This window comes from Callithrix jacchus, chromosome 20 (assembly GCF_049354715.1).
Source record: "Callithrix jacchus isolate 240 chromosome 20, calJac240_pri, whole genome shotgun sequence".
NCBI classification, from domain to species: Eukaryota; Metazoa; Chordata; class Mammalia; order Primates; family Cebidae; genus Callithrix; species Callithrix jacchus.
Genome location: NC_133521.1, coordinates 34,606,884 through 34,678,972, shown reverse-complemented (window position 1 = coordinate 34,678,972; position 72,089 = coordinate 34,606,884). Strand labels below are relative to the sequence as shown.

At 41.4% G+C, this 72,089-nt stretch overlaps 1 protein-coding gene and 1 long non-coding RNA gene across 18 annotated transcripts in view; one reads left to right on the top strand and one right to left on the bottom strand.

Annotated features, from left to right (window-relative positions):
* MON1B (MON1 vesicular trafficking associated B) overlaps window positions 1-6,965 on the bottom strand; it is a 13,342-nt gene extending 6,377 nt beyond the window's left edge. Inside the window, exons 1-5 of one of the 17 annotated variants that reach the window (XM_078358389.1) lie at window positions 6,918-6,965; window positions 4,865-5,022; window positions 2,734-3,072; window positions 1,374-2,193; window positions 910-1,057 (exon numbers count right to left, since the gene is read on the bottom strand). In XM_078358389.1, coding sequence (XP_078214515.1) covers window positions 910-1,057; window positions 1,374-2,193; window positions 2,734-3,072; window positions 4,865-5,012 — 1,455 coding nt within the window. In that variant the 5' untranslated portion in view covers window positions 5,013-5,022; window positions 6,918-6,965. Of the gene's footprint in view, window positions 1-909; window positions 1,058-1,373; window positions 2,194-2,733; window positions 3,073-4,864 lie in introns of all 17 variants that reach the window. The other 16 variants (XM_078358390.1, XM_078358387.1, XM_008986258.5 and 13 more) reach the window with 16 other exon arrangements.
* Window positions 6,966-25,361: 18,396 nt separating this feature from the next.
* LOC118149736 (uncharacterized) lies at window positions 25,362-32,959 on the top strand. The gene is made up of 3 exons (XR_004737400.3): window positions 25,362-25,577; window positions 30,339-30,482; window positions 30,966-32,959. It is a non-coding gene; the product is annotated as an uncharacterized LOC118149736 (long non-coding RNA).
* Window positions 32,960-72,089: the final 39,130 nt, after the last annotated feature.

Here is a 72,089-nt window from a genome sequence, read left to right as displayed (position 1 = left end):
TACACAAGACTCGGAGACCCAATAAATAAATCCAACGGGATCCTGGACTGGATTCTGGACCAGTCAAAGGACATGAGTGGGACAACTGGTGACATCTGAATGAACTCCGTGGATTAGATATTACCGCACCAATGTTAATTTCCTAAATTCGATAAGCTACTGTGGTTATACGAGATGTTGACCTTTGGAGGAACTAGGTCACGGGTCTCTTTCTAGTAACTATAATGTTTTTGTAACTTCTAAGTCTAAAATTATTTGAAAATGAAAGCTAAAACATTTTAAAAATAAAATCCTTAGCCTATGACAATGCCTAATACACAAGAGTCAAGCAGTAAGTTAACAAATATGCACTACATGGGAGGGCCTAGGGGAAGGTGCCATTTCTGATGAGGTTCCCTTCACTGGCCTCCTGCAGTAGCTGACCTTTAACAAACCCATAGGAAGTGAGGGCTGAAGCCCAGAGGAGACCCAAGGGAAGGATCTTCCAGGTAGAGGGCACAGCATGGGACCAAGCCTGTAGTGTTTGAGGAATGCTGGAGACCCACTGAGTCATAATGAGCTGGTGACGAATAGGGTATCTCCAGACACATGGGTTGGGCTACTGGGGAATTGGCAGGAACAGCAATGGATGTTAAAGGGACCTCTGGAAAGTCAAAGACACTCTCCTGGTTGCTAATGGCAGAAAAGCACATAGGAGAGTGAGGCTAACATGAGGTTAGAGACACGGTGATTAGCTGTCAGGGGCCTCCTAGATGCATGTGTAAAGGCAGGGACAGTGTTGCAGGCAAGACACAGCCCAGGCAGAGGCCTGGTGTGTTTGCTGGATGTGCTATGGCTGGAAGGGATACAGTATAGGGAAGGGAGGCCTGAAGTGGGGAATCAATTCACTCAGAGTCCTGCCCAACTCACCCAAGCCAGCAGCGTCTCCTTCTCAGCCACATGGTAAATGAGGCGCAGGGGTCGGGAGGTGCTGTGAAGGCGAGCATGCAAGCGGTGATACAGGTCTGACAGCCGCTGCCGCTCCTCCTCTCTGCTGTAGGGGGCCTCTAGCTCGGGGCTGCCATGTTGGAGAGAGGGGGAGGGCAAGGTTACTCCAGCGCATTCTTGACTGGCCCATGTCCTTCCTCAATCTAAAGATTTCAATCAAGTTAGGGAGCTGAGCCTCTCCCATGAGAACTGAGGATTCTCAGGGGTTACAGGCTGAGCTTCCTTCATCAAACTGGGGGGATTCCCTGACTACTAGGGCCCTGCCCTCCACCAGAATAGGGGGATTCCTTTAGGTCTGTGGTTGAGGCTCCATCATCCCTGAGACACTGAACTTCCTGGTTAGACAGGCCTTCCCACCAGCCAATTGCCTTAGGGTCAGGGCTTACCTGGTAAACTGGGGCAGTTGACGGTGGTGGTCAGGGATGTCCAGCGGCTTATACAGGAAGTGACGGAGGCCCGGCGCGCCCACAGCCTGCACGCTGTAGGCAGGAGCACTGGCTGATGAGGTGTTAGAGAAGCTGGCAGCCTCCCCAAGGGCACGCATGGCACCAAGGGCATGCATCCCGTCTTCGACCAGGCGCCGGCAGGCGGCCATGGCATGGAAGGCTTCGCGCTGGGTGCCAAGCAGCAGCAGGCAGACAGGCATAGCATCCAGACGGGCCACGTAGGCGTAGAAAAAACCATCAGGGTTGAAGCGGGGCAGGCACACTGGTGCCCAAGCCTCACCTGCCGCAAAGGCTGGTGCACCCACCCAGTCGAGCAGCAGCTGCAGGTCCGCTGGGTCCAGCCGGCACTCAGCCAGCACATTCCGCTCCTGGGCTGCTGTTATCAGTCGGCCGCCTACTGCCAGCACTGACAGCGCCAAGCCAGGTGCTGTGCAACGTCGGAGGAGCGCACCCAGTGCGTCCCGCAGTGGGCGGGCAAGGGGCACGCAGCGCACAGCGCCCAGGAGCAGGGCTCCTGGGTCCTGCTCCACACTATCCAGAAGTCGGTCCAGTGTGCGCTCTGAGCCAGCCAGCAGGCGGCGGAGGTCATAGTTCTGCTTGTGTGCGAAGATGCGGGCAACACTTGCACGTGTCAGTGTGCTCACGATCTGTGCGTGCACAGCTAGCAGCTCTCCCCGCAGTTGGGCGGCTGACTGAGGAGTCCGTGACATGGCCACGAGCAACAGTGGGCCCTGCTGTAGGAACACCAGCTTGTGGTCCTCTGGGGAAGGAAGGGGTGAGAAGGGGGGTAGAGCTGGATCAGGAATGACCAGAGGGAGACAGTGGGGCTCTTCTGCCCTCTCCTACCGTACATACAGTGGGCCTAAGTCCACACGATCACTCTGTGGGCACCTGGACTGGGGTAAAGACAAGCTGGAGGAATCTGGACATTTGCAGAGACGTAATGGGACGGACAAAGGAACAGGTAGGTTAGATACACAGCACAGAACAGGGGAAGGCGGGCAGAGATAGTGCAAGGCTACCACAGAGCCAGAAAGATACCTCAGCCACACAGCCCCCACAGTCATACTCTCAGGCAATACAGAATATCCAGCTAGTCACTTAGATCCCAGCAAGTCAATCATTCAGAAACCAGCAGGCCAGACAGATAAAACCCCACCTCCCATGACTGACAGACAGAGCCCTGGCTGACCATCCACACACATGGACCCAACCCTGGCTGGTTGGATAGTGCCTCAGGCAGACAGACCTACCCATGCCAGCCATATTCCTAGTCACTGTCCCCCATTCTGCCTCCCACCTGTTTGCTCACCAGCGTAGATGGCACGAATGGCATCTCCTGCACTCTGCACGAAGGACACGAGGGCAGTCATCACACCCATAGTAGCCGACAGTGCCTCCACACTACCGTACCGAGAGTAGATGGGCTTGCCAGCCTCACTCAGCACAAACACATGCTTCCGCTGGCTGCGCCAGTCCTCATCACTGGGGTCCCCACCATGGCCTCCAGAGCCATTCTCAGGGCTACGTGTGGGACTGTTCTCAGGGGCTACAGGACTCCAGAGCTGAGAGGTGCTTGATGGGGCCTCTGACTGGGGTGGTGGTGATGGGCTGGGTGGCTGGTCCTTGTCCTTGGATCCTGAAAGGTAGCCCGTGGTGGGTCATCTGCATGTGAACCCGTAACTAATTCCACATCCCCAAGGACCCACCAAATATCTACTAGTCCCTACATGACCCCTGCATGCTGACACAGACCTTCAAGTGTCTCCTCTGCCCCTCGATCAGTGCCAGCCCTAGGACCCTGAAATGATCTCCACTAACACTTAGGTTCTATGATCTCCCTAAAACACTAATAAACCAATACATTTTCATTGTTAATACATTTTCATTGTTATTCCACTGGACCTGCTATGTCCCTAGAGACCAATTACTTCTCTTTCGATAACTGTCATTCTCAAGTCTTCAAGGCACCCCATTGACTCTGGATGACCATTATTCATCTTCAGTGATTCCCCCATTAAGTCCTCTGACCCCTATTTATTCTCCTGATAATCTGCTCACCCAATGGCCACCATTAACATCTATTAATATCTTAAGTGTCTGAATGCCCCTACCCCTCAACTACCTTATCAGTGATGCCTACTGATACCTGATGACCCCTACTGTCTCTCCTGGTCATCCATTTATATTCTTGTTAATGTCCACTACTTCTCCCAATGTCTATCGTTAATATGCATGAACACCCAGATCTTTAGGACTCCCCCACCCCACTACTCAATCCCCCTGTGGTTCACAAACACCCCAAAGACCCCACATTAAAAATCATTAACACCTGGATTTTCAATGACCCTCCATGACTGCCCTGATCCACAATTTCTTCTACTGCATGTCCACCACCCTCTACCCCCAACTATGACCATCATTAACACCCAGGACTTCAGTGACCTTCACTCACTCCCCCGACCACCTTCAATTTCATTAATATCCACCCTGCTCCCTACAATAACCATCCTAATATCCACTAACACACAAGACTTTAATGACTTTCACTGCCCCTCCCCATGACCATCATTAACATTCACTAAAATCCACAACTTCAATGGCCTGGCCTGACATGTCCATTCATTCCCATTGATATCCATTCATCCCCCAATGACAGCCATTATTATCCATTTGCAACTAATTTTCCCATAAAGTCCCAATAATTGCATACTCTCTCATTGACATTCGCTGACACTCCCATGTCCCCAAATATCACTTAATAACCGCTCTTGCCTGCTAATAATTCCCAAGTCCTCAACCTCCCCACCCACATTTATTCTCAGTGGGGTCGACTGATCCTTCCCAATGACTGCATTTACATCCACTAATTCCTGAGTGATCAATGGTACAGACTTCTCAGTGACTTCCATTAAATCCCAAATGAACACCTTTACATATCCACTAATATTTGGTTACTTAAAGACTTGCCCAACAGCCTACCACTGACTTCAAGGATGTAAATACTCTGAATGCCCATGGAACTCCACTGATTCCCCTTCGCACTTCAAGGACCTAATAAATAACACCCTACTCCTCAAAAACACCAACTTCTAACAGTCCTCCTTGGACTCTATTGACTTTCTTCAGCGTTTCTTTGACCTAAATACTCTAAATTCCCAGAGACTCTTTGGCCCCAACAGCCCCACTTTTGATTCCTCAGTAACCTAAACTCACACCAAATCCCCAGTAAACATCCGTTGACACCCAATGACTTCCTTAGTGATTTAAACTACACTGTATGTCCACAGTGACCTTCTCCTGACCCGGCTATGGTTTAAGCCACTTCTCTTGAGTTCCAAAAGACCACTGGTTACCTACTGACCCTCCCCCCGTCCAACAATGACAACCCCTAGGGATTCCTTTTAAGACCCCAGTAAGTAGAGTAATACCTGTTTCCTCCAGGCCCTCCTCTTTGAGATCCGGTGGGACAGGGTGAACTCCTTCACCTTCCCTAGTTTCCTCACTGGGGAACTGCGTGTCCTCCAAGTCCTCCGTGCCCCCGGGGGCCGGGGCAGCAGTGTCTCCTCCGGCCTCCATCTGCACATCCCTGAAGGGGAGGGGAATCGAGAGTAACGGGCAGTGAAAGAAACTTCTGAAAATCCTTTACAGAGTTAGGCCCCTTGGACACACTCCTACTGCTGGTTTCCCTACGGATTTTAATAGGATGAGACATTCAAAAACATGCCCAAATATTTGCCCCCTCCAACACTTCCCGAAAAGAGGAGACTCTACTGGGCCTCGGGAAGTAAAGATATACAAACACCTGCTCTAACCCCGAATCTCAACTGGCCGGATACCATTACTTCCCCGTAGTGGCTGTAGCATCACACTTCCGGGTGCGTCCAGGGAGGTGCCACACTTCCGGGTGCGACGCATCCCAGAAGACACTTCCGGTTGAGGAGCTTTATTGGCTCCCCGCGGCGTCCCTCTCCCGCCGCCTACGGGTGTCCCCTCACAGTTGAGATGGCGCGGGCCACTTCCGGATCTACGTCAGGTCTGCTCGGGAGCTTAATGAGACGTCTTTGCACTCCTTTCAAAGGATCAGACTACGGCTGCTAACCGAAGCTAGCAAGACCCACTTCGCTTACCAGTGGTGTTGGCGTGAGGGGGGCGCGACTCGCTCTAGCCAATCCCGTGGAAGAGAAGGCGAGACCGCCTTCTTTCTGGGCCAATTGAAAGAAGCTGCCCCATCTCCCGGCTGTCTCCTCCCACTTCTAAACCTCAACCAACACTGTGCATCGTATTGCGTTTGCACCCGCCCATCCCTTAATTGACGTCTCCCTCGACCCAATCCAAGGCGCGAGCATATTCCTAGTTTCACAAGAGGACGTCGCCAGCCCAAGTTCGGATGGATACCTGTGCAGAACTCACAGACGGGCTCTCGCAGAACTGAGGCAACTCCACCCTCTCTTATCCCTTAACCCGGCCAAGAAAGTCAAAGGAGGGGAGGGGCGCAAATGCTTGCCGGGCAGTCGCCACTTCCAGTCGGCAAGCTGCGCAAAGTCTGGTCAGCTATAAGATTCGGATGCTAAAGTAAGAGGCAGGTCTCGCAGGAGGAAGCATTTGTTGGCCTCCGTGCTCATCCAGAGGGCTCCGCGGCCTTTGGAAAAAGAAGCGCGAGCCACGGACAACCTCGTGGCGCCTGGTTAGGGGGTTGCGAAGGCAAAGCTCAGGCTGGAGGATTTGTCCAGACCCGCAAAAAGTCCTGCTGATATCACTTGCGTAGGCAGCGTCTGCGGACGGAACCGTGCAGAGGAAAGCCCAGGCCCACTGGAGGCGCCCGTGTGGCCGCGGCTGAGACACCGCTGAGTTCTGATTGGCGGAGGACAAGGCCGCGCCGATCCCTGCGCGCCGTCATTGGCTAGCGCGACGGCCCCTCGCAGCTGGCGCCCGCACCCTAGAAGGTCTACACTACCCTGGAAAGTAGAGCTTGGCGTCTGGGTCGGATATTCTTACTCGGGTGGCGCCAGCAGCCGCAACCTGCAAGCTGCGAGGGGTTTAGGAGGCCGCGGTCAGGAAAGCGGTCCTAGCTGACAATTTTAGCCTGAGGGCGAACGGGGGCATAGACGCGCCTGGTCTAGTCTGCCCGTCTCCTTTGCTCTGGGGGTCTCAGACTCTGCCTCTCCCAGCGACTTTCCGAGCCTGTCCCGGGGTGTCCGCCTGCGCCCCTGTCTTCTGTATTTGTGTCTATGAATGTGTAAGTGAACACCGTCACACATCCACCTGCTCTCTCCTTATCTCCCTACCTCCGCCTCTTTCTCTAGGTCTTGGTCACTCCGTCGTTCTTTAGCTTTCTCTCCGGCGTTTCACTGACTTCCCACCCTCTTCCCCGGCAAAACAACGACGGCCCTGGGGGCCCTCGAGGGCCTGTCGGATCCCGCAGCTCAGTCCCCTGCAGCCAGGAAAGAGCTCGGCCAGCCCAGGGTAGGGGCGGGCACTCACCTGGACTAGGACCCGCCCAACGCCCCCGGTCCACCGGGCGAACGAGTCGTCACTTCCTGTGATCTGATCTTTGGGAAAAGGCCTGGGGGCCCTCCCACGGGCGACTGTGGGAACCCAGGGTTCGAATTCCCTCCCCTACGCTGCTTCCTTATAAAAGCCCCCTGAGCGCCTTACCCCAAGTGCCCTGGGCCTCGGTTTTCCTACCAGTGAAACGATGGGAATCGCTTGACGTGAAGTGAGTGGAGGTGCTGGCACACTTGGAGTAATTACTAAGTGGAAGCCTTTGGAAGTAGTTAGGATAATTATTTTAATTACAATATAGTTAGGGTAATGAATTCTAAATACCAATGTAGTATATGCCTTATATACAATAGATAATAGATAAGTAATGAAAGAAATATTAAATTTATATAAGAAACAATAAATTTATGTGCATACAAAATGTATTTACCTAATATAGAAGTACATAACATATAATAAACATGTAAAAAAGCACAAAATAACTTGTCTCATTAGTCTTGCTCTGTCACCCAGACTAGAGTGCAGTGGCAAGATCTTGGCTCACTGGAGCCTCTGCCTCCTGGGTTCAAGCAATTCTCCTGCCTCAGCCTCCCGAGTGGCTGGGATTACAGGCACCCTTGTAATCCCATGGATATTTTTTGTATTTTTGGGACAGATGGGTTTCACCATGTTGGCCAGGCTGGTCTTGAACTCCTCACTTCAAGTGATCTACTGCTTTGGCCTCCCAGAGTGCTGGGATTACAGGCGTGAGCCACCGTGCCAGGCCTGATAAGCAAATTTATATAAATGTATAGAATCAACAGTATATGTAAAATCAAATAAATAATTGTGCAACAACATAGTACACAATATATGTAATGCCCTGTAAAATATACATAGTAAATTTATTTATAAATTATACACTTTAATAAATATATACACTTTAAGCATTTTATAATTCATGTAACCACAATGCACATGAGTATATAACATAATAAAATAGTATTTATACATAATTATTAGACGACAAACTTATGTTAGGTTGATAAGGGCTGTTTCCTCTGGAGCCAGGTAAAATATCTTCTCCCAAGCCCAGCAGTCACAGGGTGTGTGACCTCGGGCAGGTCACTTGCCCTCTCTGGGCCTGGCTTTCCTCACCTTTGCAGTAGGGCTGTTAACAGTGGTACCCATCTCCCTGGAATATTTTTAGGGGAAATAAATGATCCAATGTTGTGCCTAAAACAGCACCTGGCACCTTGTAAACACTTAGTAAAAATGTTAGGTCATTAAGTATTAGATATTATGACTTTTAAAGCTATGATAATTATGTTACATTATACACTATACCAATGTGAAATTAATATTTCACACACGATCTTATACCTTATAGTCCAAATATGTTATAAATTATTGTATATTATATATATTGTTATGTTGTCATATATAATGTACCCATTGAAATTATATTTCCAAAGCCTTGATTGAGTGCTGAGAATGTGTAAGGCCTAGTGCAGTGCCCAGTAAGCCAGATGGACCCTGAGGAAGTCAGACGGGCAACCTCTGGTACAGAGGGACAGGCCTCCACCCTGACATGAAATTCAGGGAGATAGTAAAACTACCCCCCAGCCAGCCAGCAAGCTCCCCCGCCCCCACCAGCCTCCCCAGGCAGTCCTTCTCAGATGAAGAGAGGTCTCAGTTTTAATGTCCAGAAAGTGAAGGCGCTGGGCGCCGTGGCTCATGCCTGTAATCTCAGCACTTTGGAAGGCCGAGGCAGGCAGATCACCTGAGCTAAGGTGTTCGAGACCAGCCTGGTCAATATGGTGAAACCCCGTCTCTACGTGGTGGCAAACACCTGTAGTCCCAGATCCTTAGAAGACTGAGGCAGGAGACTCGCTTGGCCTTGGTAGGCAGAGTTGCAGCAAGCCCTGATCACACCACTGCACTCCAGCCTGGGCAACAAAGCGAGACTTCATCTTAAAAGAAAGAAAATAACAAAAGTGAAAGAGATGATGATCCAGGTAACCAATATCAATTCAAATATCACGAATCATTGAGGAAACACGTTTCAGATGAGAGAGAATTTAAACCAGTGACCAAATGCTTTCTAGTCTCTGTGATTTGATGAGTATTTCTCTATGTTGTACGTTTAAAATTATGTTTGTAGAGTCCATTGCATTTTTCATATTTATTTATTACCTGTGTAAACCAAGAATATCAGAGACAGGTCTCAATCAATGTAGAAATTTATTTTGCAAAGCTTAAGGATGCGCACCTGGGAGGCAAGTCTATGCCTTTCTCCAAAGTTGATTTGGAGGGCTTCAGTATTTAAGGGAGAAAGGGTGTATATTGGGAAAAGAGGAAGAAATTTTAAAGAGGTGTGGGAGATACAGGCCAAATGGTTTGCCTTCTTTTGAGTCTTCAGTCAGCCTTTTGCCAAATACACAAACGACATGTGAGAGGGGGTGGATTAATTTGTTCTCACACTACTATGAAGAAATACCCGAGACTGGTGGTTTATAAAGAGGTTTAATTGGTTCACAGTTCTGCAGGCTGTACAGGAAGCATAGCAGCCTGTGCTTCTAGGGAGGCCTCAGAGAGCTTTTACTCATGGCCGAAGGCAAGGTGGGAAAAGATGTCTTTTATGGCAGGAACTTGGCGGGCGGGTGGGGGGGGGGTGCTACACACTTGATTTTATATTTTTTGGAGACAGAGTCTTGCTCTGTACCCCAGGCTGGAGGACAGTGATGTGATCTCAGCTCACTGCAAGCTCCGCTTCCTGATTCAACCGATTCTTCTTCCTCAGCCTCCCAGGTAGCTGGTACTACAGGTGCCCACCACCATGCCTGGCTAATTTTTGTATTTTTAGTAGCGATGGGGTTTTGCCATGTTGGCCAGGCTGGTTTCAAACTTCTGACCTCCAGTGATCCACCCACCTTGGCCTCACATAGTGCTGGGATTACATCTGTGAGCCACAACACCCAGCCCGGTGCTACACAATTTAGACAACCAGATCTCACAATAACTCACTTGCTCACTATCACCAAGAGGATGGTGCTAAATTATTTATGAAAATTCACCCCCATGATCCAATCACCTCCCACCAGGCCCTACCTTCAATATTGGGGATTACCATTTGATAAGAGATTTGGGTGGGGACACAGATATAGACCTTATCAGGGAGCAGAGGAATAGTCTCTATGCCTTCCTTTAGCTTTGCAAATCTGCATTTTTACCTCAGAGGAAGCAATCAGATATGCATTTGTTTCAGGTAAGCAGAGGGATGACTTAGAGATCTGTCCTTTGTCTTGCGCCTATGAACTATCCATTTACATTGTCAGGGTAAAATTCAACTGAACACTTTTAGGGTAAAGATCTTGGGGCCCGGCAAGGCATTCCTAGAGAGCACATTGTGAGGGAGGTACTTAGCTTTCTTACCTTTGTAGCTATCTCATTTAGGGATAAAATGGGAGGCAGGGTTGCCTGACGCAGTTCCCAGCTTGACTTTTCCCTTTGGCTAAGTAATTTTGGGGTACTGAGATTTATTTGCCTTTCACACCTGCCTTGTATTTCAACAAAACGGTATCGCTGTTAGGCTCCTTTTAAGAATTCTTGCTGATGTGCTTTGTGAACTTTAATGATTGTTTTCCAGGAAAAATGGCAGAACTAAGAACGATTGTCACAGTCTCTTATCTGGAACCGTTAGTGCCAGATGTGTTCTAAATTCACACTTTTTTCCTGATTTTAGAAATGAAATTAAGTGCATGTGCCATATATTATACAGACCTCAGCAAGGGTCTGGGAAACATCTGATAACTAAACTCAATGGTTCTGAGTGAAACTTTTTATTATTCCCACTAAGAGAAAACACTAAGCTCTCTTATGTCAGTTTAGTTCAGGTTTTACCTCCAAGTGAGTTTTTAAAAATTATTTTTTTTGGAGCTTTTCGGATTTCAAAACTGCAGATGTAAGATTATGAAGCTTTATTAGCATTTGATATTTGATAATTCACCACTCCAAACAATTTCTACAATCAGAGATGAGATATGGGAACAGGTGAATGAACATAGAACCATCTCTAGTGTGTCTGCCTTTTTTTTTTTTAATCATGAAACAAAAACCAAAAAAAACCTCAGCGAACCTCCCCAGCAGATTTTAAGTTACAGCTCATGGCTTGAAATGCAGAATGTTAACAAATTCTAGACAAACACACACACACACACACAAACTCACAGACACAGAGTTTTTTTTTTTGTTTTTCTTTTTTTGAACAAATCAAAGATGTCCTTGTGACATTATGTCCGTTTACACTTCCTGACTTTATGGACAGTGTGTAAATCCCAGGTGATCCCAAGCTGCAGGTGAGTCTCAGCAGGGGACAGAATTGCCTGATCATCTGGGACATATCATAGTTCATCACCTAGGGCTCTTGACTTGGCCAGTGTCTTTTCACCATACCAGTCTACAAGAATCACAAAAAGCATTTTTCTTTTATCTCGCAGGGCCAGGACTACACATTCACAGTATTTCCTGTGGCCTATATTAGTTTACCTGCAATCTGCCATAATTTAGTTCTCAAAGATATTGATCATTTTTTTGAGTTTTGAATATTCATTACCTTTATAGTTTTAATATTTTATTTATCTATTTATTTATTATTTGTTTGTTTGTTTTCTGAGATGGAGTCTCGCTCTGTCACCCAGGCTGGAGCAGTGGCACGATCTTGGCTCACTGCAATCTCCGCCTCCCAGGTTCAAGCAATACTCCTGCCTCAGCCTCCTGAGTAGCTGAGATTACAGGTGTGTGCTATCACGCCTGGCTAATTTTTGTATTTTTAGTAGAGACAGGGTTTCACCATGTTGGCTACGCCGGTCTTGAACTCCTGACCTTGTGATTTGCCCTCCTTGGCCTTCCAAAGTGCTGGGATTACAGGTGTAAGCCACTATGCCTGGCCCTAATCTTGTATTATTAAACACATAAAAGTAGAAGGAATAGTATTATAAACTCCTATTACTCATCATCCAGGTTCAACAATTATCAATATATTGCCAATCTTGTTGATATTGATTATCTTGACATTCTACAAAACACCACAGTGATCCACGACATTGATGATATGCTGACTGGATCTGGTGAGCTCGTACATGAGATGACTTAGAAAGCCACATGCAAATGAGACGGTAGGAAACAAATGGCATGCCTCCTCAGTGATATTTCTGGGAATTCGACGACCTTGACAATGTCAAATGATCCCTGCAAGAAGATAAATTACACCTCTCACTGTCTACCACGAAAAAGAGATGGAATATGTCTGTCTTAGTCATCTTGGGCTGCTATAAACAAGATACCAAAGACTAGGTGGCTTAAACAATAAAAAAAGGTTATTTCTCACAGCCTAGAGGTTGGGAAATCCAAGATCAAGGTGCTGGCAGGGTCAGTTTCATTCTGAGGTCTCTTGTTGGCTTGTAAGCAACTGCCATCTCCCTGCATGTTCACATGACTTTTTGTGTGTGCACAGGGAGATAGTGAAACAAGCTCTCTGGCGTCTTTTTATAAGGTCACTAATATCATGAGGGCCTCACACTCATGACCTAATTACCTTCCGAAGGCTCCATGTCCAAATACCACCACATTGAAGGGTTAGGATTTCAACACAGGAATTTGAGCCTGACATAAACATTCAGTGTATAATGGCTTGGTAGGCTTTTTTATATTTTGGAAGGCTTTTACATTTTTGGATACAACACATACCGCATTTCAGTGTGTGACTTTGACTTCTTTACCGAATACAGTCCGTAGATTTCAAGTGAGAGGAACAAAAGAAAGTGAGTTCAGACTGCAGGTTAAGCTAATCCACCACCTCGGGCTTATGATCCAGACCCCTAGATTTTCAAACTGTCCATGGCAAATAGGGATGCTCCACAGAGCATCTGGCAAGCAACAACAGGAAAAAAAAAACCACTATGCACATGTCTAAGATTTTGGAATAAATATGTGCTCTCTTCTGTAGATAATGATTTTTCTTTTGAAAAGGTTTGGGACCAGTCCTTGGTAAAGACTGAGCACCTAACCATGGAATGTCGGCTGATTGCATAGCCTGAGATTTCAGTCATGGGTTGGGTGTTGGATACTCACCTAGCTATGAGGTTGGCTGCTTTATTTATCTACTTATTATTATTTTTTGAGACAGAGTTTCACTCTTTTGCCCAGGCTAGAATGCAGTGGCACAATCTCAGCTCACTGCTACCTCCACCTTCCAGTTTCAAGCGACTCTCCCGCCTCAGCCTCCCAAGTAGCTGGGATTATAAGTACCCATCACCATGCCTGGCTAATTTTTGTATTTTTAGTAGAGATGGGGTTTTACCATGTTGGCCAGGCTGGTCTCAAACTCTGGATCTCGTGATCTGTGCATCTCAGCCTCCCAAAGTGCTGGCATTACACGCATGAGCCACTGCACCCGACCAGAGGTTGGGTGCTTTATTATCAAACAGAAATGCTACACAAGACATCAAGCTGAGGCTCAACTTAAGGGTCCAAGTGACTTTCTGTCCTCAAGTCCCAGGCACTGTTTTGTGTTTCCTTCAGGTTCCTTGCTGTCCCACTTTGTCCTTTCTCCATATCGCTATTTCCTGCTCCCTTTCTAGTATTGCTCTCTCTGCCTGTCCATTAAGGCTTCTTTTTCCTCTTCTTCTTCTTCTTCTTTTTTTTAATGGGCTGGAATTCTGGTGAAATTCCAAAAAGCGATGCCCTGTATTTCCACATATAGGTGCATCTTTGCCTCCTCTGATGAATCAAGTAGCTTGAATTCCAATGTGCAGAATTTTAGAGAACCCAAACAGTGAAATAACCAGTACATGATAACAGATGTTTTTTCATGAACTCACATGCCACTCTTTGGTGTCTGATGATTGCAAATGGCCCTACTTAAATTCCAGTCTTCCAAGTCTTTATGTTCCTTACACTCGGCCACAGCCTGCTGAGTAAGCCTTTCCTCAAGCTCGGCAGCTGCTCAAGGTTGCCAGCTACATCCTTCCCACAGTTTCCTCCATGCCATCAAATTCTGCTGATGAATGCTTACAATGTTCCATTTTTTGATCTGAGTGTTGATAAATAAAATAAAATAATACAGCATCTTCACAGCTTAATTTTTATAAATTAATGGGCATAAGAAAACCAGGAAAATGAAGTATTTTGTCAAGAAAAAGTAAAATCAACCTACAGCAACCATATGATAAACCAGATGTTAAAAAATACCAGCCAAGAATTGTAAAGTAATAACTATAATAATTTGTAGTGAAGCAAGGTAATATGCTTAGATTAGAAATAAAAATTCTAAAGACAAATATATTGAAAACTCTGGAATTCAAAATGACAATATATAAAATTTAAAAATTTACTGGATGATGACCAGGTGAGGTGGCTTACATCCGTAATCTTAACATTTTGGGAGGCCGAGGCAGGTGGATCACCTGAGGTCAGGAGTTCGAGGCCAGCCTGGCTAACATAGCAAAACCCTGTCTCTACCAAAAATACAAAAATTAGCCAGGTGTGGTGGCTCAAGCCTGTCGTCCCAGCTCTTCAGGAGGCTGAAGCAGGAGACTCTCTTGAACCCAGGAAGCAGAGGTTGCAGTGAGCTGAGATCGTGCCACTGCACTCCAGCCTGGGCAACAGAGCAAGACTCTGTCTCAAAAAACATATAAACAAATAAATACATACATAAATAAATAAATAACTGGATGGCCTAACTGGTGAAATGAGATGATGAAAAAAGTTAAAAATGTGTTAAAAAAAAAAAGGTAAATCCAACTCCTTTTTCTTTAGGGAAATTACATCAGAACCTTAGATCTTCCACAAATTAAAAGCATTGGGAATACCTTGGCAAGCATTAGGAATGCTAGATATCTTGGTAAATGCAAGAGACACTTTCAATTTTTAAATTATTTTTTCTCTTAATTTCTACACAAACCATATAAATGTTTAAATAAAAGTAACAACATTATAATGTATGAATATGTACTACATATAACATCTATTAAATAAAAGTTTAACGTTTTTAACTATAATATAAAAGATTAACTAAAAGGTTAAAAGTTGTGACACAACTCTCCAAGAAGAGGGAGCTATGCAGAGAAAGGACGCTGAATATCTGCAGCTTGGTCTCCTTGAATATTTGCTGGATATAAAGCTGAATGCGCATATGGGATCAACCATCAGCTGGGCAAAGAACAACTAGGGAGCTGTAAGGTGAACATCTCACACGGTTAATATTCTCATGAATTTGGTTGAATAGTCAGAATGGAATTATTATTTACCTAGGGCATTGGTGTGAGACTGCAGAACTGTCACGCCATAATATAAGTGCTAAACTATCCCAAAATCATAAGAGATTAAGCTGATCTCCAAGTAACTGGCTTGCCTGACAACACAAAGCCTAGCACTTAAAATGAGAAAACAAATTCGGGAACTAAACAGCATAATATTTTTGATGTCAAACATCCAATTAAAATTATTAGTCATGGAAGCATAAAAATGTGACCAAAACCAGGAAAAAAATTAGTCATTAGAAATAAATGCAGTTAGCAATTATAAACATGGCCAATATGTTCAAGGATATCCATGAAAACATGAATAAAAATAAAGAAGGAAATGGAAGCTATTAAGTCACCAAATGGAACAAACCAGAAATGGAAAATACAGTATTTAAAATGAAAAGATCAATGAATAGGATTAACAGCATATTAGACACTGAAAAAGAAAAGACTAGTGATTAATAATACAGAGAAAAAGACTAAAAAGAAAGATAAATTGTGCCTCACTGCTTTTTTTGACAATATTATGCAATTGAAGTTCCAGAGTAGACCAGTTAGGGGGTACAGAAAAAAAACCTTTTTAAATAGTGAAGAACATTTTCCAATTTGAAAAAAATTAATTCATATATTCAATGGCTTATCAAAACTCATACAGAAAAAAAGAACCTCACCAGGGCATATTCTCAATACATTGCTGAAAATCAGTGGAAAGCAAAATGTTGTAAGTAGTCAGAAAAAAATTAGACACATTACAACCAGAAGAATAAAGATAAGAATTAAAGCAGTCTTCTTATTAAAAAAAAAAACAAAAAACCAAGCAAGAAAACAATGGCAACATTAAGTGCTGTAAAAAAAAAATAATAATAAAATTAAACCTGTTAACCTTGCATTTTATATATTTGAAAAAAATTTGAAAGTTTTCAAATGATATTTTAAAGTATTCCCAGTGAATTTTCTATTTAAAGTCTTTGTCTATTTTTCCATGGACAGGTTACTATTATTCTCACTGGTTTATTTGAGTTTCAGGTAGTAGGAATTTTAAGAATCTTTTTATACCCTGTAATATTTGCTTTTGAAATGAAGGCAAGCAAAATAAAGACTTCCAATCAAAAACTATGAGAATTTTTCACAAGCAGATCTACACAACAAGAAAAGTTAAAGAAAATTCTTGAACATGAAGGTTAAATAATAGTTGGAAAACTGATATATGTAAATGAATGAAACATACCAGAAATTGTCAATATGTGGATAAATAGTAAAGAATATTTTCTCATTTAGGAATATAATTGAAGGCCAGGTGCGGTGGCTCACGCCTATAATCCCAGCACTTTGGGAGGCTGAGGCGGGTGGATCACAAGGTCAAGGGATCGAGACCATCCTGGTCAACAAGGTGAAACCCCATCTCTACTAAAAATACAAAAATTAGCTGGGCATGGTGGTGTGTGCCTGTAGTCGCAGCTACTTGGGAGGCTGAGGCAGAAGAATTGCTTGAACCCAGGAGGCGGAGGTTGCGGTGAGCTGAGATCGTGCCATTGCACTCCAGCCTGGGTAACAAGAGCGAAACTCCATCTCAAAAAAAGAAAAAAAAAATATATATATACACATACATATACATATATATACATACATATATATATAATTGACTATCTAAATGCAGAAACCAGTGTATTTTGGGGTTTATAATATTGGTAAAAATAAAATGTGTGGCAGCAATAACAAATGACTAAGTTATAAATGGTAGCACATTATTGTAAGGCTCTCACATTTTACATGAAGAATTATTATTTGAATATATATTGTGAGGCACTAAAGAAGCATTTTGTTAATAAGGAGAAAAAACATATGGAAATGCCAAAGAAATTTAACTAATAGGCCAAGAGTTGAGAGAAAGTGGAATTCTAAGTATGTGTCATCCAGAAGAAAGATGAAAAAGAGGAACAAAAGAAAAAAGAACAGATGGGACAAATAGAGAACAAACGGCAAGATGCAAGACACTAACTCGACTATATTAAAAATTGCATTCAATACAAATAAATAGTACAATTAAAACAGAGATTGTCCAACTGTATATAATATCTGGGCCTAACTAGAAGCTCACTACAAGATCTCAGTGTAATTATGTGGTCTATAAAAATATAAATAAGGCACGGGGCATGATAGCTCATGCCTGTAATCTCAGCACTTTGGGAATCTGAGGTGGGCAGATCAACCTGAGGTCAGGAGTTCAAGACCAGCCTGGCCAACACAGTGAAACTCTGTCTCTACTAAGAACACAAAATTAGCTGTGTGTGATGGTGTGTGCCTACAATCCCAGCTACCTGGGAGTATGAGGCAGGAGAATCACTTGAACCTGGGAGGCAAAGGTTGTAGTGAGCCGAGATCACACCATTGCACTCCAGCCTGGCAAAAAGAGTGAAACTTCGTCTCAAAAGAAAGAAAGAAAGAAAGGAAAAGAAAAAAAAAAAAGAGACTCTGGTTAAAAAAAAAAAAAAAAATATATATATATATATATATATACATACATATATATATATACACACACACACATATATATATGTATATATATGTGCAGATTACTTAAAAGTAAATATCAAAACATTTTAAACTATGAGATAATGCAGGTATTATAAAATCTGAGTGTCTATGTTACTATCAGAAAAAAGGATTTCAAAGTAAGAAATAGCAAAATGGGACATATGATGATAGAAAGGTCAAGAATATGTCTTCATCCAGAAGACACAAGAGTCCTAAATATACATACATATATATATATATTCATACACACACACACACACACACACACACACACACACACGAATGCAAAACGTCCAAATACACAAATGTCAAATTGACAGATGTGAAAGGAGAAATAGACAAACCCCTAATTATAGTTGGAGATTTCAGCACTTCATGCTCAGTACTTGACAGAATACTAAGGTAGAAAACAGGTAAGGGTATAGCAAATGTGAACAACTAGCAGCCAAACTGACTCAATTGACATTTGCAAAAATACAAATACTTGAACTACGTTATTTCACTACTTACTATAAAGCTAAGGTAACAAAGGTCATCTATTGATGTAAACATAGAGATCAATTTATCCAGTCATATAGTCCTGATTTTTCCATACCTATATGGTTCAACAAAGATGCCAATCTAATTAATTGAAGAGTTAATCTTTGCAACAAATAGAGTTGGAACCATAGACATTCACATGGAGAAAATGAACCTCACCCTTACATAACACCACAAGAAAATTTAATTTACAGTATATTGTATGGCTTAACATAAAAGCTAAAATGGTATTTCTTGGGGAAAACAGAGATTAAAAATTCTACAATATTGTGGTATATATAACGATTTCTTAGTTTTGTCACAAAACCATGAATCATCAACCAAAACAATGAGAAACTGAACTCCAAAAATATTAAAATCTGCTCAATACAGTGTTAGGAAATGAAAATGCAAGCAATAGACTGAAAAAAATACCTGTGCTCATCAAATAACTTGTACCCATAATTGAAAAATTTTAAAAGAACACATTAAACTCAATAATATGAAAACAAACAACCCAGTAAAAAAGATTTAAACAAACACTTGATCAAATAAGACACAAATGGCCAATAAGTACATGAAAAAATGCTTGATCATAATCAGTGCTAAAAAGGCACGCTGTATGTAGAGTAAGAAATGACTACATCCTAGCTAAAATAGCTAATATTTAAGGAAAACTTACAATACAAATCGCTCAGGGAAATTTGCAGAAACAAACTCTTCCCCATTGCTGGTAGGAATGCAAGATGGTGCAACTTTGAAAAATACTTTGGTAGATTCTTAGGAGGCATAAATACACACTCTTATGGCATGACCCACCGATTTTATTCTCAGGTTTGTACCATGAAAACATACGTCCAACAAAATTATTTCTGCATAATGCTAATAGCAACTTTCTTTATAGCAAATAAAACTTGGAAAGAAGCTCCAAATATCCAACAAGAAGATAATGGACACTGAATTGTGGTATATTCATACTACTCAGCAATAAAAACAAATGAACTATTGATAATACAACAACAGCATGAATCTCTAAAATATTTTGCTAAGCAAAACAGTCAGATACAAAAAAAGTACATACTTTATGATTCCATTTGTAAGAAATACTAGAAAAAAAACCTCAAATCGGTTTTGATAGAAAGCAGACCAGTGTTTGTCTAGTGCAGGGTGGGCTAGAGAAGACTTCAAAGAGTCATCAGGGAGTTTTTTTGTTTGTTTGTTTATGTTTTGTTTTGTTTTTATTGAGACGGAGTCCCACCTTGCTCTGTCGCCAGCCTGGAGAGCTGTGGCATGATCTCAGCTCACTGCAACATCCACCTCCTGGGTTCAAGTGATTGTTCTGCCTCAGCCTCTCAAGTAGCTGGGACTTCAGGCACATGCCACCATGCTCAGTTAATTTTTGTATTTCACCATGTTGGCCAGGATGGTCTCCGTTTCTTGACCTTGTGATTCGCTCACCTCGACCTCCCAAAGTGCTGGGATTATAGATGTGAGCCATCGCGCCTGGCTGATGTTTTGATTTTTTTTTTTTAGATGGAGTCTGCCTCCATCACCAGGCTGGTGTGCAGTGGTGTGATCTCAGCTCACTGCAACCTCTGACTAGCTGGTTCAAGTGATTCTCCTGCCTCAGCCTCCTGAGAAGCTGGGATTACAGGCATGCGCCACCACACCCAGACAATTTTTGTATTTTTAGTAGAGATGGGGTTTCCCCATATTGGCCAGGAATGTCTTGACCGCTTGACCTCATGATTCGCCTGCCTCAGCCTTCCAAAGTGCTGGGATTACAGGAGTGAGCATTGTGCCAGGCTGAGATCTTTTTGATAACTGAAAGTGTATATCTTGGTTTTGGGAGTAGTTACACTTGTGAACTCATTCGTCGGAACCATACTCCGTGCTTTTGAATGGGGGCATTTTACAGCATGTAAATTACATTTTAATAGAATTCATTACAATGAATAGGCTTGCCTTACATCCTTGCAAGTCCCAGGTCCCCCATGGACATTACCAATATACCTTGGTGGAGAGTAGCAGTGTAACACATGGAATGAGATTCTTGGGAGAAGTCCTCAGCCTCACATATTTCTATAAGGCTTTTCATGTTACTGTGTGACAACTGCCCCATGTTGCACTCCATTTGCATAATCATAATCACAGGTACATTCAAGGTCCCACAACCTTTTATATTCTTGGAACTGCATCATACTGACCAGTTTACAGAGTGAGTCAAAGGGAAGTTTTCAGTTTAGAATTACCTACTGAATATGGCAAGTCCTCTCTGTGTCATCACAGTCCTCAGGGTCAAATACATTGTCCTTTATTTTAAGTCCCCATGGGTAAATCTCCCAGATCATCATGTGCACTGGGGAACCTTAGGAAACATAAGCTCTGGCCTGGGCACCTGGCTCACAGTTGAAATCTCAGCACTCTGAGAGGTCAAGGTGGGCAGATCACTGGAGGTCAGGGGTTTGAGACCAGGCTGGGCAACATGGTGAAACTCCATCTCCACCAAAAAATACAAAAATTAGCCAGGCATGGTGGTGCATGCCTTTAGACCCCAGCTACTCGGGAGGCTGAGGCAGGAGAATTGCTTGAACCTGGGAGGCAGAGCTTTAAGTGAGCCCAGATCATGCCATTGCAATCCAGCCTGGGTGACAGAGCGAGACTCTGTCTTAAAAACTAAAGGAAAGGAAAGATAGACTCTGAATGAATACTCTTCAGGACTCTAAGGGGTAAAGCCTTCCATTTCTTCACAACAGGAGGTTCTCTGAATTGTGACACTTTCCCGCTAGCATGCTGTGCTAAATTCCATGGTCTTCATCATGACAGCAAGAATATGCTTTGCCATGAAATCGGCATCACCAGATAAACAAACCAACTCTTCCAACATCCACAATCTTACCAAAATACAGGGCATTAAAAAACAGCTCTGACTGAAGAAGAGTGAGTTTCCAGAGCCCAATGAATCCTGGTGAATTATTAGGTTGGTGCAAAAGTAATTGGCATTTTTGCCATTGAAGCATTGCAAAACCACAATTACTCTTGTACCAACCTAATACTAAGACTCTGGGATCACATAAGTGCTTCTCATTCCTCATTATAGATAATTATGGCAACCTAAGTGTATTTGGAGTAATTGTGCTAACATCAAAAAAGTGAGCAACCCCAGTAAAACTACTCATCAGGATGAGCTGCCGTGTTTCCATATTCCTGCCCTTTTAGCCTCTGCATGGACTCTTTCATATTGGGCCCCACCCACAAACGTAGGAAACAGTCCCTTTCCATAATTTCCTTCATGGGGTCCCCAGTACTCTACACACCCAGGTTTGGCCAACCATGCCTATTTCTATACTTGCCCCAGAGTGTCTTGAGCGTCTATAACTGACTATTCATAAACCACAATGGGAATTTCTTTGTGCCCAACTGGACACATTGTGGGGATCCTCAGGCATGGGTTTTTCTTCTTTTAGACTCCACAAATGCAGGGAAATTGAACTTGAATACAGATAGCAGGAACTGGAAACTTGAATACATGTAACAGCACGGGAAGAGGAACTCAGCTATGAGCAGAAAGAAGGTAGCTTGTAGTGTAGTTGTGCAGTTGTGACTGGCTCCCTCAGATGTACCTGCGGTCCAAGAATATTTGATGTGTTTCCTTACCCGTTACCTTCCCCTTTTTGCTGTCCCTTGCTGCTTCTTTCTTTTCTTTGTTCCCTCACCTTATTCTGTGCTCTCTTCTTTGATCTGTACCTCTGCTTTCTGCTCCTACTATTTTTTTTTTTTTGAGGCAGAGCCTCGCACTGTTGCCCACACTGCTGTGCAGTGGCATGATCTCTGCTCACTGCAACCTCTGCCTACTGGGCTCAAGCAATTCTCCTGCCTCAGCCTCCTGAGTAGCTGGGATTACAGATGCCGGCCACCATGCCTGGCTAATTTTTGTAATTTTTTTGTAAAGACAAGGTTTCACCATGTTGGTCAGGCTGGTCTCGAACTCCTGACCCCAAGTGATCTGCACACCTCAGCCTCCCAAAGTGCTAGGATTACAGGTGTGAGCCACCACACCCAGCCTCTGCACCATTTTTTGGTTCCCTGTCCCATCATGCTTCTTCATAATGTTTCTTGCTTCTTCTGTCTCTACCTCACCATGTTTCTTGTCTTTGATTCTTTGCTATTATCTTTTTCAAATTGGGCTAAAAACAGAAACTGACAGAAGAGGAATGATGATCTTAGCTGCATATATTGCACTCTTCAAATAGACTTCACAGTGAAAGGGTTGGATCCTTTCCTAGATACATAGTTTTTTGAACGGGACAAACCTTGACTTGAATTCAAGTGCAAAAACCGGACAAAAGTAGCATCTGCCTCCATGTGAGACTAATCAATGAAAACAGAAGTACAAATAAATACCCTTCTGTACTTGACTTTAATTTTACTCAACAGGAGCTGGCTCCATTCCTAAGCCTGCCACCCCGATAAGCCAATCAATTTCTCTAAATGTTAAAAATCCTCAGGTCTGCTGATGGATCCTGGGTTTCTTTTTAAGGTGATGAAATTATTAAATTAGATAGACATGGTAGTTGCAAAGTTTGTAAATCTACTAAGCACCATTGAATTTTATACATTACAAGGATGCATCTTATGGTATCTGAGTTGTATTTTAATTTTTGAAGCATTTGTGAGAGCTTAAGCTAGCGCTGTGCTAAAGAACAATTCAGGTTGAAATAAATATCAACAACTGAATAAGTTACAGTGTACTACTGGTGTGATTAAAGCTTTTCTAGCATATATTAAGGACTATTGAAGTATCAGAAGAAGCAACTTGTTCCTGCTTTTGCATTTATCTGTGGACTTTAGAGTAAGTGAATTAATGTTCAGACAATCTTTGTAAGGCAATTAAAAAGGAAGACCTTCCCCAAAAGAAAGATGAGGCCAGTAACATTATATTTAACTACTTTCATTGTCACTGGATTGTCCTAGAAAATAGTAAATTAGTTAATTGTTTAAATATCATAAATGATCCTTGATTTCTTTTTGTTATTTAGTTTTTGCTTCATAATCATAAATGTCACTCTGCAATCCAGCCAGGTGCAGAAGGGAACAAGAAAAACATGGAACCTAAAGGGAAGTATATAGCAAGAGCACAAAGATGATAGGATACAGAGAGCAAATGGGGTGGAGGGTGCTCTCCTGAGCTACGGAAGGAATGGTCTGGTGGTGAAGACAGACACAAATCAAACTTACTAGACTTGTCCACAGTTAGCAATGGTGATCTTGCTGGTCTTGCCATTCCTGGACCCAAAACGCTCCATGGCCTCCACAATCGTCAGGCCTTCTTTCACCTTGCCAGAGACCACATGCTGGCCATCCAACCACTCAGTCTGGGCAGTGCAGATGAAAAACTGAAAACCAGTTTGTGTTGGGTCCAGCATTTGCCACAGACAAGATGCGAGGACCCGTATGCTTCAGGATGAATTTCTCACCACCAAATTTCTCCCTGTAGATGGACTTGCCAACAGTGCCATTATGGCGTGTGAAGTCACCACCCTAACATACAAACCCTGGAATAATTCTGTGAAAGCAGGAACCCTTATAACCAAATTCTTTCCAGTGTTTGGAGCATGAAAGTTTTCTGCTGTCTTTGGAAACTTGTCTGCAAACAGCTAAAAGGAGAAGCAGCCCAAGGACTCTCCAATGATGGAAATATTGAAGTTGACCATGATTGTTACTATGGGGCTCCCGGTGGCAGTGGTATCTGAAAAGCTGATTTTTTTTTTTTTTTAATGAAGTATAGATATGGTTGTTTAACCTGAGGGATTGTAAACCTCAGATTACTAGAGCTAGCATCAAGCTGCCAGTGGGATTCATTTTATAGATTGGAAAGCAGGTTAAAAGAGAGATGTGACAGACCTGAGGTTACCCAGATAATCAGGTACTAAGTTAACGATCTACAAAGAGCCAGTCCTGGGCTTGTGTCTCCCTGGAAATCCAGGATTTTTTGTTTTGTTTTTTGTCTTTAGGAGTTTCGCTCTTGTTGCCTAGGCTGGGGTGCAGTGGAGCGATCTCAGCTCACTGCAACCTCTAACTCCCAAGTTCAAGTAATCCTCCTGCCTCAGCCTCCCAAGTTGCTAGAATTACAGGCATACAGCACCACATCTGGCTAATTATGTATTTTTAGTAGAGATAGGGTTTCACCATGTTGTCCAGGCTGGTCTTGAACTCCTGACCTAAAGTGATCCACAAAGTGCTGTAATTACAGGTAGGAGCCACTGTGCCTGGCCTCAGGCCTTTGTTTTTATTCCTATATCAAAGGCGATTTTAGGGGTACCCTGTGGAAAGTGTAAACTGAAGAAGGCACTTGGGAGCCAGTGAGGGCTCTATGCAGGGCTCAAAGTAGGACAACACTTACTTTGCTTATATAAAGATGATTGTCCTTTTCAAAAATGTCTAGTATTGGCAGAAAAAAATTATTTTTTCATTAGAGTCACATGCTTCAAATATTTGGGTGACTTTAGAATCTAGAGTCTTTCTGGGATCAACTCACCTGCCTGGTGAATATCAAGAATTAGGGATCATTGTGACATCAGCAGATTCTTCAACAAGACTTTCTTCTCAGCTCACCTCACCTCCATGCCACCCATCCAAATCTGTAACACTCCCAAGAGTCTTATGGTTTATTTCACTCTTCTCTTCATTAAAACCCATTAGAATAAAATAGTCTACTTTGAAAACTATTTTATAAAAGGCTTAAATGTGGTATTTCCTGATTCCTACTAGAATTTTCTTCATTACAATAAAGGTTATTTGACAGCCCCAAATCATGAATCTCCACTGGCTAAAGTGGTGCATTAAATAATTTAGTACAATGGAGAGTTATCTGCCTCTCACGTCAGTGGAGGCTGTGCTATACTTTTAGTAGCAGTAATAATAAGTGATACTGAAGCTGTGTCCCAAAGATTTAAAAAAAAAAAACCCACTGAGTAAATTCTTGGGCTTACAGAATAGCAGACAAGAAAAGTTAAAAAGCCGAAACCGATACTGTCCTAAAAAGTAAGAAACCAGGAACTAATAGAAATTCTTGCGTTTGCAGGATAGCTGATAAGAAAAGAAACAACTTTCTGGAAGGCTGAAACTCCCTACACTTGTGAGATCAAGAAAAAACTGGCTGAAATCGGTTGGAACCAAGTTGGCGGATTGGAGTTTGTGCAGCATGAGCCTGCTGATGTCACAGCCTGAATTTCCACTCAATGTTTCATACTAACTGCTTCTGAATTTGCACATGAAACCCATGAGGTAGCATGAAGAGGTAAGTGTGCATGTCCCAGGACTTCGCAGTCCTCCTTTTTCCTTCCACCAATCCACCTGCTAATTTCAGAATCTACCCCTGAACCTTTTCTAAGAAAAATTCTGACTTGAAGCTAGCACAGGGAGACAGATTTGATCTTGACTTCTGTATCCTTGTGAGTCAACCTGCAACATGAAGCTTTTCTTTTCTCAAAAACATGGTGTCATAGCATTGGCTTCCAGTACATTAGGCCGTGTATCAGTCTGTTTTCATGCTCTGATAAAGACATATCTGATACTGGGTAATTTATACAGAAAAAGAGGTTTAATGGACTCAGAGTTCCACATGGCTGGGGAGGCCTCACAATCATGCTGGAAGGTGAGAAGGAGGTCTTACATGGCAGCAGGGAAGAGAGAAAATGAGAACCAAGTGAAAGGGTTTTCTCCTAATAAGACCATCAGATCTCGTGAGACTTATTCACCACCATGAGAACAGCATGGGGGTAACCTCCCCCATGATTCAGTGATTGTCTACTGGGTCTCTCCCACAGCACATGGGAATTATGGGAGCTACAATTCAAGATGAGCTTTGGGCAGGGATACAGCCAAACCATATCAGGGAGTGCTCCCCTTTTGCTCAGTAACAATATTCAGCACCAGCAGTGTGTTAAGCATTGGACTAAAACTTCATATTGGTAAATTTAATTCTTAGTCTTTTGTGCTCCTATAACAAAACATCACAGACAAGGTAATCGATAGTGGAGAGAGTTTTCTTTTCTCATAGTTCTGGAGGCTGGGAATTTCAAGATCAAGGGGCGGGCATCTGGTGAAGGCTATCTTGCTGGATCATCCCGTGGTGGAAGGTGGGAGGCCAAGAGGGAAAGAGAGAGAGACGGGGGCTGAACTTTCTCTTTTATAATGAACCCACTCTCTCCATAATGGCATTCATTCATTCATGAGGGCAAAGCCTTCATGATGTAACCACTTCTTAAAGGCCCAAAGTTGTATACCATTATAATGGTAATTACACTTCAACATAAGTTTTCAAACCATAGCATTAGTTTTTACAATCACCCTATGAAGTGATACATATTGAACATTTTCTACTAAGAAGTACATGAATGCCCACAGAGTTCAAGTAATTTTCTCAAGGTCCTATAATTAGAAAAATGTGCAGGACGATTTCTGTTTATATGTTCATACTACATGGAATTAAGAATATGGTGCTTGATGTTAGCAACGTTGGGGCTTTATGAATTTTCATGAAAAGTAATTGTTCTCTTGACCTCGGGACACATGTGTTAACATTTTCTCATTATTGGACCACTGTAAAGAGTGGACGTGGAAAAAGTTTTAGCTGTGTTATGCTGAGTCAGTGTGACCATAAGTTAATTCTTTTTTTTTTTTTTTTGAGACGGAGTTTCGCTATTGTTACCCAGGCTGGAGTGCAATGGTGCGATCTCGGCTCACCGCAACCTCCGCCACCTGGGTTCAGGCAATTCTCCTGCCTCAGCCTCCCCAGTAGCTGGGATTACAGGCATGCGCCACCATGCCCAGCTAATTTTTAAAAATATTTTTAGTAGAGACGGGGTTTCACCATGTTGACCAGGATGGTCTCGATCTTTTGACCTCTTGATCCACTCTCCTCGGCCTCCCAAAAGTGCTGGGATTACAGGCTTGAGCCACCGCGCCCGGCCCAAGTTAATTCTTAAGGTAGTGGTATGACAATAGATAGGATGATGTCAGCAGAATATTTTAAACCATGACTGTCCGGCTGGCTCCAGGTTACATGAGCCTCTGTGGTTAGTGCCATGGGGTGGCTAAACACACATCCCAGGGCTTTCAAGGAATCCAGGGCTAGCCTCCACCCACTCTACAGGCAAAACACCCCCCCCGCCCCCCCGTTCTTCCAATCTGATATACTCTTCTGCTGGTATAACTTGATATTCAAGGGCTTCCTGCAGCAGCTCAGCATCCCTGAAATAAGTGAGTTTTGTCAGTGCTGGGAGGTGTGTGCCAGGGTCTGGTGCCCAGAGAACAGCCTCCCCACTCACTGGCCCATTTCCTAAAACCCACTATGGCGGTTAAAATTCTTAGTTGAAAGTAGGAGAGACCAACTCTGGCCAGCTCATTGAAAACGTGGCTATGAGTACTAAACACTGGGGTCTATTGGGGGGAAAAGGGGAGGGCCAGTGGGAGGGGGAGGTGGGGAGGGATAGCCTGGGGAGAAATGCCAAATGTGGGTGAAGGGGAGAAGAAAAGCAAAGCACACTGCCATGTGTGTACCTACGCAACTATCTTGCATGCTCTGCTCATGTACCCCAAAACCTATAATCCAATAAAAAATTAAAAAATATATATATAAAAAAAAAAAAAAAAAGAAAACGTGGCTATGAAATCAGTTAATTTCACAGCAGGCAGGATGGAAAGCGACTGAACACCAGGAAAAATGGAAGCAGAAACCGAAAAGAAAGATCACAAGAACGCTTTCTCTGCCCTCTGCCTGTACTTCTCTGTGAACATCTTTGTTATGTAGAATCTCTGAATCTCTCTGTTCCTCTCTCTTTGTATCTTTGTTGCTTGTTTCTCAGCTTCCAGCTTTTCCTGTTTCTGTATAAACATCCTGGCCACACAGAGCTCTTAAATTCTCATGTTTATTGTTCAGCCACACAGGGAAATCTGACTTATTGGCCCCAATTCCAAGTTCTTCAGCAAATATCTGATGCACTCAGTTCTGGGACTCACTTCCTACCCTCATCTGTGAGCAGAGTGGGATCACACCATAGGAATGTGGCCCACGGGAACCTGCTCCTACTGCGTGTGGGAGAGCCGCTTTAGGAAGGGGGCACCAAACTGAGTTGGGCAAAGCCACGGCAGCCAGGGAGAAGGCTCTCTTTCTATTTTTTCCTGGAGGTTCCTTTTCTACTTTACTGAGGACAGTAAGGGGTAGGGGGTGGTGTTTGAGGTCCCATCTGGGTGGCACTGCCAGGCTCCTGTAGACAGTCTCCATAAGATTCATCTCTCTGGGTTGGGGAGAACTATAGCTGGAAGGGGCATGTGAGCTATGATTTCCTTTCATGTCTTTCTCCTCTTCCTCTATCAGGAAAGTATTTCTCTCTTTCTCTTTCAGGAAAACCTCCTCCCTCACCCATGTGGCCCTTTTGGTGAATGAATCTCCTGGGCCCACCCTTTCCTGGACATGTGCATAGAAGGCCTGAACCCCCAGTGCAATCAAAGTGCCCCAGCCAGTGGCCCACAGCAGACCAACGAGAATCCTTCGGCCTCATTGGAAAAAAAAAATCCTTTTTTTTTTTTGAGACAAAGTCTTGCTCTTGTCCTCCAGACTGGAGTGCAATAGCATTATCTTGTCTTGCTGCAACCTCCACATCCCAGATTCAAGCAATTCTCCTGCCTCAGCCTCCTGAGCTGGGGTTACAGGAACCCACCACCATGCACGGCTAATTTTTATATTTTAAGGAGAGATGGGGTTTCACCATGTTGGCCAGGCTGGTCTTGAACTCCTGACTTCAGGTGATCCGCCCGCCTCAGCCTCCCAAAGTGCTGGGATTACAGGCATGACCAGAGCAGCAAAAGGCTACTTCTTTTCAGTGGGATTGCTGAGCTGTTAGGTGGGAGCCTGGGGGTCTAAAACTCCCATGACCTGCCAAAGAGAGGGAGCCTGTGGGAGGAATGATACCAGAAGGAAGTCAAGGAAAGCTGTGAGATGGAGAGACAGACCACGAGCCCTAAAGCCAGCTCTGAAGCCAGAAGCAGTTCTGTATTCTCCAATCATGAGAGTTATAAATCCTTTTTTTTGCTTATAAAGAAAGCAAACTTGTAACCTAATATACTGGCACATATGCCTCAACTCAAAACAGGCTCTGAGGGCTCCCACAGCTCCATTTAATTATTTCCTTAATGACAGATTATTTTATTTGTAAAATCTTCAAAGGAAGACATCTAATCAGCAGCAGAGCTCTAGAATATAATATCACAATTCATCATAGCCTTGATAGCTGTTGCTATGATTAGTAACATTTGGTATTGCATCATGAAATAATCCATAGGTTTAGAAATATTGTCTTGTTATTATGTTTTCTTTTAGTTGAAAATTTTAGGAAAAGAGTATGAAATAATTTTTACAAGGGCAAATTGCCTAATTTAAAAAGAAAGTCCACTAAATTTTTTCCAAGGCCAATATTAGGCAGTCCTGCAAAGCTAGATAAAATATATTTAGCTACAATGACTTCATCATACTGTATATTAAACTGGTTTTTAGTCTATAGTTTGCCTGTAATTGCATTATATCCTATATATATATTTAAATACCCTATTATGTATCTAACATTGGCTCTTGTATATGAATTTAACTATTAGAGCGGTATCAAAGCAGTTAGCAACTTGCAATGTTATGCAAAGACCTTAATTTTTCACTGTCTGAGGGTTTAGAAATATTATGTTTTGCTTTTCTAGTCATAATGGGGCTGCTCTCCCTTATGTAGATAAGGCTGCATCAGCACTTTTTAATATAACCTGTTAATTTCACGGGAATTTATAAGCTGCCGGTAATCCATATCCTCAGAATTGGGAAACATCTGCGTCTTTTGAGATAGAAATGTCTTTTCCTTAATTTTCTTCTTTAATTTTCCTCCTCAAACATGGAATGCTATTCTTTCAGGTGCCGCGTGTGTCTTTAACAACGCACAGCCTTCTTTAGCTGCATTTAGTGATCACTATCTCCAGCTGCTCAGCCGTAACCATGTTTTCATTTTTTATTTTTAAGGGTGACTGAGAGCCTCTCATAAGATGTGCACCTGAATATCAGTCTGAATCACTGATGCCCTCTTTGGGACCAGGGAGGACTCTATACTGCAGGGGGCACTAGCACTCTTCATTTCTCTAAGCCCATGAGCAAGTCAAGCCTCAGGTAAAGTCTGCAAAGTAAACTCCATATAACTTTGGACCCTAGCTCCACGTTGTTATTGCTCTTTCCCCCCACATGCCCACCTAAGCATAGTGGGAAGGTGGCTTTGTTTGGTTGTTTGGAAATTGATAAATGGGACCCAAAATTGAGGAGAAAGAGGCATCATAGATTAAACAAACTAACAAACAAACAAAAAACCAAACCAAAACAAAAAAACTAAGGTTATATGCCCAGAAAGTCTGAAAACCGTTTTTTCTCCCTCAGTCATCATCCCATTCTCATTCCCTGCCAATCCTATATAAACAGAAGATTAGAAAGAAAACTTGGGCTACCCTGTGGCTTTTCCCACTGTGATTTCCACCTAGGCACCAACAGTTTAGAGAATCTCCAAGAACTTTATAAAGACTGGGGGGCTCACAGAGGGTAGGATGCTTTCGAAATATAAATAGAAATTTTCATGTGCCATAAGGATGTCTATTTTTCTAGGGAACTAACTTCAAGAGTGGGAAAGAGAACTTGAGACAGGAAGCAGAAAGGAAGGAAAATGGAATGCAGTGGTACCCATCATTTTGAGGGTATGCATGTGTCACATGAATCAAGAGAAGTTACTGAAGAGGAGGTGGTCTTCATTCTTCTTGCAGGCTTCATCTTACAAATATCAATTGTTCTTATAAAGCCGCATAAACGACAGTAATTCCAAGTAGGTTCTAGGTCTATATGGGAAAGATAATACAGTAAAGATCTGAAAATAACTTAGGAGAATATCTTTATGATATCCTGGTTGACAATTTTTTCAACAGGACACATCCACGCACTCACAATTTATATACCAACATTATACAGTGACAGGTGTTTTTACATAATTTAACTCTGTTCACACCATTTCATGTTTAAGAATAATGCCCCACTTCTGAATCTTAGAAAATTAAATTTCAACATATCACTGGCCACTGACTTTCCAAACCCAGTGGGTACATGATGAAGGTGACTTTTTAAAGGGAAAGTAAGAAAGCTGGTTAGAGCTTTCATGTGGATCAAAGCTCAACTCAAGCCAACCTTTAGGTGGACCTCAAGAATTTTTGTAGTTAAAATCTAGACTCCTTTTAAAGAGGAGCATTAGATATACTGAAATTAAGAAAAAGGCAACTCTAATATTTTTTAAGAATATAACACAGCAGGAAATGAGTTAGCTGATTTACATGCACTGCTTTTCTTAACCCATACGATAGTTCTATATGGCAAATATAATTATGCTCATTTTTTTTTTTTAGACGGAGTTTTGCTCTTGTTACCCAGGCTGGAGTGCAATGGCGCGATCTTGGCTCACCGCAACCTCCGCCTCCTGGGTTCAGGCAATTCTCCTGCCTCAGCCTCCTGAGTAGCTGGGATTACAGGCACGTGCCACCATGCCCAGCTAATTTTTTGTATTTTTAGTAGAGATGGGGTTTCACCATGTTGACCAGGATGGTCTCGATCCCTTGACCTCGTGATCCACCCGCCTCGGCCTCCCAAAGTGCGAAGAAGCTGACTGACAGGGTAGTTGAGCAACCTATTAAACATCACACAGCTAGGTCATAGCGGAGCCAGGGCTGGGATCCAGACAGTCATCTTCTTTGACTGTCTATAAACTCCTATCAAGGGGAGAAGTTACTTGGCCTGGAAATTTTTCATAGCATATGCTATCCACTATTGGCCTCCACTGTAGGAAAATCTTGCTTTTCCTTCCATGGAACACAGGGCTTCCATGTGCCTTCTTTTTAACATAACTTCTGTGAGATATTTTTTAAGTAAACTGAGAGATATTTAGAATTAGATTCATATAGCTTTTGGAAATTTTTTGCTGAATGATTTCAAATAGCGTATCTAACTCTGGAATTACAGAGCTTTTCCATGTTTCATGGAAAGGAGAAGGGGCACCTCTTTGTTACTGAAGTTGAGAAATGGAAGTCAGAACTCCACTCACAGTATCCATAGCTGTATTAGTCAGGGTTCTCTAGAGAAACAGAACAATAGGGAACAGAACCAACAGAACTAACAGAACCAAGTTCTATTCTAAGCAATAGAATAGCATATATCCTATCATACATATGTATATATAGAGAGACATTATATATAGAGGTATATACATACAAAGATATTTTACACATATACAGATTTCTCTCTTTCTGTAAAAAAGAGCAATGGGCTCAAACAATTTTGGGGACTGGCAGGTTGGAATTTGCAGGGCAAATTCCAGGGGGATTACCCAGTAATGGTGTTTGCTTTGGCATTGTAACCTGGCCTTATAATCTTTCTCTACAAGTGTGCTGACTTAGAGCCTAGGAGAGTTAATATTGTAGTCTCCATTCTGAAGGCATCATTCCTTTTTTCTTGGGAGACCTCAACGGATTGGGTGAGGCCCATTCACGTTATGAAGAATAGTCTGCTTTACTCAGCCTATGGGTTTAAATGTTAATCACATTAAAAGAAGTATCTTCACAGCAACATCTGGACTGGTGTTTGATCAAACATTAGGCACCATAACCTAGCCAAGTTTACACATAAAATTAACCATCACAATGGCCATACGTCCCTCAAAAAGGGGAGATGTGTTACTTGTCACCTTATTACTCAAGGTTAAGGATGGAATCCAGACTCTGCCCATGGTCTCAAGGTTACCCACCAGAGCGGGAGGCAGGGAAGTGGTGGAGGTTGAAGCTTGCCCACAATCTTAGCAGACACCATTTCAGTGGAGAAAGGATAATATGTCCCCTTGTTACTACAAGAGAGATGCAATTCAGGGCTCTGTCCACAGTTCCCATGCCGATTACAACATCTGGAGGGAAAAAGGGTGGTGTGATTTTATTCATGGTGATCCCCTGAGTATATAGCCTTGTGAAGGATATACTCTTTGATAGCTTGACACTTTCCTGTTCCTTTTGCTAGAGAAAAAGGCTTTTCCTGGGCCTTTTGGTCTGTGTGCATTGCCATTTCCTGGTTGTGGGTTTCTCCAATGCCCAGTCCAGGTTGCGTAGGAGTACGGTGTGGGGGAAGAAATTGGAAATAACCTCCCTACCATTTCTTGAGTTCCAAGGTCTCTAGCCATAGCAATTTATTTTTTACACTTCTCCAAGTGTTTGTATTTGTTTTGATTCTTTTCCCAAGGGTTTTGACTGTAATTAGTGGTACAATTACACTGAAATGCATTTTCTCCATCTTATTTGAAAACGTAAATTAGAAGTAGGTGCCCTGAAGACATCTTTTATCAAGTTGAGGAAGTTCCCCTTTATGATTAGTTTTATAACTTTTTAAAGAAATCATGAATAAATGTTGATTTTCAAATACTATTTTTTATATTTGCACATAAATTTATTCTTATTCTGAATATATCCATACTTCCTAGTGGTAAGACATAATCTCTTGGTTGGTAAGGGGCTTTTTCTCATGTGAAGCCCCTCCCGGAACTCTGATGGGCTAGAATTTGCACTCCTTTGGTCCCTCAAGTTCAGTGATGATTCGCTTGAGTTAATCTCTTTGGTCTTAACGGGACCTGTTTCAAAATCATGAGTGGACCCGTAATGATCCATAACTTGTGTTCACTTTTTTTGGACAGCAATGGCATGCCCTTCATAGAGCCCTCAGACTCGCCATTACTGACCAGATGTCACCTATATTACCAACAGCACATAATGTATAGCATCATAGACCCCACTGGTAATTGTTAGAATTCATTTAGGGTGGTGGCAAAAATATTAAAAATAGTACAGAAATTTATAGAATATAGTTTCAAACCCTTTTGGAAGCCCTAAGGGTTTTTCTATAGTTCGTGGCTGAAGGCAGCCAGAGTCTCTTTGCAGGAGCCAGAGAGGTGCAAATACAAAGGAATGTGAGTAGTTTACCTAGCTTGCTTGTTTATTCATGTGGTTGTAAAACTAACCTTTGAGCTGCATGGGGAGGTCGACCAGGGGATTACCCAGTAATGGTGTTTGCTTTGGCATTGTAACCTGGCCTTATAATCTTTCTCTACAAGTGTGCTGACTTAGAGCCTCTGTTATTAAAACTGTACTGCAAAAGTGGGGAGGGGGTGAACTAGTCAGTGTTGTATAGCTGTGATCTCTCTCTGTGAGTAGCTTACGACCCTCTAGCCCACTGTTTACTGTAAATTTGTGTCTGGGTGCTTTTATTCATCTGTTATGCAGCTGGGGTCTGTGAGACGGGCCCCAGCTGTAATATTAGAGAATCCAAATCACGGACTCCAGGAAACCAACATCAATGAGATTACTAATTCCACATCAATAATACTTGAAAATTCACATCATTAAGGCCATAGCTCTTCTATACTCCACAATTCATTCCATAAACTCCTTACTAAGCTTACAGATTTCATGTTGTTGAATCTTTAGGCGCCTTTTAATGGAATCACAGACTTCTACGTCTAGGCTTATGGTTCCCTTCTTTTTGACTGATACATGCATGCCCTTCTACGGATGTAGCAGACCACCTTCCATAGTGTCACTGTGCCATTCATGTGTTCAACCTCATAGACTCTGGCCTTTATACTTCCATGGATACAAGGACATTGTAACTTAAATAAATTCAGATCTATGTTTGTGATAATATATGGGAACAAGGGATAGTTATAACAAGGCAGCAATGTTGTGGTGTCAAATACACGAATTAAGCACATCCAGATCACCTAAAATGGTACAAATAGTCTGATTCCTAGCATTCGTTTTCCATGTTCACTTTCCTAGCAAGGTATAGAAACTATATGTTGTAGAAACCCCCAAATTCCCCTCTGCCTGCGACATCAAAAACTGAGCTCACAGTATGTGCCAGAGAAGAGTTTGAAACATACTTAGAAGAAAACATAAAAATTGCCAATTACATTATATTTCAACAGATATATTATATATGCCAAGTATCATGAAGGCCAAGACATCTCTATCTTCCATCATTAACAATATGAATTGGTATCTCAAAAGAAAATGTAATTTGAGTCATGTTTTTAGTAAATATCCTGAAAGATCTAAAGGCAAGTCCCCTAAAGGACACTCCCTTAATCACATTTTTAGGTGACTGTTTGCACTGAGTTAGTGGTTTCTAAATAAGAAAATTTATCCAAAAATGAGGATAAATATGTAATTGTCATCATTTAATTTACTGCATTTAAGTTAGTGGTTATGGTCATATAAATTTGTATATTATAACAGGCTTACAAAGGCGTTGTAATTTAAATATAATGCATGATATTATACATGTAAGCAAATTTCACTTTGAAAGGCAAAAAGCCAGTATATTTCTGAAGTATACTTTGTATACCATTGAAAAGAAAAAGAACCAGAGTACTAATTAGTTGAATGTTAATAAAGGAAAGAAATGATAAAAAATAAATGTGGGAGTGAGACAGGACATCCAGGTTGGCAGTGTGAGGAGGCTGACAAATCATCCTGCCCAAATCCATGATAAAACTGGGCAAAGCTGACAAAAACAATCCCTTAAAATCTATGGAAATTGATCAAATGCACACAGCTGAGAAGTTCTTATCCAGACAATCTAATGCATCTTTGTTAGAGTAGTGAGTTTTGAGGCATTTTACTCTTGGCATGCTCCCATTTTCTTCTAGCTCTGTGGCATGGAATTTCTACCTGGGCATTCAAGGCAGGCTGGGGACACTATGCTTTGCTGCTCTGCTGGAAGGGCTGATTTCCCACAGAGTGCAGAGAAATCTATGCCAGGGGCAATTTTTTAAAGCCATCGTGATCTCAGTGGAAGGCTGACACTGCAGCTAGCCTGAGGTTGCAATGCTAATTGGATTAATACACAAAATGACAGAGCAAGCACACACTACAGAGGAAACAGACTCCACAGAATTAACCCAGAAAAATCACTAAACAAACAAAAAAAGGAAAACAGCAACCAGTCCAGGCACGGTGGCTCACACCTGTAATCCCAACACTTTGGGAGGTGCAAATGGATCAGCTGAGGTCCAGGAGTTTGAGACCTGCCTGGCCAACATGGTGAAACTCTGTCTCTATTAAATATACAAAGAATTAGCTGGGCATGGTGGCGGGCACCTGTAATCCCAGCTACCTGGAAGGCTGAGGCAGGAGAATCACTTAAACCTGTGAGGCAGAGGTTGCAGAGAGCTGAGACTGCGCCATTGCACTCCATTCTGGGCAAGAAGACTGAAACTCAGTCTCAAAACAAACAAACAGACAAACAAATAAACAAGCTGGGTGGGGGTAACAGGGCGCAAAGTTACTAGAACCTATAATATAAAATACCAAACTTTGCACAATACATATAAAGAAATAGGAAAGTGTAACTCATACAGAAGATTAAAAAATCTATCAATAGAAACTCTTTCCAGAGCCTGGTGTGGGGCGAGCTGAGGCATTGTATGTAGTAAGAATGGACTTGAAAACAACTATTATAAATATCTTCAAAGAACTAATAGAAATGATGCTTAAAGAATTAAAGAAAGCACCGTGACCATGACACATAAGGTAGATAATATCAATAAGGAAGTGAAACGTATAAGCATGAGTCAAATGTAGATGCTGCAGATGAAAAATACAAAGACTGAAATGACCAGTTTACTAGAGGGACCCAACAGCAGGTTTGAGCTGGTAGAAGAAAGAACCCATCTTTAGGCCGGGCGCGGTGACTCAAGCCTGTAATCCCAGCACTTTGGGAGGCCGAGGAGGGTGGATCACGAGGTCAAGAGATAGAGACCATCCTGGTCAACATGGTGAAACCCCGTCTCTACTAAAAATACAAAAAGTTAGCTGGGCATGGTGGCGCGTACCTGTAATCCCAGCTACTCAGGAGGCTGAGGCAGGAGAATTGCCTGAACTCAGGGGGCGGAGGTTGCAGTGAGCCGAGATTGCGCCATTGCACTCCAGCCTGGGTAACAACAGCGAAACTCCGCCTCAAAAAAAAAAAAAAAAAAAAAAAAAAGAACCCAGAAACCCAAAGACAAATCAATAGAGATGAGCCAATTGGATGATGTAAAGAAAAGGTAACATAAATAAATAAAGATAACTTCAGAGACCAGTCAGGAACCATTAAGCCTACCAACATGAATTTAAGTCTATATCCAGAAGAGAGGGAGAGAAAAAAAATAAAGTAAAATAATATTAAAGAAACTTTGGCTAAAATTTTATTGAACTTCCAGGAAATTTAACAAATCCACAGTAGGTACAACAAAGAGACTCACATCTAGACACATCAGGCAAGCTGATGCAAATCAAATGCAGAAATAAAATCTTGAAAGCAGCAAAAGGAAAATGTCTCATCATCTGTGAGTAAGCCACAGTAAGCTAATTAGCTAACTTATCATCAGAAACAATGGAGGGCAGAAGTCAACATAATGACACATCCAAAATGATGAAAGAGGAAAAAAAAAAAAAAACGCACTGTCAGCCAATAATTAGTTTTCTAGAATTCCACAGGCAATGCTATTGTGGGAGGATAATTTTTTCAACAAATGGAGAGCTGTTACCTGGTTTATGAAAAGACTGGCTTAGAAAAAGCAAAGAAAGGAAAATAATAAATTGGACTTTATCAGAATTCAAACTTGCACTTCAGTAGACATCGCCAAAAAATTAAAAAAATAAACCACTATGGGAGACAATGTTTCAAATCTCGTGCCTAATAAAAGATTTGTATCTAAAATAGAACAGATGCTTTAAATTCAGTGAAAGGCAAATAACCAAATATAAAATGGGCAAAGCATTTTAGTAGATATTTCCCCAAAGATAATATACTTATGATCCATAAGCAAATCAAAGGATGTTGAACATCATTTGTCATTAGGGAAATGTAAATTAAATCCCTAATAGGATACTACTTTAGACACACTAGAATGAATATAATAAAAAATTAGTGATACATAGTGGTGAGGAGAACCTTATACACTGCAGGTGGGAAAGCAAAATGATATGGCCAGCTTGCAAAATTAGTTTGGCAGTTTACCCAAAGAGTTAATATACATTTTAGCATATGACCCAGCAATTTCATGTCTAGATATTCACCCAAGATAAATTAGAATACACACCTACACAAATATTCATATGCCAATGTAATGTAAGCTGCATTGCCCACAACAGCCAAAATGTGGAAACAACACAACTATTCATTGCCTAGTTAGGGAATAAGTAAATGTTGTATATTCGTGCAGTGATGCTATTAGCTAACAAAAAAGGAACTAAATACTCAAATATGCTACAACACAGAACAATATGCTCAGAAATAGTATGCTATGTGAAAATAGCCAAACACACTATACCACCTACTTTGTGATCCCATCTATATGACATGTTAGAGGTGGAGTGCTGAGGATTTGTGGGAAAACTGCTGGAATAAATGGGCTCATCGATGGGGGTTTGTGAGTCCAAAGGTCTCTAGTGCTAGTGTTATTGAACTGTAGAGCCAATAATGTTGCTATGTGGGGTTGTTACACTCCAGAATCAATGAAAATGATAATCAATAAAATGTGTAAGCTCAAAGATAAGTATTGTATAACAAGGGATAGCAGATTACTGAGTAATAGTGAGGATATAGGTTCAATTATGTTGGTATGCAGGCAAGGGAGGAGAAGACTCTAATGTCATAATGTGGTTCTGTGTGACCGAATTGTGTGAAAAGTATAGAGCTTTGAGTTCAGGGAGGTTTTAACTATGGGATTAGTGAGATGGAGTCTAGAGTTTCAATGATATGACTCCAGAGATAAGACGATAATGTTGCCAAGTGGTATTTTAGGCTGCATGATATGAAATTTGTGCATAAATAAAGTGGATGTGAAGTCAAGTGGCCAGTGATGTGGTATTTATAAGTTTAGATATGGGAGGCCAGTGATGGAGGATATTCTAAATGTGGGGTCATTGATGGCTGAACAGAGAACTACGTAGTCATTTATTGCTGCAAAACAAATTACCACAAACTTAGCAGCTAAAAAAAATATATGTATTATCTTAGAATTTTTGTGTCTCATAAATCAGAGCTTTGCTCTAAAAAGCTCTCTACTTAGGGTTTCACGGGCTGCTATCAAGGTGTCAGAGAGGCTGCGTTCTCATTTGGAAGCTTGATTAGGAAAGGATCTGCCTTCATGTTCACTGAGGATTTTTGTTGCATTAATTTCTTTGTTGCTGTAAGACTGAAGACCTTGGCTTCTCTTTGGCTATCAGCTGGAGGCTCCCTCAGCTGTGAGGGCACAGGGTATCTGGAATATAGGGCCAGTATGAAGTCACAGGAAACCCATCTGGGCCTATTCATGTTTCCAAGTCTGTGTTCGTCATACCATCTCTCCCAAGTGTGTTCCTGTCTGAGAAGACGCACCTTGATTCTCAGATGTATGGTTGGAATTTTGGGAACAGAAGTAACTGGAACTCTATGTCTACAGAACACAACATAGAATCTGTTCCCTCAGATTCTGGAGTCTGCGAAAGGAAAGTTATCTTTCTCTCAGTCAGGTATGAGGGCCTTTCTTAGTTGAGGGGACAAATCTGGGCTCTGAACCTGGAGGGGTGGGAAATATGTCAGTACTTGGAAGTGTGTATATTCCTGTCAGGGCCCCTCAGCTCACTCAAGATTCCCAGTGTGTGCTAGGAGCACCGTGTCCTCAGCACAGTTTCCCCTCCCACAGTCAGCCCAAGTGCTCCTGGGAAGTGTTTGTGACTTCAACATAGGAACCTTTGCAGTAGCTGTTGATTGTATTGTACAGGTTACAAACCTAAACACTGAGGGCACACATTCATGGGTGCTCTTTGGAAAATGTTATAAATTAGTAAGTTAGGTTCAAAGACATTAATCAATTTCCAGACTGTGATAGGCAGATCCCATCTTTATCACAAAACTATGAATCCTTTACAACTCCAATTGCCATTCTGTCTTTTACATTGTGTATGTGTTTTTTTTAGACAGTCTCACTCTGTTACCCAGGCTGGAGTGCAATGGATCACTGCAACCTCCGCCTCCCAGGTTCAAGCAATTCTCCTGCCTCAGCCTCCTGAATAGCTGGGATTACAGGCACCCACCACCATGCCAGTTACTTTTTGTGTTTTTAGTAGAGATGAGGTTTCACCATGTTGACCAGGCTGGTCTTGAACTCCTAGCCTCAGGTGATCCATCTGCCTCAGCCTCCCAAAGTGCTGGGATTACAGGCATGGGCCACCATGCCCAGACACTAGAACAAGTTTCTAAAGTGTCTCCCCCAAGTCCCCAAATTACATTGGGGATATATAGTCACCTACATTTTTTTTTCATCTTTTGGGCATGTTCACGAGGGAGATACAGTCTGACGATGGGTTCCGAAGTTAATTGTAGTATTTTTTTCTCAGTTTCCATTACACCAGCCACCAACTCTACCTACTTGTCAGCTTTGTTCTTTCATTTTGTTTATTTTTGGAATAGTTTTACAATTTAGGTTTTTAAGAGAACTTTTTGGAATACATTTAGATTTGCAGAAAACTTTGGAAAATTGTGCAGATATCTTCTATATCTATGGTACATTTGTCAGAACTATGAAATTAACATTGGTGCAATACTATTTAAACTATGGACTTCATGGGGCTTAATCAGTTTCCCAACCCATACCTTTTTCATTTCCCTGATCCAAGCCAGGATAACAGATCACACTGAATCCTCATTTAGGCTACCTTGGCTATTAGATGCTACTTCAGATTAATTCATGTGTCCTTTTGAAATGCCCAGGATTATTTTGCGTTTTCTGCCCCTGTCCTTCCTCCAAAGGGCTCTGGTTTCCTTTTAAGGACTAATTATGTTTAGAAACCAATGATGTTTAGATCTTGGTTCTAGGTGTGCTCATTCTACTGCGTGTCAATGCTTCATGGTCTGCTCAGAGGACCGAGGCAGAAAATCATTGTATATAAGCACCTCTGTAATTATGTCTGCATATGTATATCTGCATATACATTGTAATAAACCCGGGCTGGGTGCAGTAGCTCATGTCTATACTCTCAGTGCTTTGGGAGGCTGAGGTTATTGTTTGAGGCAAGGGGTTTTAGACCAGCCTGGGCAAAAAGAGAGACCCCCATCTCTACAAAAAAATTTTTAAATAAACAAACAAAACACAGCATGAATTCACACTGCACTGATATCTTTGATCCTGTGGACAAGATGACCCTAGTCTAGGACGAGTTTCTAAAACGTGTCCCATCGCCATAGAATAATGCAGCCCTTTTCCCTTGTTTATGCAGAGGATTTGATGACTTATTTGGTGGTACTGAGAGGCCCTGGAATAGCAAATGGGAAAAGCAACTGGCCTTTGACCTATATGTGGCCTCCTCTAGAGACAAAAGACTCAGTATGTGGTTAAGCCTAGGGTTCACGGACTGAGAAAGTTGGTAGGTTTTATGGTGGGGGATGGACTGTGTTGAGCGCATGGTTATGGGTCTGTACTCTTCAAGTAAGTTCCAGCTACATGCCTGCCTGGACCTGAGGATTTTCAGAATAGGGGGAGTGACCAGCGTCATAGCCTCACTGTGGTGAGTTGTCACCAGGTGAGGGTGTAGGGGCATGACTTTGTCCAAGAAGAGGCATGGCCAACTTGAAGGACAATGATTGTGGGACTAACCTCTGAGCTCTTTGCAACATCCTATGGAATTCTTTCATATTCTGGGACCTTTCCAGGGACAGTCATATTCCCTGTTCCAAGGGAACAGTCATAAGAATATTGGCATTCTCTTTGGGAATACTGGTTTTTCTTTGGAAAATTGGGATGGTTTTAGTACATTATTAATTTGCAATTTCATAACGTTATAACTAAGGTTAATATGAATATATATATATATAAAACCATAACAAATCTGGTGGATCCTGTTGTCCCCTAATCTACGTGAAATTAGAATAGTTAGTTATGATTATCATTGATATGATTATTATTTGCATTTATATTAATAGTATCATTGAAATTAATACTACAGTTGGGAATGAAGGGATGCTTGTAAACCAGAAGGATAAGTTCATATTTTAATGGATATTTTTGTGGTTTAAAAGAGGTAGATCCTCACTTATTAAAGCAGTGTTCATTATTGCTAATCCATTAGTAATAATAAATACCAGTCATTGAGTACTGGTGATAAATATAATACAAATGCAAAATGTATTGAGCACTTACTTGGTTTTAGATATTTCAAACGCATTCCATGTATTTAATATTTAATCATGGTAGTCATCCCATAGAGACGTTCTGTACTTTTCCACATTTCACAGTTGAGAAACCTGAGGCAAAGAATTATTAAATGACCTGCCCTGAGCAACTATAGCCATGAATTAATACGACTTGAATTTTAAACCAAGAACCTTGAATCCAGCTTTTATTTAGCCAACTTCTATATTTCTCATGGTGACTAAAAAATACATATCAGAGTTACTAATATTATTTATCCACATTTTGTCAACATTATAATGTTAGAAAAGACAGGAATGGAAAGAAGGCATTTTCCTAAATCCTCTCTTGTTCGCTGGCTCCCACCTGGCTCCCACCTTGCTGCTGGCCTCTGTGTTTTCCTGCCTCACATCACTGTCTCTGGGTAGACCTACTCTTTTTTCTGAATTATACTTTAAGTTCTGGGGTACATGTGCAGAATGTGCAGGTTTGTTACATAGGTGTACACGTGCCATGGTGGTTTGCTGCATCCATCACCTCGTCATCTACATTAGGTATTTCTCCTAATGCTATCCCTCCCCTATCCCCTCACCCCCTGCTATCCCTCCTCTAGCCCCCCAACCCCCGACAGGCCCCAGTGTCTGATGTTCCCCTCCCTGTGTCCATGTGTTCTCATTGTTCAACACCCACTTGTGAGTGAGAACGTACAGTGTTTGGTTTTCTGTTCTTGTGCTGGTTTTCTGTTCTTGGGTCAGTTGGCCGAGAATGATGGTTTTCAGCTTTATGCACGTTCCTGCAAAGGACATGAACCCATCCTTTTTATGGCTGCATAGTATTCCAGGGTGCATATGTGCCACATATTCTTTGTCCAGTCTATCACTGATGGACATTTGGGTTGGTTCCAAGTCTTTGCTATTGTGAACAGGGCTGCAATAAACATATGTGTGCATGTGGGAAGACCTACTCTTATACATTATTACACCACCACTTGTTTACCTGGAAGGTGGTGAGTTTGGTGAGAATGTAGAGTCCTTCACCCTGATGTCTGCTACTATGGTGTAATTCTGAGAAGGTGAAAATTCTGCTTCTGGTGGTTAAGGAAGATCCAAGGTGTAGGTGCAGGGGAGGCTGCATATTTTGTTGTTTTGAGACTTGGCTGAAGGCCTATAAGTAGCATCTTGAAACCCTAAACATGACGGGTCCTAGGTAGATTCCTCCTACTCTCCCCAGCAGTATTTCTTTATTCTGGGGACTGGTCAAGCCAGCAGAAAAATGTGGCTGTATGAGATCACATTACCTGGGTAAACCTACCAACTCCTCCTTCACATATGTCCCTGCCAAACAGAAGACTCTACCCTGCTATGAGAGAGTGTAGAGCATGTCTGGAGTTCAACAGGTTTTGGTTAAACAGTTAGACTATTGGTCCCAACGCCACAAATACTCCTGAGTGCTCTATATCATTTCCTCTTTCCTCTGTAGATGATCAGGCCCCTGAGGAGATATTTGAATTTATCGGCATAGCTGTTGAGGAAAACTGTTATGCTTATATTCATAGTGAATATTTTTCAGCAAAGATACCTCATGTAGAGTCAGTACACATCCTCCTGGCCCTTTGCCTTTTCTGACACTGTATGGAACCCTCAATTTGGATTGACAGACCAGAAGCACACCCACTGTCTCCCCTGAGTAACTCAGGACATTGTCCATCCAGGACTGCCCATCCATTGCTGATTCTGTTCCCTGCACAGGGTGTCCTGAGGCTCTCTGTCTGGATCACATAAACCAAAGAGTGGACACAGTGTGCTGACCATCAGAGGATGACTGCTGTCTTCCTGAGCAGCTTTGAAGATCAATAGATCAAAATGGAATAGGTGTAGAATGAAATATTCAAAACAGCATAACTAGAAGGGGAGAAAGAAGGGCTCCTGATATCCACAGGACAGATGGCAATTCTGCCATGCGTGGCCCACCAGCTTTTATTCCAGGGTCTGCTGCTTATTCTTTCCTCCTCTGTTCTGCTACTTCTCCCTCTTCCTTTCCCTGTTTTTATCTGTCTGTCCACCTTTCCCTATTTTCTCTCTGTGTTTGCTCTTTCTTTACATTCCATCGGCCTCCTCGCTCTCCTCTTTTCTCTGCCATTGGTATCTGCTGCTCCTGGCCATGGTTTGTTCCATCTTTAATCTTTTCTGTTTCCTCCTTCTGCTCCATACCCCTGTCTGATCCCAGGACTCTCTTCTCATCTCAGCTTCTGCTCCATTTTTTCCTGTATTGTCTATATGAGTGAGGCCACAGGATAAAGATGTGGTAAACTTATTTTTCTGCTTTCCTCACCCTCCAGGGAGATTTCCACACAGATACTGCTCACTACTTACTCAAATTCTTAATGTGTGGATAAAATTGTTGCTACCCTATAGTCAAGGAATACAACATACCAAGCCAAGCATCTGTCTACACTCTGTGAACAATCATTTCAAAATAACTAAAATCATAATGCTCTCAGATTTTACTTCTAACAATGCTTATTTCTTCTATATTTTTCTTCTTGAGCCGGATGCAGGTGAGAGGAATACCGGGATTTGTACAAGTTGAGAGCATATGATGTCTTTATGACACACATACACGTTTCTCTGTAGAGTTTTTCTTAATTGACAAATTTAGAAAAGCCTCAAGTATCATAGTAAGAATTTTTATCTTCATCTTAAATATAACAGAAAGCAACCATTGTGTTTGGTTAGTAAGAGCCAGGCTGAAGGGATCTCCCTCGTTCCATTCCGCACGATGCAGTCCTCAGTATTGACCATAGAATTTATGCAAAAAGTCTATTGAGATTGGCAAGATACCCAGGAAGAAAAATAATCCCTCATTTAGGAAATGGTTAGGAAATGAGAACCCTCAGAGAAACCTCATCCCAAATCTTGGACCACAAATTCAAGAGAAATGAGTCCTCACTACCAACACTGTGAACTTGAAGCCCACAGTATCTTCTGAGGCTCATTTTCTCTGCATTTGATCATTTTTTTGGAAAGATGAGTTTCCTTACCTGCCAAGTCTCAGATTCCTAACAGTTCCATGCAGGGACCTGGAAGTAATAACTTCTCACATAGAATTACTATGTATGTCTGTATTGAGCCATAGTTTGGGATTTACAACAAAGATAAAACAGGGACAAGGTTCACTGAAGGAGAACGTGGATAATCAGATAAGGCAAAATGCATATTTAAGGGCATATTTAAGAGTTGCTCTGGGTTAATCTAAGGGTGGGAAAGAAAAATGCATCAAAAAGAAAAGAAAAAAAATAGCCACCTGTATTGGAAATACAGAGGGGACGTGAAGTACTGAAAAAGGATTGAAACTCCAAGTTTTGCTAAAAGCTATTGTGTTTATAGCTCTGTCAAGTGAGATAAGAGCACATTTTATCCCATTAACATCTCAAGTGGTCTTCACTTCAATGACATTAGGCCTATAATAGTATACATTTTGTAGTAAATTGAAGCCTATGGTAAGTCAAGGTCAAGAGCAATTTATACTCTGATCAGAACAACAGAGCATTATTTCCTTACTGAACCATTCATGCTCCTCTTGTCTGAACATCAGATGTGATCTACTGAGAACATTTCCACCTGTGAAATTGTAGAAAAGAAGGAAATAAAATATACTATGTTGCACACATCCTAAATAAATGCAAAGTGCCAAAGTCATATACAAATGCTGTGTCTACATTTCTCCAGGTCTTCCCTTCCCCAGTGGTGTTGGAAAAGAGGCACAACCCAAGGGAACGCGGGATCAAAGACAGGCACAACGGCAACAGCAGAAATAAGATCAAACACATGGACAAACCTTCCATATCCTGACCCCAGACCAGTGTGAATGAGGAAAGACCCAGGTTCCATGCCCCAGGGGACATGAGGCTGCTCTAACCTCTGGTTTCTAGAGTTTACTGCCCTGGGCCTCAGATATATCTGGGCTGATGTACTGGAAAGTTTCAAAACCCTGGAATCCTAGTGACATTATAAGCAAATCCAATTAGCCCACTGCTCCTTATTAAGGACTAGTGTTTCCCTTCGTTGATGACAATTCAGAGGCCACGCCACACCTGAGCTAATATCTCTGCTGTGAACCCACAGAATACAGAACAGGATTGGTTCAGGGTGAGAGGACTCTACAACACCGGCATATATTAAAAACGGTGTGAGCAAGTAGCCCAGAACCTCACATCACTGTGCCAAAGCCTCTACTACATTTATAACATTTCCATCTGATGGTGGAAAAAAAACACAAGGTTGATTAAGAAATAAGTTTGCCCGGTGTAAAGCCTCCTTCTTGATTATGTATAATGCCATTTTATGACAGTGATGAATCGTTTACCGTTACCTACATTTTAGACATCTATTTCTTCAAACCTAGTGTATTCATTTCCTGTTGCTGTTGGAATAGAATTCTCGAGAACGTTGTGGGTCTGCCACATACATCAGAGGCTTGATTCCATTAGACAAGAGGCATCTCTGCATACTTTTTCTATGCAATTTCATCTCTATTCCTGGCTTCTGCTGATGTGGCTGACAGCATCCATGAGTCACATGCTCAATCTCTTCAAAGAACCCTCTGTGAGACTGAATACTCTGAAAAACTTTTGTCCCACTGAGGCACTAGGAAAAGATTATTTAGCCACACTCTTGGTTTTCTCTACAAGCCCACTTTCCTGACAGTCAATATTCCTGATTTCAGCATCTTCCACAAGCTAGATAGCCTGAGGATTTTCCATAGAATCAGGTCCTGGTTTCTTCATTCTTAACAATTCTTCCTTTAATCCATTCTTTTTTTACTCTCTCATTTTACTATGAGTTGCAAAAGAAACCAGGCTATATACTTTTGACACTTGGCTTGGAAATCTCCTGAGATGAATATCCAAGTTCACTGTTTACAAGTTGTGCTTTCTACATAACTGCAGGGCACAATTCCACTAAGCTTTCAGCTATTAAATAACAAGGATTCATCTTCTTACAGTTTCCAATAGCATGATCCTCATTTTTTTCTGAGTTCTCACCAGCAATATCTTTAACATCCATATATTTACTGAACAGCCTTTTTATGATGATTTAGGTATTCTCTAAGGGAATATGTTTTCTCTGCTACTCTCTTTACTTTCTTCTGAGTTATGTCTAGCAGAGTCAATAGCATCCATATTTCTAATAAATGGCCTTTTCAAGGCGACCTAATATTTTAAAAAATAAAGTTCCTTAAATTTTTTCCCACCCTGTGATCACTGTTCAGTTTTATAATCACTTCCATATTTTTAAGTATTTGCTACATCTACCTGTTACCAAAATCTATATTAGTTTTCTATTTCGGCTAGAATAAATTATCACAAAGTTAGTAGCTTAAAACAACACAGATTTATTATCTCATATTTCTGGGGATCAGAAGTCCAAAAAGGGTCTCACTGGGCTGAAAGCCAGGGGTATGCAGGGCTGTGTTCCTTCTGGGAGCCTTTATGGGGAGAACTTATTTCTTTGCCTTTTCTAGCTTCTAGAAGCTGCCTCATTGTTTTGATCATGGTACCTGACTCTCTTGCGAGAGCCAACAGTTGCATCATCCAATCTGTGCGCTCTCTCTCTCTCTCTCTCTCTGTTTTATTGTTTTGAGACAGAGTCTCACTCTGTTGCTCAGGCTGGAGTGCAGTGGTGTGATCTCAGCTCACTGCAACCTTCGCTTCCTGGATTCAAGCAATTCTTCTGCCTCGGCCTCCCAAGTAGCTGGGAATACAGGCATGTGCCCCAAAGATGTCCACATCTCAACCCCTGGAAGGAGGCTGTGAATGGGTTACCTTAAGTGGCAAAAACATCTTGGCAGAGGTGGTTAAGTAATGGAGCTTGAGATGGGGAGATTATACATAGTTTATATATAGATATAGTTTGCTTTCGGTAGTATGGTCATTTTAAACGATACCTATTCTTTCAATTCATGAACAGGGATGTCCTTCCATTTGTTAAGTCCTCTTCAATTTCTTTAATTAGTGTTTTGCGGTTTTCATCGTAGATGTCTTTCACCTTTTTGGTTAAAATCATTCCTAGGCATTTCATGTTCCTTGCAGCTCTTATAAATGAGATTGCTTTCTTGATTTCTTTTCAGCTAGTTCATTTTTGGTGTATAAAGACATTGCTGATTTTTGTATACTGATTTTGTATCTTGAAACTTTACTGAATTCATTATCAGTTCTAAGAACTTTTTGGTACAGTGTTTAGGTTTTTCTACATATAAGATCATGTCATCTGCAATGGGGGACAAATTGACTTCCTCTTTTCCAATTTGGATGCCTTTTATTTCTTTCTTTTGCCTGCTTGCTCCGGCTAGGACTTCCAGGACTATGTTGAATAAAAGTGGTGAAAGTGGGCAACCTTGTCTTGTTCCAGTTCTTAGAGGAAAGCCCAATAGTTTTTTTTTTTCCCTCCATTTGGTATGATATTATCTGTGGATTTGTCATATATGATCTTTATTATGTTGAGGTATATTCCTTCTATGCCTAATTTGTTGAGTTTTTATCATGAAGACATACTCTATTTTATCAAAAGCTTTTTCTCCATCTATTGAGAAAATCATGTTTTTGTTCTCCATTTTGTTGATATGATGTATCACACTTACTGATTTGCATATGTTGAACTCCTTTCATTCCTGTGATAAGTCCCTCTTGATCATGGTATATTATCTTTGTGATACGTTGTTGGATTCAGTTTGGGGGTATTTTGTTGAGGATTCTTGTGTCTCTGTTCATCACTGACATTGGCTTGTAGTTTTTTTTATCTTTATTGTGTCCTGGTTTGGATTTGGTATTAGGGTAATGCTGGCCTCATAGAATGCATTAGGAAGAATTTTTTGCTCTTCAATTTTTTGGAATACTTTGCGAATAATTGGTGTTAGTTTTTTATAACTTTGGTAGAATTCAGCAGTAAAACCACCTTGTCCTGGGACTTTCCTAAAGTATCTTTTTCCTTGTGTAGGGAACATTACATATATTTTTTCTCCTGTATCTCACTGAGTTTCTTTAATATTATTATTCTGATTTCTTTTCAGGCATTTTATAAATTTTTTTTTTTTTTTTTTTGAGACGGAGTTTCGCTCTTGTTACCCAGGCTGGAGTGCAATGGCGCGATCTCGGCTCACCGCAACCTCCGCCTCCTGGTTTCAGGCAATTCTCCCGCCTCAGCCTCCTGAGCAGCTGGGATTACAGGCATGCACCACCGTGCCCAGCTAATTTTTTGTATTTTTAGTAGAGACAGGGTTTCACCACGTTGACCAGGATGGTCTTGATCTCTTGACCTCGTGATCCACCCACCTTGGCCTCCCAAAGCGCTGGGATTACAGGCTTGAGCCACCACGCCCGGCCCAATAAATTTTTCTTTTGTGATCTGTTACTGGAAAATGATCACGTTTCTTTGAAGGTGTCATGTTTCTTCACTTTTTATTTTCTTGTATCCTTACATTGATATTTGTGCATCACTTCTTCCAATTTTATCAATTGACTTTCATAGGAAAATACTTTTTCTCCATAGATGTATCTATAGTGTTGGTTGGGTAGGGAGCTTTGGCTTTTATTCTGAGTAGGTGCAGTGATGTAGTCTCTGTATAATTTTTTTTGGCTAACACCAGCATCAGTGGCCTGTGAATTCTTCGGTGGCTTAGGCTGTAATTGCTAGTGGAGGCTGTGGAAAGGCCTTGCTGGAGTGGGGGATGCAAGGCAGGTCAGTCTTCAAGGACCAGTGGTGGTAGCAGCATGCCTGGTATGCTTGCTCTCGTGTCTGCAGGTGGTGTGCTCAGGTTCTTGTGGTGGCAATGATGGGCTAAGTGGGTGGGTCCTTGAACCTGTAGGCAGCATGTATGGCATTGATGATGGCAGTAGTAGTGGCAGGCTAACCCTTGGGCCTTTGAATGGCTAGTGTAGGCACCAGCAGTAGCAGTGGCATGCTTAGTGGGCTGCCACCAGGCCTCTGATGGCATGCATGGGTGGGTACTGGTGGCAACAGGCTGCATGAGACAGACCCTGAACCTCTGGCAGGCATGTCAGGGCACCAAAGAGGAGTGTGTCGAACCTGTCCTTATGCCCCTGGACAGCACCTGCATGTACCAGTAATGGCAGTCCTATTGCCCTTTTATTGTCATATCCACTTCCTTCCCCCCTTTCTCACCTATCCCTCTAATCCCTGGAAACCAGTAATCATTCTCCAATATTACAGTTTTAAATTTCAAGAATGTGATATGTCTAGTATTGGCAGCTGTGGCTTCAGTGCCAAGGGACTGTGGGCTCAGTGTTAAGGCATCTTTTGGAACAGGGATGTGACTCAGTGAGTGAGGGAGATACATATCAGGGATGAGGCTTCCTGGTCCTAGCAACGGTGATACTTGTATCTCTGTGGACTTACGTAGAGAAATCATTGTCTTTTCAATTACAGTAGTTTTATAATAGAATTGAATAGAGATTAGAGACTAGAAGTCAAGAAGAAATACTATTAGCAGTGGTTATCTCTTAAAATATTACAAGAGGTAGAATGAAGAGTGCTTTTTTTTCTTCTTTTTATACCATCTGTATTTTTAAAATTTCTATAATACAACACATATTTATTTTATAGTCAGGAAAGGAAAACCATTTTATGTTTTGAGACAGGGTCTCGCTCAAACAGGAAAAACGTTTTTTATGGTTTTGACACATGCTGGAGTCCAGTGATGTGATCATAGCTCACTGCAGCCTCAACCTCTCAGACTTAAGTGATCCTTCCACTTTAGCCTACCAAGTAGCTGGGACTACAGGTATACACCACCACACCCAGATATACGCATATTTTTTTTTGTATTTTTAGTAGAGATGAGGTTTTACCGTGCTGCCCAGGTTGGTCTTGAATTCCTGACTTCAAGCAATCTGCCTTCCTGGGCCTCCCAAAGTGCTGGGATTTACAGATGTGAGCCCCCACAACCAGGAAAGTCAATTTTTTTTAAAGGCTGAAAATTGTTGTTAAGTGTTTTTGACATTTCACAAAACATTTCTGGTAACATTCTACAGATGATACCATCCAATGTTCCAATACTTTTCTCTCGCGAAGATGGCTCAGATAACTTTTGACTTTATAATACTTGCTATTTTAGAGAGATTTTTCAGAGAAAACTGATGACTTTCTAGTTAACAGATAAAATGTTCTTGATTTCTTCTCTCTTTTTAGTGTAAAAAAAATAAAATTAAAGTGTCGTTTACTAAGACCTATTTCTTTTTAAGTCTCTAAAATAATATTAGTTGGGGAAACATTGCGAATAATTTCAGTACCTAAGGTCTGGTCTTTATTTTTCCCACTTTGTAGAAGTAAACTGCTTTGTTTATGCCAGAAGTATTTGAAATAGATCAATAGTCACTACGGCATTTATTAATGAACCACTGAAGATGACTTTTGTGACTTTTCTTCTCAAGTCTTCAGCACTCTTTGTGTCTTCAAATAAGAGAATGGTCACCCTGCATTTAGGAAATATGTCTAGCTGGTATGTTAACTGCTATTTATAGATAAACAGAATTCTACCTTTGGCCCCCGGTCTGTTTTGGATGCTATGTTCCTCAAAAACAAAGCACTAAAGTTGGTGAAGCTTCACCACAGTGGTACCCAGAACCTGCTCTTCCTAAGTCTGTTTCTGGCTTGGCTGGCTCTGGGTGATCAATCTTTCTGCTTCCTGGCAGGAGAAAGGCTCCTGGCTGTCACCCTGGTCTTCCCTCGTGGATGCTTCCTCCCCTAGCCATGGGCTGTAGAATCCAGATGGTAGCCACAGGAAACCTCTCTGTGCCAGTTATGCCACCCGTCCTATAGGTTTTCCTGTCTCAGAATCCTCCCCTCATTCTAAGGTTGTTGGTTGAACTCCAGGGAGGGTGAGATGATGAACGATTGGTTCAGGAATTATGCAGCCTCCTTTCTGCCTACAAATCAAACTATGCCCACCCAGATTCTCAATTCTTTGCCAGACGCTCCATCTTATGGTAAGAATTTTAAATGGGAAGACCTGTTCATTGGAAGATTGAAATGAGGAGTCTGGATAAATGGGGTGGGGGCAAAAGGTGAATAAATATTAGACAGTGTCTTTATTCTTTACATTGCACTTAAATCCACTCAGATTTCTGAGTCTATACCAGGAACACCATCTCCCCTGAAGAGCTTTCCCTTCCAGAGTGAGATAAGGTGCTCTGGGAAACCTTTGGGGCCACAGGGGAGGAACTGTGTGTATTTGAGTTTCAGGGAATTGAGTGGTTTTATATAAACACTGTATTTAAAACTGGCATTCTAATTAGTACATTTATTTTTCACAAGGTCATATGTTGACAGTTCTGAAAATGCATGTATGCTGATGTTGAAAAAAATAGTATATAAATTATATAAGATAGGAGTCAGAAGAAAAAGTACAAGTAATCAGGGGTTGAGGGCTAACAACCCTCTTACTGTCAGAAGAAAAAGTACAAGTAATCAGGGGTTGAGGGCTAACAGTGAACCCTCTGCTACTTGTCTGCACTTGGATATATCAGTATGAGCTTATTACTTTAAATATATATATATATATATATATATATATATATATATATATATATAAATTTGCTGAGAGAAACATAGAAATAGTTATAAATAGGTATATCTAAATTGATTAGTATCTGTACATATATTTCCTAGTTCTGTCTACTAAGATGGCCTGGAAATAGTGACACCCTGGTAGTAATGACTATCCCAATTCCTAGACATGAGTTTCTCAATTCCATTGTCCAATTATCAAAAAAGGGGAGGAGAGCAGAACCAAAAAAATACAGAAAGGCAAAAATAGTGACTTTTAAGGTAGGGAAACCACCTTAACCAAGTGATCAGTAATGATGTCATATCAATGATAAGATGTAACGAGAAAGGCACTTCCCTTTTATGGTCTTCTTTCCCCAAATCTGTAGACCCATTCTAATAATGGAAATATAGCAGACAAATTCAAATTGATGGAGGGATGTTCTACAGAATACCTGACCAGTACTCTTCCAAACCACAAAGTCATATAAAACAAAGTAAAACAGAAGTTGTCACAGACCAGAGGAGAGTAAGGAACAGAACAACTAAGTGCTGTGGCATCCTGGATTGGAATTTGGTACAGGAAAAAAGAAAAGCTAAAGACATCCGAAAAGACTGTCATTTAGTTAATAGCATTGTAACCATGTTACTTTCTCAGTTTTGACAAATGTGTCATAGTTACATGAGATGTTATCATTAGGGAACACTAGGTAAAGGGTATTCAGAACTTCTATGTAATCACCTTGGCACTTTTATTGTAAATCTAAAATTACCACATGCTAGAAAAACATTTTAAAACATAAAAAATATTTTTTTCCCAATAGGCCAAATAAAGAGAAAATATACTGTTTCTGGAAGAAGTCTGAAAAAAAATTAAGTGGACAAATTTTGCTCAAAGGAAAATTTCAATCAATTCCTCAAAACATTCATTGTTCAGACTGTATTATAAAGTTACAAATCCTCTAAAATTCTGATTTGTGTGTCTGCCTCTTATAGTTTCATAGTATTTTTCATGGTTTTCTTTTTTGAAACATATTTTATTTTAGAGTAGTCACATTTATGAATATTTTTATTCATCCTTGCCTTTTGTATCCAGTCCTAGAAATGCTGTCCTTTGTGCTCGTATAAAAATTAAAAGTTTTGTTTTCTATTCACAGGCTGTTATTCTGTTGGGTTTTTTCTTTCATATCTGCAGAAGAGTCTTGACTCTGTGGGAATAAGGACTATTCTTTCTCCCTCATTCAATGATGACTGATTCAGCTAATCATCTAGGGAAGGTTCAGGACATGTCAAATCGATCGTGACTCTAGTTTTTCTAGATCTATCCTTTGGTCTATGCCCAGAGCTTTTGCTTTTTGTAGCATGAGGAGATGGAAGAAACTTTGGCATGAAAAAGAGTAATGTCAGGTATGCAGTTACCAAATGAATGAGAGACAAAAAGTGAATGAAGAATTCAGAGGATCCAGAGGATTTGTCAGTAGGGTGGCATTTGTTGGCCTTGGATTTACTTTGTAAATTTTGTTGATGTATAAACTACTTGCAGAAAGTAACCACAATTTTATTATTTAATTTATTTCAATAGTTTTTGGAGTACAGGTAGTTTTTGGTTATAGATATAATCTTTGGTGGTGATTTCTAAGATTTTAGTGCACCTGTCACCCGAGCTATATATGGGTGTACACTGTACCCATATATAGTCTCTTATCCCTCAGTCCCCTCCCAATCTTTCCTTCAAAGTCCCCAAAGTTCATTAGATCACTCTTATACCCTTGAGTTCTCATAATTCAGTCCCCAGTTATAAGTGAGAACATACAATAGTTGGTTTTTCATTCCTGAGTTACTTCATGTAGAATAATAACCTCCAGCTCCATCCAAGTTGCTACAAGAGACATTATTTCATTCCTTTTTATGGCTGAGTAGCCTTCCATAGTGTATATATACTACATTTTGTTTTCCATTTATTGGTTGACGGGCACTTAGAGTAACCAAATTTTAGCATACAACTCAATGACTGCTTACGAAATGAACCCCGTCTGTCAACATCACCCAGCTCATGCAAGAGAATATTAAAAACCTATGGTAAAGGCGTAAGTGAAGAGCTGGGAAGAGTTGTTGTAAGTGAAGAGTTTGGAGAAGTCGTTGTATTTGAGAGGTGGAGTGAAATTCTGTTCCACTCACACCGACCAGATGTAGAGGGAACACACGTGGAAAACAGGGACTCGTCTCCTCTCCATATACTATAGTCACATTCTGTTTGTTTCCACAAACAGTCTGTGACGTCAGGTTCAGGACAGATGCGCCAGCAGAGATAGCAGGGTAGAATCTAGAGGCAAAGCAGGGACAGGATGCCTTTGTTGGCATTCCCTTCCCATCTCCTGTTAACATGGCCCATTCTAGAAAGACAAGACCAGCAGGTGTCTGGGTACTGAGCGATGCTATCTAGGACAGTGAATGGGCAAGGAACAGGAAGGCCTGGGATAGAAAGAAGGCAGGAAAGCAGGGGCCTGTTAGAGGGCAGAGATAGCAAAAAGATCTGGGAACAGGGACAGGGAGCAAGAACCAGTGCCTAGGTATCACAAAAAACCAAACCAACATGCTGAGGAGTCCACTCACTTGACAGTTGCATCCTGCATCGTACACTGACTGGAAACCCAATTGCTGATGTATTGTAAGTTGATTCCAGAAATAAAACAGATGGCATTTTGTGAAGTACACTTTCCCCACGACCAGATAACCTGTGGCAAGCGGAGAGCATGGCCTGAGAGTCAGTGCAGCACGGAGGGTTGACCCTCAGGAAGGACGTGCTATGGCTCATAGGTAGTCAGCCCTAGAAAGTATGGAAACCCTAGGTGGATACGGTCAGCCATGACTGGCTGGTCTGGTGTTTCCCTAGGAAGAATCTGTTAGACCCTGGAAAAGGAGCCCTTCCTTGGTCCTTGGTGGTGCTGGAGTTGGAAAGGAAAATGGTGCTTTCAAGGGGAGGTATGAGGTGGAGGGGTTGTGGGGTAAATAGAAGTGCTCACCTGCAATAAGTAATTCTGACTGGTGAGAATTCACCACTGTGTAACCACAGTTCTCCACTCTGCGGGGTGTGTAGATATAATGGATTTCACGGGTCCCCTTGGGAGCCTTCAGCACCTGTGATGGGGAGGGAGAGTGGGTTAGGATTGTGTATTTTTACAGAAGTTCTTGGACTCCAGAAACCAACTGCCTCAGCAAGAGCAGATTGGAGAGATTTGTTTATTTATGGGGAAGGGGCTGAGAAGAAAAGTGTTATTGGATTTACCTTAGTGACGTTGACTTGGAAAGTTCGTCTAGCTCCAGAGATTTGTCCTGGTCCCAATATATCAACAATTATGACTTGAAGGAAGAAAGAATGGGTCAGGGGACATAGACTTAAGATTCCTTTATTCTAAAAGCTTAAGATTTCCTCATCCTACAAGCTCCCCCACCTCTGCAGTTCTACACCCCAGTGGTGAGACCTTCTCCTTGGTAGACTTCCCTGGTGTTTCCCTAGACTCACCCACATCCGTCAGGCAGTAAATACTCTGGGGGTGCAGTAATTTACAAACACAAGCATTACAAGGTGTTGATAGAGCCAAGAGCAAAGGAAAGGCCAGCAGGAATGTGGGGTCCATGGTGCATTCTAGGGGGACACAGGGCATACATTAAGACATGAACATTTTCTATCCCAGCTTCGTCCTTCCTCTCCCCACCCCACCAATACCTCACCACCTCCATGCAGTTCTAGACCAGAACTGGGCTGGTTCTGAGAACTCCTCTCCCTTTCTTAATGTCCAGGGACTTGGGAGTGATGGAGTGGTCTAGCTCCCTCAATCTTGTGCCCCACATTTGAAATGGCTCACCACTGCCAGTCTCAGCCAAGGTGTACCACCGCTTTGCAGAACACCCAGCTCCACAGAGGATATATAGTCGTTTGCAAGCCCTTTTCAACCCTGGGGCATGTCCTTTAGGGAGGAACACTGTGATGACCAGGCGTACTGGTTACCTGGAATGCTCATCTCTCATCTGCATTTTCTTTTCATCCTTCAAGCGTATCAACCCACAGGTACAATCTAATGACTGGGGGCACTTGCCACTTAGAATCCGTTTTCTCTGTATAGTTATACAAAAGGCACCAACTCTATTCATTCATGGACAGTGTTATGAGTTGAATTATGTCTTCCTTCACCTCCCACCCCAATCCGTGTGTTGAAGTCCTAGCCCCCCAGTACACCTCATAATGCTACTGTATCCTTAAAGAGATAAGTAAGGAGAAATGAGGTCATTATGATGGGTCCAAATCAAGATGACCGGGTCCTTTACAAAAAGAGGAGCTTGGCCGGGCGCGGTGGCTCAAGCCTGTAATCCCAGCACTTTGGGAGGCCGAGGCGGGTGGATCATGAGGTCAACAGATTGAGACCATCCTGGTCAACATGGTGAAACCCCGTCTCTACTAAAAGTTACAAAAAATTAGCTGGGCACGGTGGTGCGTGCCTGTAATCCCAGCTACTCAGGAGGCTGAGGCAGGAGAATTGCCTGAACCCAGGGGGCGGAGGTTGCGGTGAGCCGAGATTGCACCATTGCACTCCATCCTGGGTAACAAGAGCGAAACTCTGTCTCAAAAAAAAAAAAAAAAAAAAAAAAGAGGAGCTTTAGGACATAGACACACAGTGTGAAGACCATGTGAAGACAAAGGAGGAAGATAGCTAAGTATAAGCCAAGGAGAGAGCCCCTTCGAAGAAACCAACCCTACTGACATCTTGATCGCAGACCTCTAACCTTTAAAACTGAGAAAATGAATTTCTGCTGTATAAGCCACTTAGTCTATGGTCCTTTGTTATGACAGCTCTAAAAGACTAACAATTCCTTTGTTTCATTGAGAATATATATATCGTGTAGGGACTTAAGCAACTTAAACTTGCATGAGAAATTTGAGAAAAGTAAAACACCTCCAACACCAAATGTATAAAATCAGACTTATTCAGTCACCCAACTTCTCTTCCCTCTCCGTAAGTCTGTTCTCTGTCTCACACCTATAGACTTTTATTTATTATGTTATGATTATCCTCCCATTGCTCTTTTAATTTTAAACATCTATAAACATAGCCATGAAAACATGCATATCCTTTTTCTTTTTTTTTTTGAGAGAGTCTCGCTTTGCCGCCCACGGTGGACTGCAGTAGTGTGATCTTGGCTCACTGCATCCTCCTCCTTCCAGGTTCAAGGGATTCTCCTGCCTCAGCCTCTTGAGTAGGTGGGACTACAGGTGCCCACCAGCACATCTGGCTAATTTTTTGTTTTTAGTAGAGACGGGGTCTCGTTATATTGTTCAGGCTGGTCTCGAACTCTTGACCTTGTGATCTGCCCACCGTGGCCTCCCTAAGTGCTACAGGTGTGAGCCACTGCACCAGGCCGCATATCCTTTTTAGGTAAAATTGTAGCATACTCTATATAGCTTTTGTCTCCTCATGTTTTTAATTTTATAATTTATCCTAAGATGGTACCAGAGTAGTATATAAATTCCTCATTCTTTACACAGTTGTATAAAACTCCATGTTGAAGTACCTTATCCAACCAATTCCTAATTATCGGTACTTTGAATAATTTTCTGTTGTTTGCTCTTACAAATAGTACAGCAATGAATAGGTTTGTAAGTAGAGTTGTCTCTCGGTACTGAGGTTTGGTTCCAGGACTGCCCACTATACCGAAATCTGCATGTACTCAAGTCCCGCAGTGAGCTTTCAGAACCTGCCTCTATAAAAAGTCGGCCCTCTGTACATGCGGGTTTCACATCTTGCAAATATCGTATTTTTTATCTGCATTCAGATGAGGAGAACTGAGGTCATTATGGTGGGTCCAAAAAGATCAGCACGTAAGTGGAAGTGTGCAGTTCAAACTCATGCTGTCCAAGGGTCAACTGTATATCTTTTCTTATGTTTGAAAACACATCTTTGAAACTGATTCCTAGAAAAAGGGTTGAGTTCAAGGGCCAACTGCAGTTCTTTTCCGTGATTTGTTCATATCTCATGCACGTCTTTCTATAAGTTGATTAACTTTTCCTCTGATTTTAGAAATTGTATGTTAAACATACTCTTCATGGCATGATCGCAAATATTTTTCTCAGTTTGTCACATAACATTTGCTTTCCTTGAGTTAAAAAAATATGTATTTAATAGGATCTACTTAAGAATGTTTTGATTTACTGTCACTGGACTTTGACTCATAGTACAGAGTCCTCCTACTAATAGGGATTAGAGGATTTTACCCATAAATTTTTTCCTCATTTATGCCATTTCTTTTTTCAAATTTGGATCTTAACCCATTTGGAATGTATCTTGGTGTCATTATAAGACATGTGCCCAATTTTGTCTTTTTCCTAACTTATATACAAATAACCAAATATCACCGGTACAAAGATATCCTTTTCACACTTAATTAGGCGGTCATCCTTACCATGTCATAAATTTCCACATACATTTGAATTTATATCACGGTATTTTATTCTATTCAGTTTGTCTATATGTCCATTCCTCTACCAATACTACACTACAGAGACTTCTAAAAATATTTTATTATGTCCTAGATATTTTGATATTGTTCTAGAGAAGACTCTCCTTTTTCCCCGCTTCCATCAGCTAGATGTTGCTGGCATGCATTGGCCCATGACCCCTGACATCTTTAGTATAGCCACCAATGGCTTGTCAAGTCTTTCTCACATCACATGATAGAACATGAACTCTTCTGCCTTCCTCCACATTTAAAAGATCTTTGTGATTACATTTGGTCAACCAAGATAATCTAGAATAATCTTGAGCTCTCTCTCTCTCTCTTTTTCTTTTTTTTGAGACAGAGTTTCGCTCTTGTTGCCCAGGCTGGAGTACAGTGGTGCAATCTTGGCTCACTGCAACCTCCACCTCCTGGCTTCCACTAATCCTCCTGCCTCGGCCTCCTGAGAAGCTGGAATTATAGATGCCTGGCACCACCTCTGGCTAATTTTTTGTATCTTTAGTGAAGATGAGGTTTCACCATGTTGGTCAGGCTGGTCTCAAACTCTCGACCTCAGGTGATGTGTGAGCCACCATGCCTGGCCCATAATAATCTCTTTAAATGGGCTGATTAGCAAGCTTAATTCCACTTGTCTTTTAGCATAACATATTCACAGTTTCTAAGGAAAAAGTCATCTCTGGAGGGCATTATTCTGTCCACCATGGGGTGGAATGTCATTCAGTGTATTAATTTACTTAGGCAACACTGAGCTATATATACTCCTATTCCAGGACATAGAAAATCAGAGCTCCACTAGATATACTCCATCCCTTTCACCCTTTGTGAGGTTCATTAAAATTCTACCTCCAGGCAAATGGAGTCACATTGCTGTGAAATGTGCAATTTGTGTGGAAAGTGCAAAAGGCAGCATGTTTAATCCCAGCTTGGGGAAGACCATTTGCCAATGAAATTCAAAGAGCTCATAAAACCAGGTGCTCGGCCGGGCACGGTGGCTCAAGCCTGTAATCCCAGCACTTTGGGAGGCCGAGGCGGGTGGATCACGAGGTCAAGAGATCGAGACCATCCTGGTCAACATGGTGAAACCCCGTCTGTACTGAAAATATAAAGAAATTTAGCTGGGCATGGTGGCGTGTGCCTGTAATTCCAGCTACTCGGGAGGCTGAGGCAGGAGAATTGCCTGAACCCAGGAAGCGGAGGTTGCGGTGAGCCGAGATCGCGCCGTTGCACTCCAGTCTGGGTAACAAGAGCGAAACTCCGTCTCAAAAAAACAAAACAAAACAAAACAAAACAAAACAAAACAAAACAAAACAAAACAAAACAAAAAACAACCAGGTGCTCAAGGTCAGATGACTCTAAGGCCCGGCTTATACACTAGTGCCCCCTGCAGTCCAAGCCAGAAAACTGCTAACGATGGTGTTTAGGCAGGAGATTGTCCACTGTCTTGCTCTCCTTTCTTCTCCTCCTTCTTCAATTGTCTTCCTCGTTCTATTTGGAACACATTCTTTATAAATAATGAGGGCCTGAGTCTTCATCTTAGAGCTTAAATCTGGAGAACCTCAGACATGCTTCATCTTTCCACTCATTCAAGTTTATATTTGTGCCTTTCAAGACTTCATAGTTCATGTGTTTTGAAACTTCCTATTGAATAACAATATTTTTATCGCTTTAAAAAGTGCATGCACATTTTATTTCTCAAGAAAGTTGAAGGCAAATTTAAAACAGCGTAATATTTTAACCTGAATTCATACATCCACTAAAAATGAGGATTACCGCCACCCTACCAGGGCCAAGAAGTTTCTCAATGATTCAGTAAGTTTACTTAATGCATTATTGACTTTTAGTATTTTTTGTCCCAGTGATGCCTTTGTGAGTGGTTTATTTTTATTTTTATTTATCTGGATCCCCATGATTCAATCAGGAATCACACATTTTATCTGGTTATCAAGTCTCTTTAGATTTCTTTGCAAAAAACCAGTTCCTTGGCTTTTCATTTTACTTCATGACTTCCACACATTTGAAAATTTCTCTCTGGGTTATTTTGTACAGTATTTCTTCAACTTCAGTTTGTGTGATATTCCCATGATTATAAATTCAGTTTGTGCAGTTTCCCCAAGAATATCAATAAAGCAAAATTGTATCTTCAAGTTGGTTCTCTCTTGATACATTTGTATCTATTTATCTATTTATATACTTATTTGGTGATTGTAAATGGGGAATTCTTTTCCATTACATATTCTATTTCTCTATATATGTTCGGCGCATTGTTTTTTTAGGTTAATTCTACAGTTTGCTATGTTACTAAATATTTTGGTTGGTTGCAGTGATATTTCAGTAGTTCTTTGTTCTCGTTTAAAATCATATTGTCTGTATTAGTTTATGGTATGGGGTGCAGCTTGCCACTTTCAGCCCCTTTTAGGTCTGGGACACTCTGGGTATGATGGCTGTTGCCACCTTATAGCTGAGTCACCCTCAGGGAACTGCTCCCATTTTATGGGAATTATTATATCAATTAACTTTCTACCTGCTGTCTGCGTAAAGCTTGCATATAATACGGATACAGGTGGTCACAGAAAAGGTTGAAAACCACACTGATATAGCTCTGATATTTGTGTCCCCAAATATCATGTTGAAATATAATCTCCAGTGTTGGAAGTGGGACCTGGTGAGAAGAGTCTGAGTCAGGGCGGTGCATTCCTCATGGCTTGGTGCCATCCTCATGAGACTGATTGAGTTCTCATGAGATTTGATTGTTTAAGTGTGTGGCACCTTCCCCCACTCTCTCTTGCTTCTGCTATTGCCATGTTGCCAGGTGATGTGCAACCACTTCACCTTCCACCATGAGAAGAAGCTCCCAGATGCCTCCCCAGAAGCTGAGCAGATGCCGACACTATGCTTCTGGTATAGCCTGCAGAGCTGTGAGCCAATGAAACCTCTTTTTTTAAATAAATGATTCTGTCTCAGGTATTTCTTTATAATAATGCAAGAAGAGCCTAATACAAACACCACTTATCTTTAAGCCACAGACATACCATCATCAACCCAGAGATTCACCATGACTTTTTCTACAGATCACCCAAGTACAGACTTTCCATTTCTGAGCCCATAGTACTCCCATTGCTGACTCTCTAGACCTCTGTTATTGGCCCCAGAGACCCTGACCCTAGCTTTAGAGACCATGTGTTAGCCAACTCACAGACTCATTTCACCACCACACATCACAGACATGTAAAACTCCCGAGCCTGGAGACCCCAGATCACAGACCCAGATTTCTTTTTTTTCTTTTTTTTTTTTTGAGACAGAGTTTCCCTCTTGTTACCCAGGCTGGAGTGCAATGGCACGATCTCGGCTCACCGGAACCTCCGCCTCCTGGGTTCAGGCAATTCTCCTGCCTCAGCCTCCTGAGTAGCTGGGATTACAGGCATGTGCCACCATGCCCAGCTAATTTCTTTTTTGTATTTTTAGTAGAGATGGGGTTTCACCATGTTGACCAGGATAGTTTTGAGCTCTTGACCTTGTAATCCACCCGCCTCGGCCTCCCAAAGTCTAGATGCCACATCTAGGGAATGCAATTGCTGACTCCAGAAAAACTTAATTTCTAATACCACAGTCCTCTGTTACTCTCCCTTAGCCTCTCCTCATGGATCCACTGACTCCCACCACCGAACCCACAGAGATTTATCACCGACCCTATAATAATTAGTCATACACCCGATTATTAACCCCAAAGCCTTATCACTTACCTCACAGTCCCCCCATTAGGCACTGCAAAGATTCCTCATTATTGATCATAGATACCTTCCAATTTCTGACTCAATGGACCGTGTGTCAGTCTCCACACAGACATCCTTAGCTGAACACACAAATCTCCAGGACTGCTACCTAAATTGTATGTCACTAATCTCTCAGACCTGCCACAAATCAGGTCATAAAATAATCCATGACTGTCTCACAGAACATTCGTCATCGATTTTATAGAACTTCTCTCACTGAGTACAAAGAGATAATATACTAATGTATCCATTACACTTCTTCTGGAAAACATTAAATTTAAAATGAAAAGCAGACATGGATAAGTAAACAAATATTATCAGTGTAAGATATTTGTTTTCTAGAAGACATGTTGCACTAACCGCTGTTTTCTGGAAGACATATCGCATTAACTGCTGTTTTCTGTTTCCTAGAAGACATATCGCATTAACTGCTGTTTTCTGTTTTCTAGAAGACATATCGCATTAACTGCTGTTTTCTGTTTTCTAGAAGACATATCGCATTAACTGCTGTTTTCTCTGTTTCCTAGAAGACATATCGCATTAACTGCTGTTTTCTGTTTTCTAGAAGACATATCGCATTAACTGCTGTTTTCTCTGTTTTCTAGAAGACATATCGCATTAACTGCTGTTTTCTGTTTTCTAGAAGACATATCGCATTAACTGCTGTTTTCTCTGTTTTCTAGAAGACATATCGCATTAACTGCTGTTTTCTGTTTTCTAGAAGACATATCGCATTAACTGCTGTTTTCTGTTTTCTAGAAGACATATCGCATTAACTGCTGTTTTCTGTTTTCTAGAAGACATATCGCATTACCTGCTGTTTTCTAGAAGACGTGTTGCATTACCTGCTGTCTACCTTGTCACCTGCAGTTGAAAAGCCTTAGCATTTTTCACCAGGTTTTACAGGTTCTTAACATATTCCTCAGAGACAGTCAGATCAGGCAGAAATATGGCAAAAACCAGTGTCAGGCTGGATAACACTGGGAACACCGAGAGAGTTAGAATTTAAAATTAAACGAAAGTGCTTATACTAAATTGCATATCAATGCATCTTTTTGTTAAGGATTGCAAATAGAAAATTTAATTACACTACGCACAAATCATTATTATTATTTTTTGGTTACACTCCAAAACAACTCAGAGAAGAATCCCTTCTTTCAGAACAGATGGGGTAACAGGGATCAATTTTACCCTCCAGTGTGAAATAACCAAAAAATCAGAGTATTTTTATGTTATTGGATACAAGGCAACAAAGGACATTGATCTCTCTGAAATGGAAAATAAATGATGTAAAACGTTATCACTGTTCTGGCTTTCTGCCTTGAGGGAGTATTCAGACCATTAAGCATGGAAAGGGAACTCGGGTGTAACCTGCTGGACTCCATGAACCAGACGACAGAGGTGAGAATCTGCAAAGATCAATGTAGCTAAAGTGTGTAGGATGGAGTAGCCAAATGCAGAGACTTGCACAGACAACCACATGGTTCTGTAGAGTCTCCCCATGTATTCAGCAGAATACTGATCAATGTGTGTGTATGTGTGTGGAAATGTTACTCATCTTGAAGAGAAAATTCAATAGAAATCAATCCAGAATGGACACCGATGTTCAAATTACCAGATATGGACATCAAATTATTTAACTGCATTTTAAGCATCCTAAAAGACAAATAAATATATGGAAGCTATGGAAAAATCCTAACTAAACTCTTAAGAATGAATATGACAGTGCCTGAGACTGAACAGTCATCGTATGAAATTAACAGGTTAGTCATTGTAGTAGAAAAGGCTGGGAAACTTAGAAATACTCTAATAGAACTAATCAACACAAAACAAGCATGATAGTCTAAAAAAAGACATGTTATCAATAAGCCTGTGACAGAAAGTGACAGAAAAAATATATAATTGGAGTCCCCTGTGGGCAGCAGAACAAACTATGTAAATAAATAACGACAGAAGCTCAACAAACCTCCAAGACAATAAAGAAGAATCAAATGACACAAAGACACATTGTAATTAAAGTATTCAAAATAGGTAGTACAAACAAAGTTTTAAAAGCATCTACAGCTGAAAGCCACATTATGTACAGAGACACAAAGATAAGGATGAGAGCAGATTTCTCAACAGTAATAATGAAAGAAAGAAGGCTATGGAGAAACATTGTTAAAATATTGAAAGAAAAAATAGGTCAACCTATAATTCTTTATCTAGTAAAATATATTTAAATGCATATGAAACAAAGTACATCTGCAAAACGCCTTCACCTTATTTTACATGTAATGCTGAAAAACAAACAACAATAAACGTTGCCTATTACAATTGGGAAAATGCCTAAAATCCTTGTTTTTGCCACTTCTACTTAACAATGAGGTACAAGTTCTAGGCAGTGCCATTAGGCAAAAATGTAAAAGCTTCCAGTTTGGAAAGGAGAATGTTAAACTCTTCATTAAAGAGTACATCTCTTGAATGAAGAGTTTAACATCTGATATAATTCTGTATGTAGAAAATCTTAAAACAGCTGCAAAGGCAATCATAACTCTGAAAAACAAAGCCACATCACTGTTACCACCAACAAAACCAAAGAAACCCCAAAAAACGACTAGTAAAAAATAATAAATTCAGCGAGGCTATAGGATATGGGATAAATGTACGAAATCACTTTTATTTTTATATAATAGCAATGAAGAATTTGAAAATGAAATCCAGAAATGAAATAGCCATAAAATAAAACGGTATATAGGAATGCATGTTAAAAAGTAAAAAAAAAAAGAGAGAGACCGTTAATAAATAAAAAGAGACTTAAGAGAATACTAAATGTGTGTACCTTGTTAGGACCTTGATTCATACAAATGATGTATAAAAAATATTTTAGAGAAATCTGAATATATATTGGGTATTATTTGATCTTAGAAATTCTTAATTTTAAAAGGTGTGGCACAGTGGTTATGTTGGAAAAATAAAGTTTTTGGCAGTTAAAAAAAAAAGAAGTGAAAGACTTGTACTGTGAAAACTATAAACATTGCTAAGAAGAATAAAAGAATATATAAGTTAATGGAAAGACACTTTATGTTTTGGACTGGAAGACTAAATGTCACACCATGTAAATACACGAAATAAAACGTAAATGCATATTGCTAAGTGAAAGGAGCCAATCTTAAAAGGCTGTATACTGTATGATTTAAACTATGTGACACTCTGGAAAAGGCAAACTTAAGGAAACAATTAAAGAATCAGTAGTTCCTTGGTGTTAGTGGAGTGGGAAAGATAAACGGATAGAGCACAGAAGATATTTTTTTTAGGACAGTAAAACTCCTCTGTGTGATACTATAATGGTAGATACATGTTATACATTTGTCAATACAGTGCCTGATACCAAGAGGGAACCTTAATGTAAACTACAGACTTTGAGTGATAATGATGTGTCAATGTAGGTTAATCAGTTTTAAAAAATGTACCACTCTGGTGGGGAGTTTGATAATGAAGCGGGAGGCTATTTATGTGTGGGGGCCAGAGGTACATGGGAACTATCTATGCTTTCTGATCAAGTTTGCTGTGAAGATAAAACTTCTTTTAAAAATAACATCTACTTAAACACAAAAACAGCACACCTTACAACTCAAGAAGAAGAAAAACAGCCTCATTAAAAATGGGTAAAACTTTGAATGGACATTTTGCTAAAGAATATATGCATGTGGTGGCCAGATGTGGTGGCTCATGCCTATAATCCCGGCACTTTGGGAGGCTGAGATGGGTGGATCATGAGTTCAGGAGTTCAAGACCAGCCTGGCCTTGGCGAAACCCTGTCTCTACTAAAAAAAATACAAAAATTAGCTGGGCGAGGTGGCATGTGCCTGTTTGCTCTGACGGCTGAGGCAGGAGAATTGCTTGAATCTGGGAGGCGGAGGTTGCCTTGAGACAAGATCATGCCACTGCACTTCAGCCTGGGTGACAGAGCGAGATTCTGTCTCAAAAAAAAAAAAAGAATATATGCAAGTGGCTAACATACCCATGTAAAGGTGTTCGGTAGGATTAACAATTAGGGAAAGTCACAATGAGAAACCACTTTACACTCACCAAAGTGACTATAATCAGGAAATGCGAAGGGTTGATAATGGTCTGGGGAATCAAGAACCCGAGTACTTTTCTGGTGGTAATGTAAACTACACAGCCACTTTGGAAGAAAGACTGGTGGCTTCTTGAAGTGTTAAACCTTGATTCGCAATTCCACTCCTAGGTATCTATCCAAGATAGATGACAGCCTGTGTTCCCCAAAAGACATGCACGTGAATATTCAGAGCAACCATTGGTCATCATAGCCAAACTCTGGAAGCATTCCAAATGTTCATCCGTTGGTGAATTACATTAGTAGGCTGCCACAGCAAATCACCACAAACGTTGTGGCTTAAACGATAGAAACTGACTCCCTCACAGTTCTGGAGGCCAGAAGTCTGAAAACAAGACACCGCAGGGCTGCACTCCCTCCATCAAAGAATCCAGTCTTTGCTTCTTCCCACTGCTGTGGGCTGCCAACGTTCCCACATTCCGTGGCTTGTAGTCACACCACTGGACTCTCTGCCTCTATCACCTCCTGCTTTTTGTTTCTGCCTTTTACCACTTAACCTCATTCCTGAGACTCTGCCATGTTCTTTGGGACTCAAATCTCCCTCTGCCTCTGTCTTACAAGGATACTTGTGATACTATTTGGGGCCCACATGGATGATGTGGGGGTAATCTGCCCATTTTAGTATCCTTACATTAACTGTATCTGTAAAGACCTATCATCCAAATAAGATAATATTTACAGGTATTAGGACCTGACACCTTCAGGTGGCCATTATGTAGCCTAATACATGAATAGATAAAATGAGGTATACTTTGCAATGGTCTTTTCTTTTTTCCCTTCTTTCCTTCTTTCTTCCTTTCCCTTCCCTCCTCAGTGTCTCTCCCTCCTCTCCCCTCCCCTTTCTCTCTTTTCTTTTCTTTCAAGTCTCACTCTGTCACCAAGGCTGGAGTACAACAGTGCAATCTTGGCTTACTGCAACCTCTGCCTCCTGGGTTCAAGCAATTCTCCTACCTCAGCCTCCCAAGTAGCTGGGATTACAGGCGCCTGCCACCATGCCTGGCTAATTTTTGTATTTTTAGTAGAGATGGGGTTTTGCCATGTTGGCCAGTCTGGTCTCAAACTCCCGACTGTAACAGTTAAAGAAAGAGGAAAAAACATGAAAAGTGGCTCAGCAAAATAAACCTGTCTTTGACTGTTGAGCCACTTTTTGTGTTTCTTTCCTCTTCAGTTCTCACGCTGACCTCAGGTGATCTACCTGCCTCAGCCTCCCAAAGTGTTGAGACTGCAGGTGTGAACTATCTATGTGCCCAGCCTAAAATGGCATTTTCTTTCACAAGTAACAGGAAGAGATACATGCTCTAACATGCATGAACCATGCTACATATTACATGATTCTACTGATGTGAAATATCTAGAACAATTAATTATAAAGAAACAAGAGCTTTTTGCCTAGAGCTGGGTAGTTGTAAACAGGCATGAAGGCGATAGTTGTAAATGGGTATGAAAACAGTTTCTGTGGTGGTGGAAATATTCTAAACTTGGATAAGGTGGCAGCTGCACACTATATAAATTTGCTAAAACGATTGAATTTTATAGTAACAAATTATACCTCAATACAGATGTTTAAAAATGGTAGTGTAGGATTCCATTTATATAAAATTCCAGGCAATGCAAACTAACTCATAGCGGCAATGGTTGTCTAGAGATGGCTGCAGAAAAGGGGAGGCAAGGAGGATTATTAAAGGGCATGAGGTAAATTTTGTGGTGCAGGTAATGTTCAATGTCTTAACCATGTGATGTTTCATAGGTATATACATTTGCAAGAACCTAAAATTTTACACGTTGGCTATGCCTCATTAAAACTATTAAACACACTTCTCATCTATGGACTGCCTCATTTATACATTCTCTATAGAATGGTTTCTGCCTCATAGAGGTAACTCACATTTCACATTGACCATCACATCTAGTGAGTGGTCATTGGCTAAAAATGCTTTCTCTCTCTTTTAAAAAAATGTTTTTTTTTTGAGACAGTGTCTCTTCTTTTTTTTTTTTTTTTGAGATGGAGTCTTGCTCTGTCACCAGGCTGGAGTGGAGTGGTGCAACCTTGGCTCACTGCAACCTCTGCCTCATGAGTTCAAGCAATTCTCCTGCCTCAGCCTCTTAAGTAATGGGGATTACAGACATGTGCCACCACACCAGGTAATTTTTGTATTTTTAGTAGAGATGAGGTTTCACCATGTTGGAGGTTGGTCTCGAACTTCTGACCTCAAGTGATCTGCCCACCTCGGGCCTCTCAAAGTGCTAGGATTACAGGCGTGAGTCACCACGCCTGGCCAAGTGCTTTCTCTTTTGAGGTCTGTATTTGTGAAATCTACTGACCTTATATGTGTAGATTTGTTTCTGCACATTTTGTTCCATAATCTACACATCTATTTTGAGACAAATACTATATTTTGTTGCCATAGCTTTATAAAATAATTGAAATTTGATAATGTAATTCATTCAAATTTCTTTCATTTCAAAGCAATCTTGGCTGTTTCCATTGCATATAAATCCCATTGCATATATATTTCATTATTTTATCATTTTTGAGACAGACTCTTGTTCTGTTGCCCAACGCTAGAGTACAGTGGTGTGATCTCAGTTCACTGCAACCTCTGCCTCCCAAGTTCAAGCAATTCTCCTGCCTCAGCCTCCCAAATAGCTGGGACTACAGGCATGCACCTCCATATACATTTTAGTACATGCCTGGCCTCCATATACATTTTAGATTCTGCTTGTTTATATTTGCAATACTCTGAGCCAGGTCCTGACTAGCAAAAGGCCAGTGAGACAAGGTCCTGCATTGAGAGGTCAGTCTGTTGCCTACAGGTCTAGGTTGTCAGCAGGTTACCCTGCCCAGCCATATGGTTATGGAGAACCTGCTGAGGGGTTTGAAGATCTCTAATAACATAATCAAGAGGTACCCACAGAATACTGTTTCAGAATTTCTATTCATGAAATGAGGAGGATGAGTAAATGTAGTTCACATGTCACAGGCATGATAGGGAAGGAAGGAAGCATGTGCAACACATGAAGTGAATGGGAAATTGGGCAGGAGACCTTCACCTGCCTGAGTGCTTATATTGTAGAAATGGGTCTCATCAATATTTTAGGTTCAAACAAGGACATGTATAATTGGTGAGAGTTGGAGGGTCAGGAACTATGGGCAAAGCAGTAGTGAGAAGATTAGAGAGGAAGAGAAGTCTTTTACATCTCGGTGTTCTAGTTCTCATGTGCTTCAAAGTGCAGGAGATCAGAGCTGTCAGGTCTATGAATTGGGGTGACTGACAGCAGGGTGGTATCCATGGAAATGCAGAAGCGAGGAGGATGGCCAGGGTTTTGTTAGTTATTTTTTAATAGTAAACTAGTTGAGTAATATAAAATTAATTTAATAATAAAATAATATTTTTATGTGTAGGCACACAATTTAGAAGGATTTAAGCACGATTTAATTAGAGGAAGTTAAGTGAAAGTGAGCACACTTTACATAATTGGAAAAATATTTAACCAAATAAACCTTGTGTTTTCTCTCAAAATGCAACAGTCATAACATCCAAACAGCATTTAAAGGTCTGTTGTTTGGCAGATATTTTATAGTGGAATTTTCATGAAAGGAACAAGTAATTAAGGTCGCTCTCAGCTTTCCATCATTGAAAAACTTCCATTTTAATTTGGTACTACTACTATTACAACAAATATTAGCAGTGTTATTCTCCCAGGATGTTAAAAGATAATTTTTGGCAGGTCTTTCATTTTTTTTTTTTTTTGAGACGGAGTTTAGCTCTTGTTACCCAGGCTGGAGTGCAATGGCGCGATCTCGGCTCACCACAACCTCCGCCTCCTGGGTTCAGGCAATTCTCCTGCCTCAGCCTCCTGAGTAGCTGGGATTACAGGCACGCGCCACTGTGCCCCGCTAATTGTTTGTATTTTTAGTAGAGACGGGGTTTCACCTTGTTGACCAGGATGGTCTCGATCTCTTGACCTCGTGATCCACCCGCCTCGGTCTCCCAAAGTGCTGGGATTACAGGTTTGAGCCACCGTGCCCAGCCAGTCTTTCATTTTCAATTATTCCAAAAAGGAATAATCAGCTTTCTTATTTCTCAACTTTATGGTATAAAATACTCAATTATTTCTTTTAGTCTGGCTTGCTTTTTTCTTACAGTGTCCTTTGAAGAGCAGAAGTATTTCCTTTTAATTACATAAAAGTTAAAGGAAAAATACATCATGCTTTTTTTTTTTTTTTTTTTGAGACGGAGTTTTGCTCTTGCTACCCAGGCTGGAGTGCAATGGCGCGATCTCGGCTCACTGCAATCTCCGCCTCCTGGGTTCAGGCAATTCTCCTGCCTCAGCCTCCCAAGCAGCTGAGATTACAGGCACGCACTACCGTGCCCAGCTAATTTTTTGTAATTTTAGTAGAGACGGGGTTTCATCATGTTGACCAAGATGGTCTCGATCTGTTGACCTCGTGATCCACCCGCCTTGGCCTCGCAAAGTGCTGGGATTACAGGCTTGAGCCACCGCGCCCGGCCCATCATGCTTTTTTTTTTGTC